The sequence below is a fragment of the Phyllobates terribilis genome, unplaced genomic scaffold (assembly GCF_046119375.1).
Source record: "Phyllobates terribilis strain yellow unplaced genomic scaffold, ASM4611937v1 Scaffold_4__5_contigs__length_816908805, whole genome shotgun sequence".
Lineage (NCBI taxonomy): Eukaryota > Metazoa > Chordata > Amphibia > Anura > Dendrobatidae > Phyllobates > Phyllobates terribilis.
In genome coordinates this window covers 505,392,843-505,464,931 of record NW_027362764.1, presented here as the reverse complement: position 1 = coordinate 505,464,931, position 72,089 = coordinate 505,392,843, and positions in this window count along the sequence as shown.

The window sequence follows — 72,089 nt, the reverse complement described above, 5'->3', positions numbered from 1 at the left end:
TGGTTTGTGCCAGCGAATCTCCAGCCAGGCATGGTAGTGTGTGACAATGGCCGAAATCTGGTGACAGCTCTGGGCCTAGGCAACCTCACTCACATCCCATCTCTGGCACATGTGCTCAACTTGGTCGTGCAGAGTTTTTTGAGGGACTATCCGGATCTTGATGCACTGCTTCACAAGGTCCGCATAGAGTGCGCTCACTTGCGGCGTTCCAGCAATGCAAGATCACGCATTGCAGCTCTGCAGCGCCGATTACGTCTTCCGGAACATCGCATCATATGTGACCTACCCACCAGGTGGAATTCAACGTTACATATGTTGGAGAGTTTGTGTGAGCAGCAGGCAGCAGTAATGGAGTACCAGCTGCAGCAGGCGCAAACAAGTCGCAGTGCGCGCCGTTCACACTTCACCACCAATGAGTGGGCCTCTATGAAGGACATTTGCCACGTTTTGCATGCCTTCGATTATTCCATGCGGATGGCGAGTGCAGATGATGCACTAGTCAGCATGACTATCCCCCTTATCTGCCTGCTTGAAAAAAGGGACAAGGTTTTGGAAGAGGTGGAGGATGAGGAGTCACAAATGCCATCTGCTTCTCTACAGTCTGCGCAACGTGGTTCCTCACAAAGGCCTAGGCAGGGGACACTTTGTGAGGAGGATGAGGAGGAGTCAATGGATGAGGAAGACATCTGTCCAGAGGAGGGAGGTACATAATGCTCTAGTAGTCAGTATCTAGAGCGAGGGTGGGGTGATGCAGAGCAGGCAGAGATCACGCCTCAAGCAGGGGACAGCGTTTCTTGGCCAGTTGGCAGTCTGCAGCACATGGTTGATTGACTCCATTCCAACCAAGAGCAGTGCTGCTAGTGCTTTACAAAGCAACTCAGTGCTTCGAGGCAGTGGAGGAAGCTCTGCACAAAGAGGGAGCAGAAGCAGCGCCTCAGCACAAGGCAAGACCAGTATGACCGAAATGTGACAAAGTTTTGTGTCCCCGCTGCCACAAATGTCTACACCATCACAGATGGCTCCAGTCAGCAGGAGGCAACGTTTCCGTCAGATGGTGACAGACTACATGTCTTGCCCTCTTAGTGTACTCCCAGACGTCTCTTCTCCCTTCAAGTTTTGGGTCTGTAAGCTGGATACAAGGCCAGAGCTTAGTCAGTATGCATTGGAGGTGCTAGCTTGCCCTGCTGCTAGTGTATTATCGGAACGCGTCTTTAGTGCCGCAGGTGGTGTACTAACAGACCGTCGCATGCGACAATCCTCCGATAACGTTGACCGGCTTACTTTTCTCAAAATGAACAAGGCCTGGATCTCTCATGAATTTGCCAGTCCTCTTCCAGAATAAATAATTGGTTGGCAACAGTATCCAGGACTCCTGTTCTGTTCATGTTTCTACCACCTGAACTGTAATCCCTGAGCTCCAACACCGCCAGTTGGCGCTCGGAAGTGCACAGTCAACACTTGCTGCCGTGTCATTGGGGATCAGTAACGTCAGCTGTTCCCCGGCTGTGTGGACGGCAATTTCTCCTGCTCTGTCCACATTCTCACTACTACAGATTTTAAAGTTGCTCCAATTACACCTCTGGCTCCTCTGTTTTCAGTATTATCCCTGAGCTCCAACACCGCCAGTTGGCGCTTGGAAGTGCCGTCTGCACAGTCAACACTTGCTGCCGTGTTATTGGGGTTCAGTAACGTCAGCTGTTCCCCTGCTGTGCGGATGGCAATTTCTCCTGCTCTGTCCACATCCACTGTACTACTGATTTAAAACCTCCTCCAAATACACCTCTGGCTCCTCTGTTTTCAGTATTATCCCTGAGCTCCAACACCGGCAGTTGGCGCTCGGAAGTGCCGTCTGCACAGTAAACACTTGCTGCCGTGTTATTGGGGTTCGGTAACGTCAGCTGTTCCCCTGCTGTGCGGACGGCAATTTCTCCTGCTTTGTCCACATCCACTGTACTACTGATTTAAAACCTCCTCCAAATACACCTCTGGCTCCTCTGTTTTTAGTATTTACCCTGGGCTCCAATACCGCTAGTTGCTGCTCAGAAGTGCCATCTGCACAGTCAACGCTTGCTCCAGTGTTATTGGGGTTCAGTAACGTCAGCTGTTCCCCTGCTGTGTGTCCGGCAAATTCTCCTGCTTTGTCCACATCCACAGTATTACTGATTTAAAACTTGCTCCAATTACACCTCTGGCTCCACTCTGTTTTTAGTATTTACCCTGGGTTCCAGCACCGCCAGCTGGTTCTCGGTAGTTCCATTTGCTCTTGTACCTTCTACTACCCATCCGGGTTCCAGTACCGTCAGCTGGTTCTCGGCAGAGCCTTTGGATTAGGTGCCTCCTTCTCGGTATCCAAGTTCCACCAACGTCTGCTGGTCCTTGGTAGTGCTTTCTGGCACAGGTACCTCCTGCTTAGTAACCGAGTTCCAGTACCGTCAGCTGATCTTCGGCAGTTCCATTGACTCTTGTACCTTCTACTAACCATCCGGGTTCCAGTACCGTCAGCTGGTTCTTGGCAGTGTCTTTGGCACGGGTACTCCCTCCTGCCCAGCCTGGTTCCAGCACGCCAGCTGTTTCCGGGTAGTGTCAACGTCACTTTGCCTCCAATGCGTTGTCCTGTCGTGTTGCGGTCGGGTTAGCCGACTCTATGGTGCCTGCAGTTTAGGTGACTCCTATGTGGGCTGCGGGATCTGGCAATGAAGGCTGGTTCCATAGTGCCAATAGGACAAGCACCCCCTGTAGGACTGTGGGTTTTGGTAACTGCGGCCGGCTCGCGGCCTTGAACTTTTTTTTACATGGGTACCTTCTGCTACCCATCCGGGTTCCAGTACCGTCAGCTGGTTCTCGGCAGTGCCTTTGGATTAGGTGCCTCCTTCTCGGTATCCAAGTTCCACCAACGTCTGCTGGTCCTTGGTAGTGCTTTCTGGCACAGGTACCTCCTGCTTAGAAACCGAGTTCCAGTACCGTCAGCTGGTCTTCGGCAGTTCCATTGGCTCTTGTACCTTCTACTACCCATCCGGGTTCCAGTACCGTCAGCTGGTTCTCGGCAGTGTCTTTGGCACGGGTACTCCCTCCTGCCCAGCCTGGTTCCAGCACGCCAGCTGTTTCCGGGTAGTGCCAACGTCACTTTGCCTCCAATGCGTTGTCCTGTCATGTTGCGGTCGGGTTAGCCGACTCTATGGTGCCTGCAGTTTAGGTGACTCCTATGTGGGCTGCGGGATCTGGCAATGAAGGCTGGTTCCATAGTCCCAATAGGACAAGCACCCCCTGTAGGACTGTGGGTTTTGGTAACTGCGGCCGGCTCGCGGCCTTGAACTTTTTTTTACATGGGTACCTTCTGCTACCCATCCGGGTTCCAGTACCGTCAGCTTGTTCTCGGCAGTGCCTTTGGATTAGGTGCCGCTTTCTCGGTATCCAAGTTCCACCAACGTCTGCTGGTCCTTGGTAGTGCTTTCTGGCACAGGTACCTCCTGCTTAGTAACCGAGTTCCAGTACCATCAGCTGGTCTTCGGCAGTTCCATTGGCTCAGGTACCTTCTGCTACCCTTCCAGGTTCCAGTACCGTCAGCTGGTCCTCGGTAGTTCCATTTGCTCTTGTACCTTCTACTACCCATCCAGGTTCCAGTACCGTCAGCTGGTTCTCGGCAGTGACTTTGGCACGGGTACTCCCTCCTGCCCAGCCTGGTTCCAGCACACCAGCTGTTTCCGGGTAGTGTCAACGTCACTTTGCCTCCAATGCGTTGTCCTGTCGTGTTGCGGTCGGGTTAGCCGACTCTATGGTGCCTGCAGTTTAGGTGACTCCTATGTGGGCTGCGGGATCTGGCAATGAAGGCTGGTTCCATAGTGCCAATAGAATAAGCACCCCCTGTAGGACTGTGGGTTTTGGTAACTGCGGCCGGCTCGCGGCCTTGAACTTTTTTTTTACATGGGTACCTTCTGCTACCCATCCGGGTTCCAGTACCGTCAGCTGGTTCTCGGCAGTGCCTTTGGATTAGGTGCCTCCTTCTCGGTATCCAAGTTCCACCAACATCTGTTGGTCCTTGGTAGTGCTTTCTTGCACAGGTACCTCCTGCTTAGTAACCGAGTTCCAGTACCGTCAGCTGGTCTTCGGCAGTTCTATTGGCTCTTGTACCTTCTGCTACCCATCCGGGTTCCAGTACCGTCAGCTGGTCCTCGGTAGTTCCATTTGCTCTTGTACCTTCTACTACCCATCCGGGTTCCAGTACCATCAGCTGGTTCTTGGCAGTGACTTTGGCATGGGTACTCCCTCCTGCCCAGCCTGGTTCCAGCACACCAGCTGATAACGGGTAGTGTCAACGTCACTTTGCCTCCAATGTGTTGTCCTGTCGTGTTGCGGTCGGGTTAGCCGACTCTATGGTGCCTGCAGTTTAGGTGACTCCTATGTGGGCTGCGGGATCTGGCAATGAAGGCTGGTTCCATAGTGCCAATAGGACAAGTACCCCCTGTAGGACTGTGGGTTTTGGTAACTGCGGCCGGCTCGCGGCCTTGAACTTTTTTTCACATGGGTTCCTTCTGCTACCCATCCGGGTTCCAGTACCGTCAGCTGGTTCTCGGCAGTGCCTTTGGATTAGGTGCCTCCTTCTCGGTATCCAAATTCCACCAACGTCTGCTGGTCCTTGGTAATGCTTTCTGGCACAGGTACCTCCTGCTTAGTAACCGAGTTCTAGTACCGTCAGCTGGTCTTCGGCAGTTCCATTGGCTCTTGTACCTTCTGCTACCCATCCGGGTTCCAGTACCGTCAGCTGGTCCTCGGTAGTTCCATTTGCTCTTATACCTTCTACTACCCATCCGGCTTCCAGTACTGTCAACTGGTTCTCGGCAGTGACTTTGGCACGGGTACTCCCTCCTGCCCAGCCTGGTTCCAGCACGCCAGCTGTTTCCGGGTAGTGTCAACGTCACTTTGCCTCCAATGCGTTGTCCTGTCGTGTTGCGGTCGGGTTAGCCGACTCTGTGGTGCCTGCAGTTTAGGTGACTCCTATGTGGGCTGCGGGATCTGGCAATGAAGGCTGGTTCCATAGTGCCAATAGGACAAGCACCCCCTGTAGGACTGTGGGTTTTGGTAACTGCGGCCGGCTCGCGGCCTTGAACTTTTTTTTACATGGGTACCTTCCGCTACCCATCCGGGTACCAGTACCGTCAGCTGGTTCTCGGCAGCGCCTTTGGATTAGGTGCCTCCTTCTCGGTATCCAAGTTCCACCAACGTCTGCTGGTCCTTGGTAGTGCTTTCTGGCACAGGTACCTCCTGCTTAGTAACCGAGTTCCAGTACCGTCAGCTGGTCTTCGGCAGTTCCATTGGCTCTTGTACCTTCTGCTACCCATCCGGGTTCCAGTACCGTCAGCTGGTCCTCGGTAGTTCCTCAGCTTTCTTGTACCTTCTGCTACATTTCCAAGTTCAAGCTTTTTGAAATGGTTCTTGGTAATCACTCTGGATCTCCCTGACGAGGACCCTGAAGACGAGGACCCTGAAGACCAACCCTAAGAAGACGAGGACCCCGAAGACGAGGACCCTGAAGACGAGGACCCTGAAGACCACCCCGAAGAAGACGAGGACCCTGAAGACCACCCCGAAGAAGACGAAGACCCCGAAGACCTCCCCGAAGAAGACGAAGACCCTGAAGACCACCCCGAAGAAGATGAGGACCCCGAAGACGAGGGCCCAGAACACCAACCCGAAGAAGACGAGGACCCCGAAGACGAGGACCCCCGAAGACGACGACCCTGAAGACCATCCCAAAGAAGACCAAGAAGATGACCCTGAAGAAGTTGACCAAGAGGACAAAGAAGAGAAGTCAAGCACCAAGATACAGAAGAACAAGAGACAGAAAACCAAGAAGCAGAAATCCAAGAAGCTGCAGAACAAAATGCGGAAGAATATTAAGCAGAAGACTAAAAATCAGAGCAAAAGATAATATCTAAATTATAAGCAGAAGATGACTAAGCAGTGTATGGGGGTGAGTCCGTTCCTCCTCGTGGTACCCCTGGAAAAGACCTGCTGCTGCAGGCCAAACTGAACGCGGACAAATCCTGTTGTAAATCTTTTGTGACGGGCAGAACGAAAGGTGTAATGTCCAACCTTTTATAGATAACATCTACAGGAATGCCTGTCACAAATAAGAATATGATGAAGAAGAATATGAAGAAGATGAAGAAGTAGAATATGAAGAATGTAAAAAAAAAGAATAATACGAAGAAGGTGAAGAAGAAAAAGATGAAGAAGTTGAAGAAGAAGTGGATGAAAAAGATGCTGAGGATGATGAAGGAGAAAGTGTGGGAGAAGTGAAAAAGAAGGTGAAGAGCATGGAAGTAGTGAAACATAAATATCTGACAAAATCTAAAAATACTTAACATAGTCAATATTTCTGTAACTCAGAACGTCTTAAAAAAAATATTAATTCCTGCTATTCCATTTGATTGGGCTAAACCTCTATGCCTTTATTGTCTCCCCCACCTCCCCCAATACATTCTACATTATTCTTAGTTGTTTTCCTTCATGTAGAATTAACCTACAAGGAAAGAAAGGGTTTATTTTCATTCCGATATTTCTGTCCCATTGACTTGCATTGGTTTCCGATATCGGAATCGGCGATATCCGATACTTTTTCGGTATCGGTCCGATCCAATCCGATCCGATATTTCCCGATATCGGAAGGTATCGCTCAACACTACTAGTCACTGTGATGTGGTGGGATGGCTTTTACTTGTTTAATCAAAAATATGTTAACTAACTAACCCTATATTATTTTCATGCACTGTTGCTTTTATTTATTTATTGCAGGGTATTTATTCATTTTGTTTTTCGCTTTTGTTTTATCTTCAAAGGTTAATTGAGTTACTTTTTCCCCTGCAAGAAATAAACCAATTATAACAAGGAGGCGTCATGCAAAGGAAAAAGGAACAGGAGAATGTCAGACCTTGGTTTCTGTGTGAAAGATGTAATGACACACAGCCCTCCTCTCCTCCATGATCCCACTGTTAGCAACTACTCTGTAGTGTAGAGTACAGCACAGCCAAGTGTAATTACAAACACATCTTGCAACTTTCTTCTCAGGCACTGTCAACTCTGTTGTACTCCCCCTCCTCCTACACAGATTGCTGTGAGATGAAACCTGCAAGAGATGTTTGTATTAACATGTAGCTCTGATCTATTCTACCCAGTAGATGCTAGAAATCAGATCACAGAGGAGAGATGACCTGTGTAGAATTACAACTCACAGGACAAAGCTTGCTCTCACCTTCTCTTTTTTTTTTTTTTAAGCTTTTTTTACTGTTTTCAGAACATTAACAGTAAGAACATGGAAGAGTCCAGGAGCCATTTGGTGAGCTGCATATCCTGCTACATGTTCACAGACTTGCCAGTGGAAAAGCCAAACTTCACATGCCAGAAATGCAAGCTTGTGTCCCTGTTGGAGGAAAAGTTGCGAAATCTAGAAGAGAGGTTAACTACCTTGAAAATCATTAAGGAAGGTGAAGAGTTCTTAGACAGAGCAGAATTATCTCTTCATGATTCAGAAAGAGAAGAAATTCGAACTGCACCTGACGAAACAGAGGAATGGAAGCATGTGACCCACAGAAGCAGGAGGATCGAGAGGCAGTCAGCACCCATACTGCTCAGGAACCAGTACCAGGCTCTCACGCAGGAGAACCATGAAGAAATACAGCAAAATAAGACTTTGCCAGCAATGAATAACCTTGTAAGCCCTCAGAATTCTCCTGGATGGAGAAAGAAGAATGTTGTGAAGAAAAAACGGAGAGTGGTGGTCATGGGGGATTCTCTGTTAAGAGGAACTGAGGCCGCTATCTGCAGACCAGACATAACCTCAAGAGAAATGTGCTGTCTTCCAGGAGCAAAAATTAAAGATGTGTCTGACAGGATATCAAGACTCTTCAGACCTACAGATCACTACCCATTCCTGCTAATACATGTGGGGACAAATGACACCGCAAGAAAGGACCTGGAAACCATCTGCAGTGACTTTGAAGACTTAGGCAAGAAAGTGAAAGAATTGGGAGCGCAGGTGGTCTTCTCATCCATCCTCCCAGTGGATGGCCATGGAACAATGAGGTGGAATAAGATTCTACAGGTGAACAACTGGCTACGTCGATGGTGCCGTCAACAAGGATTTGGATTTCTGGATCACGGAATGAATTACCTATATGATGGACTACTTGCTAGAGATGGGGTGCACCTTACGAAGACTGGAAAACATGTATTTGGAAGTCGCCTTGCTACACTCATCAGGAGAGCTTTAAACTAGAACAATGTGGGAAGGGAAGCAAAAGGCCAGAAAAAGCCATACAGCTGACAAATACTATTGAGATCTCTGCTACTGGAAGTGGAAAGGAAGAACAAACACAAAACAATTTAAATAATAAAAATATGGGAGGAAGAGAAACCAATCACAAACTAAAATGTTTTTATACAAATGCACAAAGCATGGGCAACAAACAAGGAGAATTGGAACTAATAATGCAGGAAAAGAAATATGATGTCATTGGAATCACTGAAACTTGGTGGGACGATACACATGATTGGAATAAAAGGCTAAAAGGATACAACTTATTTGCAAGAAACAGACTTGATAAACGAGGAGGAGGTGTCGCATTGTATGTTAGAAAAGCGTATATCTGCACAGAGATTGAAGCTTCAGAGACTGGGAGTTCTGTGGAAACTGTTTGGGTAAGAATACAAGGAGAGAACAACGGAAAGGACACCATTGTAGGCATTTACTACAGGCCACCTGGGCAAGCTGAAGATATGGATGAACTCTTTATGTATCAAATGACCAAGTTCTCCAAAAAATATGACGTACTGGTCATGGGAGATTTCAACTATCCAGACATTTGTTGGGAATCTCTCTCAAGTAAAACTAACAGGTCAAGCAAATTCTTATCCTCTCTTGCTGACAACTTTATCTTCCAAAAGGTAGGGGAGAAAACAAGGGGATCTGCTACTTTGGATCTAATCCTTATAAACAGGGAGGAAATGGTTGAGGAGGAGGTAAAGGTGGCTGGGACCCTAGGAGGCAGCGATCATGCTATTATAGAATTTTGGATAACTAGAGGAGGAAGACATGTGAAGACTCAAACTTCAAGGTTAGATTTTAGAAAGGCAGATTTTAAGAGACTCAGAAAGAGAATAGGAGGGATCCAATGGCTGGATGTCCTTAAGGACAAAAATGTCCAGGAAGGATGGGAAATTTTTAAAAATGAGATTCTCAAAGCACAATCGTTAACAATCCCGAAAAGTAGGAAGAATGGGAAGCATTTAAGGAAACCAGGATGGATGAACACAGAACTTAAACACATGCTAAAAAGAAAGAAAGAAATGTTTATTAAATGGAAAGAGGGAGGCATATCTAAAGAAGATTATAATGCAGTCTGCAAATCCTGCAGGGCACGTATCAGGTTAGCTAAAGCTGACAATGAATTAAGGCTTGCAAGAGATGTCAAAAGCAATAAAAAAGGATTTTGGGGGTATGTCAAAAGTAAAAGAAAAGTCAAAGATGCTATAGGATTTTTACAGGATGAAAATGGAGAAATGGTAAGAGAGGATGTTGAGAAGGCCGAACTTTTTAATTCCTATTTTGCATCTGTTTTCTCTCAGAAAGAAAATGTAACATCAACTGATCTTCACTGTCCTTTTAAAGGAATAGAGGAATCCAAGTTATCTGTAAACAGAAAGATTGTGAGGGAATATTTAGCTAACATAAATGAGTTCAAGTCTCCAGGTCCAGATGAATTACACCCCAGAGTACTGAAGGAGATCGTAGAAGAAATTTTAGAACCACTCTCCATAATCTTTGAAAATTCTTGGAGAACAGGAGAAGTCCCAGAAGACTGGAGAAGAGCAAATGTTGTTCCTATCTTCAAAAAGGGGAAGAAGGTGGACCCAGGGAACTATAGGCCGGTGAGTCTGACTTCTATACCAGGAAAGATCTTTGAACAAATTATTAAATAACATGTATGTAAGTACCTGGATAAGAATGAAGTGATTAACCAGAGTCAGCATGGGTTTGTAACTAACAAGTCATGTCAGACTAACTTAATTTTCTTCTATGACAGAATCACTGACTGGGTGGATCAGGGAAATGCTGTAGATATAGTATATCTTGACTTCAGCAAAGCATTTGACAAAGTATCTCACACCATCCTTATTGAAAAAATGACCAAGTATGCAATGGACCAGGCAACTGTTAGGTGGATTCATAACTGGCTTAGTGATCGGACTCAAAGGGTGGTTGTAAATGGCTTCACATCCAGCTGGATGAATGTCTCAAGTGGGGTACCACAGGGCTCCGTCCTGGGACCTGTATTGTTCAACATCTTTATCAATGATTTAGATGAAGGAATTGAGGGTAAACTGATTAAATTTGCTGATGACACAAAGCTAGGAGGGATAGCTAATACTAGAGAAGAGAGAGAGAGGATTCAAAAAGACCTAAATAAACTGGAGCAGTGGGCAGCAACCAACAGAATGGTTTTTAACAGGGAAAAATGCAAAGTACTACATCTGGGCAATAAAAATGAAAAAAGCATATACAGAATGGGAGGAATAGAGCTAAGCAACAGTACATGTGAAAAAGACTTAGGTATACTAATAGATCATAGACTGAACATGAGTCAACAGTGTGATGCAGCAGCAAAAAAGGCAAATACAATTCTGGGATGTATTAACAGAAGCATACAGTCTAGATCACGTGAAGTCATTATCGGTCTTTACTCCTCTTTGGTCAGACCTCATCTGGAATACTGTGTACAGTTTTGGGCACCACATTTTAAAAAAGACATAGATAAACTGGAGCAAGTTCAGAGAAGAGCGACCAGAATGGTGACTGGTCTGCAAACCATGTCCTATGAGGAACGGTTGCAGGATTTGGGAATGTTTAGCTTGCAAAAAAGAAGACTGAGAGGAGACTTAATAGCTGTATACAAATATGTCAAGGGCTGTCACATTGTAGAAGGATCATCTTTATTCTCATTTGCACAAGGAAAGACTAGAAGCAATGGGATGAAACTAAATGGGAGGAGACACAGATTAGATATTAGAAAAAACTTTTTGACAGTTAGGGTGATTAATGAGTGGAACAGGCTGCCACGAGAGGTGGTGAGTTCCCCTTCAATGGACGTCTTCAAACAGAGGCTGGACAGACATCTGTCTGAGATGATTTAGTGAAACCTGCTTTGAGCAGGGGGTTGGACCAGATGACCCAGGAGGTCCCTTCCAACTCTACCATTCTATGATTCTATGATTCTATGATTCTCTGAAGGCATGTTTTTTTTTTGTTTGTCAACTACTTTTTTCCCGTGCACTACGTTGACCTATCATAAGAAAGAGGTGGGATTAAGTATCGGCCCATAGAAATGAATCTCTGCTAACAAACCCCTTGGTTTTAGCATAAATTGGAAACTAAACAGGCTCTCCAGCTAATATCTCTGCAACAGAGCTGGAAAATTTAAAAATAAATAAATATCTTTTATTCAGCTCTTCAGCCACTATTCCATAATATGGCCAGTTTAACCATTTAAAAAACAGAATTTTTCATTTTCGTGCTTTCATGTTTTCTTCGCCTTCTTTCAAGAGTCAGAAATTTTTTATTTTTCCATTGACATAGATGTTTGAGGGCTTTTTATTTTGTGAAACGAGTTGCCTTTTTGAAAATTGAATGAATGTAGCACCAGGAGCACTGATTTAATAGTTAATTTCACTATTTTCAGCTCCAACAAATAAGGTTCCCTTTTTTATGACTTTCACCATACATACTTATTTACACATCCTTTAACAATTTGAGTCTTGTGAGAATGACTTTATAAATTTTTACAAATTCATTCCTTGCATTTATCCCTTTACTTAGCATCAAATCTATTCACCCTATTACATCCACCACTTTTTCCCTTCAGTATCACATTCATTCATCATGTCGTCCCATTTTCCGATGCAGACAAAACCAGGTCCTACACAAACATATACTTAAAAGTAGTCATTTAATTTTTGGCCTTTCCAACACTAGCTCTCCAGTAGGCGGTGCGCATGTGTTGGCTTTGGGCTCTCAGAACTTCCATTGCGATGGACATAGTGGGTCCACACCTCTGTCACAGCCTTTGGGCAGATAAGACTGACGCGGATACCACATGACCATCAACCGGAAGTCACTTTTTTAGTAGACCAGAGCTCAATAAGCTGACGCATGTGCTGTCTTAAGCCAAGTGTGCACTGTTGTCATATCTAATCCTCTCCCATTGGCCCGTTGTCACATCTAACATGAGACACTCCCCTGCCTTGACAAGCCCCCCGAAGAAGCTGGGTGAAATGAGATAGGGTGCAGATGTAAAGGGTATTTAGGGTGGCCTCCATGCATTTCTAGCAATTAAAGGGGTTTTCCACTAATAGGACAACCCCTTCTTGATTAAAATGTTTGGTCCTGATAAAATAAAAAAGCTTATACTCACCTTTTGTGCTGGCACATTCCAGCAGTTTCGACACTCGTGTTCCCAGGGTGCTTGTGCAGTGTTATGACACATGAGCCCGGTGCCCAATCAGCACGAGAGCCCCAGGAACGCGAGTGCCGACACTGCTGGAACAGCACCGCCATGGGAGGTGAGTAAAAGCTTTTTTATTTTATCAGGGCCAAACATTTAGATCAAGAAGCAGTTGTCCTAGAAGTGGACAACCGCTTTAATTATATATTTTTTTCATTGATAACCATGAGTCATATTAAATTACCTCATAACTTTAATGTACATTATGCACTTTATTGTCTGATACCATGAATGATATTCTGCAAATTTTGTAAATAAATACCCCTATTTGGAGAATCATTCCATCAATTCATTTCCCTATACTTGGTTGAATGATGGATTAATAATATGTCAGGTATTTATTTTAATGAATTGAATTATCACCTGAATAAATAAAGTAGGCTCTGCACCACAACAAAAAGTATTTATTAACAAATTTATTACCTTTTTAAACATGTAACAACGATCTATCTAGATGTATATACAGGTGCTTCTCACTAAATTAGAATATCATCAAAAAGTTAATTTATTTCAGTTCTTCAATACAAAAAGTGAAACTCATATATTATATAGAGTCATTACAGAGTGATCTATTTCAAGTGTTTATTTCTGTTAATGTTGATGATTATGGCTTGCAGCCTATGAAAACACAAGCGTTATTATCTCAGTAAATTAGAATACTTTATAACAACAGCTTGAAAAATGTTTTTAAAATCTGAAATGTTGGCCTACTGAAATGTATGTTCAGTAAATGCACTCAATACTTGGTCGGGGCTCCTTTTGCATCAATTACTGCATCAATGCAGCGTGGCATGGAAGCGATCAGCCTGTGGCACTGCTCAAGTGTTATGGAAGCCCAGGTTGCTTTGATAGTAGCCTTCAGCTAATCTGCATTGTTGAGTCTGGTGTCTCTCATCTTCCTCTTGACAATGCCCCAGAGATTCTCAATGGGGTTAAGGTCAGGCAAGTTTGCTGGCCTATCGAGCACAGTGATACTGTTGTCTTTAAACCAGGTACTGGTACTTTTGGCAGTGTGGACAGGGGCCAAGTCCTGCTGGAGAATTGAATTTTCATCTCCATAAAGCTTGTCGGCAGAGGGAAGCATGAAGTGCTGTAAAATTTCCTGGTAGACAGCTGCGCTCACTTTGGTCTTGATAAAACACAATGGACCTACACCAGCAGATGACATGGCTCCCCAAACCATCAGTGATTGTGGAAACTTCACACTAGACCTCAAGCGGCTTGGATTGTGGCCTCTCCACTCTTCCTCCAGACTCTGGGACCTTGATTTCCAAATAAAAATTGGAACTCTGGGATCTTGTGGAGTGTACTAATGCCTGCCTGGACATCTGTCAAGTCAACAGTCTTCCCCATGATTGTGGAGTCTACTGAAACAGACTAAGGGAACTTTTTAAATGCTTAGGAAGCCTTTACAGGTGTTTTTTGTAAATTATTTTAATTTAACGCTAATGACTTTTGCGTTTTCATTGGCTGTAAGCCATAATCATCAACATTAACAGAAATAAACACTTTAAATAGATCACTCTGTTTGTAATGACTCTATATAATATGAGTTTCGCTTTTTGGATTGAAGAACTGAAATAAATTAACTTTTTGATGATATTCTAATTTTGTGAGATGTACCTGTATATCTATGGCCAATATATTCAGAATTTATGTCCTTCATATGTTAGCACCTTTTCTGTTTTAGCTGTATTTTAAAGCTATTTATTAATAAAAGTTGAAATGTTTTACTTATTTGATTTCACTTATTACTGGGTAAATACATTAACCTAGTTTTGTGATAGACTGTGACTAATCTTGAAGTGTATACCCTTATATAGGGTCATTATTTATAGGAAAAGATTTTTTCTGTGATGATTTATCCTCTTTAAAAATTGTATATTAAAAAAAGAGAGATTGGAGATTGTAGTTTATGTTGTCAATTGACAAGTATGTTGGCATTACTTGGATTGGAATTTTATGCAATGCAGTTTATCTTCTACTGCATGAATGTACTTTACATTGAAGGTTAGAATGAGATTATCTGGATTTGTATAACACAAATCATGTTGTAGATGGCTACATTATCATGATAATTTATGTTTCTTGAAATTAAAATATATTTTTTTAATTTATTCAAATTAATCAAGCACATTATAATTAAACTTTGCTGCAGTGTTATCGATCTCTGGCACAGTGTGACCTACAAAAGCTTTCAGTACACTAATATATGATGTCAAACCCAAGCAACTCCTTTCTATAATGTAGATGCTACTGTGCCAAGATAATATTTGAGGGATGTTTTGTATTTGCAAGAACATCATCCGAGTGCAGTCTGATGGTTTTCACGGACACAATGACTTGCAAGGCCGAGTGCGATCAGAACATCAGATCAAACTCGGGCATGCAAATATTTTTTTCCTCAGACCAATGCAAAAATCTGACATGTGTAAGGCCTCATAAAATCACATTGGCTCGGGTGTGATCCGATGTTTTGTCGGATTGCACTCGGACCGAAAATAGGGTCATCTGCACCTGCCCTTAATGTCATAGGAGATTCTATTTGTCTATAGCATTTAACTGTTTAACCCCTTATGGCAATATGACTATATGATGTATTGTAGTCAGCAGCAGGGCTGTAATTGATTGCTAGGCTCCTGATCTTCAGCATCAAAGATAAGGACAAAGGTATTGGGACGCACTTCTTGATCATTGAATTCAGATTATTTATTCAGCCTCATTGCCACAGGTGTATACAATCCAGCCATCAGTCATGCAGTCTGCTTTTACTAACATTTGTGAAAGAATGATTCATTCAAAAGAGCACACTGGATTCAAGCGGGATACTGTAATAGGTTGACACAGTTGCAAAAAATTAGATTGCGATTTTTTTTTCCTCCTAAATGTTCAACGATCAACTTTGAGTCGTATAATTGAAAAGTAGAAGTGTTTAGGAACCACAGCAACAGTCACGAAGTGGCTGACCACATAAGGTTGCCTTGTGTAGAGTCACAAGTTGCATAAAAAAATCACACTTCTCTATCTGGCAGTTTGATAGACATGTCTGGGTAAATGCCTGTAGAATATTACCTGCCTGACTTCATTGTGCAAGCTGTAACATCTGGTGGAAGAGGGATAATGCTGTAGGGTTGCTTTTCAAGGTTTGGTCTATTGACCATAATTCCAGTGAAGGGAAATCTTAATCAAAAATATATGAGATAAGATAATAAAATGTATAAAAAAATATATTTTCTGTTTTAAAAATAATTTATCATTTAAAAAAAGATGTTTGAAGTTCTTTATGCCTAAGTATGAAAATAGAGGTAAAATAAGAAAATTGCTGTCCAAGTATATATTTTTGCAAATTTTTGTTAGTGAGCACTTTGCCGAGATAATCCATCCACCTCATTGGTGTGGCATATCAAGGTGCTGATTAGACAGCATGATTATTGCACAGGCCTGCCTTAGGCTGGACACAATGAAATTCCACTTTAAAATGTGCAGTTTTACAGTATTATGGGTGTCCAGGGTGATGTCACCATTATTTGCCTCACGCAGTGTACCACATCTCCTTCACATAGAGCTGATCAGGTTGTTGATTATGGCCTGTGGAATGTTGGTCCACTCCTCTTCAAAGGCTGCGCAAAGTTGCTGGATATTGGCAGGAACTTGAACACGCTATAGTATAAGCCGATCCAGAGCAATCCAGCATGCTTAATAAGTGACATGTCCAGTCAGTATGCTGGTCATGCAAGAACTGGAATGTTTTTAACTTCCAGGAATTGTGTACAGATTCTTGCAACTTGGGGTCATGCATTATCATGCTGCAACATGAGGTGATGGTTTTGGATGAATGACACAACAATGGGCTTCAAAATCTCATCATGGTATCTCTGTGCCTTCAAAATGGCATCAATAAAATGCACCTGTTTGTTGTCCATAACATATGCCTGCCCATACCATAACCCCACCGCCACCATGGGCCACTCAATTCACAACGTTGACATCAGCAAACTGTTCTCCCAAATGACGCCATAGAAGCAGTCTGCTATCTGCCCTGCACAGTGAAAAACAGGAATCATCCACGAAGAGAACACCTCTCCAACGTGCCAGACGCCATTGAATGTGAGTATTTGCCCACTAAAGTCGGTTATGACGACAAACTGCAGTCAGGTGGAGACCCAAATGAGGACATTGAGCATGCAGATGAGCTTCCCTGAAATGGTTTCTGAGTTTTTGGAGAAATTCTTTTGGTTATGCAAACCAATTGTTGTAGCAGCTGGTGGTGGCTGGTCTTGGAGGTGAAGATGCTGGATATTGAGTTCCCAGGCTGGTATGGTTACATGTGTTCTGTAGTTGTGACGCCGGTTGGATGTGTAGCACCCTGAGGATTCGGCTGCTACAGGGGTATTGCACCTCAACCCAGAGGTGTGATATTCCACTCCCGGGTAAGGATGGAGTGTGGACCTGAGCTCGGTAGGCTGCATGCACTACACACATCCCATTTCCGAGGAGCAGGCCGACGGTACTCCCACTTAGAAATGTGCAGGTACGACCGAGTCTGTTCCTGGCTGGAGTGGGAGGGGGGTGGTACATCCCAAGTAGTGTAGGGGCAGATAGGGGGAGCAGCCTGGGTAAAGATAGGAGCTCATTGGGTGCTGGTCACCTGAGCTCACACATAGAGGGAGTATATAAGGTGGGCACCATCAAAGAACAGGGTCAGTCTGTCAGAGTAAGAAGCAGAGGTCCAGATGAGCCTGCAGAGAGAGAGTGGAGCAGAGAAGGAAAGACCCAGAGAGGGAAAAAGAAAGGACTCTGAGAACCCAAATTCAATCCCCGGGTGAAGAGTCGGCAATAGGGTACCGGATCCCAAACTGGTGGGGGCAAAAGCACACCCTAGCCAGAGACCGGAGGCCGTGGGCAGCGTCTGCCACGGCCACCCACCACATCCACCCCGAAGGCAAACCACGTGGAGGGTCAGGGAACCCAAGGCCAAGGGTGTCCCAACAGAAGGCCCGAGGGAGCTGGACCTAGGTGGATCACTAGTGGGGACGGCCAGAGGAAAGGACAGAAGGAGAGCTCAGGGTCACGCTCCGGACTTGTTTGGGAGTTTGCTGAATCCAGGACCTGGTGGACGCAGCACGGCTCGGGTGGTCACTTGAAGCTGGAGTGACCGGAACATCAGCAGTGAGTAAATACCCTAAACTGCACAACCCGACTCTGTCTTCACTTAACATCTATGCTGCACCACCACAACCCCCATCCTCTGCACCTGACCCCCTGAGGCTATACCCCACCCGTTGGGGGTTATACTACCAAAAGCTGCACCAACACCATCAGCCTCAGCGGACCCTGCTGCAGCGGCGGCCATAGTGACCGCAATACAACGGGTGGCGTAGTCGACATTAAGAACTTAATAACATCTGTAGGACTGCCACATACAACTGAGCTTGACACCCTGGGCACGGACCGGGTCACAGCCACTCGGAAGACTACAACCCCCATCTGATCCGGCTCCGGATATTCCCCTAAAGAATATGGCCCAGGGGGCGCGTCAGATGCACTGTCAAATTCCCTGAAACACCTTTGGAGATGACTTATGGCATATAAATGAACATTTAATTCACTAGAAACAGCTGTGGTGGACATTCCTGCAGTCAGCATGTCAATTACACGTTCCCTCAAAAGTTGCAACATCTGTGGCATTGTGCTGCTCAATAAAACTGCACATTTTAGAGTGGCCTTTTATTATGGCCAGCCTAATCATGCTGTCTAATCAGCATCTTGATATGCCATACCTGTGAGGTGGATGGATTATTTCGGCAAAGGAGACATGCTCACTAACCCAGATTTAGACAAATTTGTGAGCAATATTTGAGAGAAAAAGGCCTTTTGTGTACTTAGAAAAAGTCTTAGATCTTTGCTTTCAGCTCATGAAAAATGGCGCTTATATTTTTGTTCAGAGTATAAAGTAGAAATAATAGGGCAGATTTTTTAAACTGGCTAAATGAAAAACTATACCTATTGCATATAGCAAATAATCACATTGCAGCTTTTATTTATCAATCACTACTATGTACTACTATGTACTAGCTGTCATTTAGAGCACATCACTTCAAAGTACACCACCAAATTTAGTTCTAGACTACTAACACACCATACTTTTTAAACAAGGTCCTATTATGGTATATAGAAGAAGGATTCCTAAAACTCAAACATATGAATCACCCTGTCTAGTGTTGATTTATGTTTTTATAGCATTGACTATGCCAACCTTAAAGATCAAAATCAAATGGTAAAGCTGGAGAGACCAAAAGCACAAATAGGGTCTTATCTGATAACCAAGTGATGCAAAATATTACAGTTATGCTCACTTGATGGGCTTTTGACAGTCACAGCTCCTATAAAAGCATTTAAAGGCGGCAACAGGACCACCAAGGAGATACGTTGTGATAAATGAGGAAAATAGTGGTTCAGAGTCTTCCCAGCCCAAGGTTTAAAGATACGATCACACACAAAGGTGAAGCATGAATGATGTGTATGTCAATGCGTTTCAAGGTTTTCAAACCTCTTCATCAGCACCAAACCATAATGATCATTGTGGATTGGTCCTGATGAAGAGGATTGAAAACCTTGAAACTCGTTGACATGAACAGCATTCATGCTTCATCTTCGTGTGTGATCGTATCTTTGAACATTGGACAGCGCGGACTCTGAACCACCGTATTTCTCATTTATTGCAACTTTAAAAAAGAATCTGAATAGAAGCTAAAGTATGCCTTATATTCAAGATAAAAATTACAGTCTGAGTGAAATTTTGTTTTTACTTTGGATTCTAAGCTAGAAAAAAAATTGGAGAGTTATCTCTCCCACAAACATACAATCTATAAGAGTAAGCTTGTAATAATAATGTTTAAATATATACTGCCTAATATTTGCAATTATAAAAATATAATTAATTAACAAACATTATACCAGTATGAGGATTGCTTTATTTGTTTTAATATGATAAACATACAATATCATTCCAGATTCCTATTTTTTTCTGCAAAAACATTAGTTAATTAGAATAGTATGGATATCTGCCACTATGCAATGGGTAACAGATTTGCAGTTTTGCTCTGGTGACTGCTACCAGCAATGTCTGTTGTTAACAAAGACATTTACACCTATCTGCTTGGCATGTGCTAACACTTGTTACTTGTTATTCCCACATGCTGCTGAGTACTTTGGGAAGTTTGCCAATCTCTTTGGCTTCTGGCTCCTTAAGTTTTCTTTAATAAAAATGAGTAAAATGCTAAATACCTGTTGTAAAATAGATTAGTACAATAATGATTTGTCATTGGTTTTACACTTAAAATTTGATATTTGTGAGCTTTGCTGTATACAGTGATAAGTATAAAGCCACATTTATCCATCTATATGCAGTAACACTCATGAACATTTTTTATTTTTTGTTGCTTTTTAGATCATGTTATATTAAGTATATCTGTATTTTAGATCTAGATGGAATAACAGAAGCTGTGGTGGCAGTACTGCAACAGGAAACTCAGTGATGAGGAACAGGTAGAGCAGCGCTTAATTGACTCAGCGATGTAGCAGTGCTGAGTTTGTCAGAGAGTCCTATGTAGAGCCGGCAATAGCATGGCAGATTTGAAAGAGCAATTGTAGAGATTAATTTGTCACAGAGTATACTGCAGAGCTGGCAGTGGTAACACAGAAATGGGAGAGTGGAGACTGACACAGAATCCCTTGGACAACTTGAAGCACCCCAGCAGAGTTGGCTGAACAATAGAAAAGCTGAGTTTGTCACAGAGTACAATGAAGACCTGATAGCAATATGGCAAAGTTGACTCAACAATGGCAAAGCTCAGTTTGTCATTAGGCAGAACTTGGGAAGGAGTCTATGGTGGTATTGAACCATAACTACCAGAAAACTCATGCTGTGTCTTGTTGCCTGAGTTGGCCTCTAAGGCCAGGGAGCATGATATCGCATGAAAACACTGGGTTAGCATAATAACCTAACATGCTGAAGAGAAGAAAGAGATGGCTGTGGTAGGAGGGAGACAGAGAGCCCAGTGCTGGATCTGGTAGCGGTATGTAGTACCATAAAAACCACTAGTATACCTTTCTGATGCATACATGTGAGGAAAGGTAAAAAAAAAATATAATAAGTATTATAAATGAAACAAAGATACTGTAATTACTTATGAAAATAAGGTTAGAATTGTTGTTGCTTTCTTTAATAAAATGTGTAATATATAAGAAATTTGTGTATTTACTCTTAATGCTAATTATAATAACAACCAATAGTAGTAATAATAGTATTTTATTGATATTATTAATAATAAATACTAGTTTTCCTTGAAGAATAAATTTAATTATTGTCTTCCACGTAGAATTGTTTTATTAAATGACAAGAGTCAGTAGCACATCCAATACCAAGTAACTTAAATTAGCTTTGTCTTAAACTTACCATTGCATGTGCATGAACTGTTAAATTATCTTATTCAAGTGTGTAATACGATTTCCACTGCAGTAACTTACTGCTTTTACAGACAATCAAATAGCTATCCATCCCCATGAATAAAGTCATTTCCTGCTCTACTTGCAGTTTAAAAAGAATGTGATTGTCCCTGCAACAATGCTCTGCTGTATAGCTTTTGTTTAGAATTAACAGGAGCATTCAATGAACGTCCAGCTATTTACTTACTAAGGCTGAGAACATAAATTCTTGGCTACACAATATTCTCATTATATGTTCTTTACATGTACAGCATGTCGCCAGTATTCATGAACAAGAACAAAAGACATGTTTGTAATATCTGGGTTTAACATTGCTCTTTAGATTCTAGATAGGATATAACCCTGTCTAGAATTAGAGATTTTGTATTATCATCTCCTTTTTCCAAGTGTCATAACTTTCATATTTTTCTATCAAAATAGACATAATTAATATAAAATCCTGAAAAAAATCAGAAATCCACCATTATCTTCAGATTTTATTTTAAAGTGTCCAATGTGTTGTAAAATGACTTGGCAAAACATTTCTGCTGCTCAGAACAATTATGCCAATACTGTTTTTTTGCAGTTTCCTTTTTTTTTACAAATTTTACTTTGTAAAAATTAATGTGGTATATGTCACTATTTTCTGAGATCCATAACTGATTTTTTGAGGCAAGTTTAGTATTTTTAGTACTTTTGAGATGGTGCAGTCACTAAAAAATGGCAACTCTGGTACTTTGGGTTAAGTATATAAAGTATCCTAATTTTTTTTTTTGTTTAATTCCTATAGCTTCAGATTAGCAAGAGGAGGGTGATTTAAAGTTTTGAAGGTTTTAATTTTTTTAAATATTTTAGAAAAAAAATGTAACTACTTTTTATATTTATTAATTTTTATTTTTTTGCAACTTGAACCTGTGAGTATTTGCATTCAGTTTCAGTATATAGTGAAATTAACTTTCCTACAAAGGTTGGGCTTTATAGAATAACCAAGATGTTGGTGACATGGTCCTTCAGTTGCCATGTTACCCTATCAGCACCCTGCGATTGCGTTGAAGGTGGAATAATGGGCTTCTTAACAGACCCCACCAAGAAACAACCACGTAAATGCTGCAGTTAGAAATTGCCAGTGGTATTTAATAGGTTAAACAGTGGGGGATCAGGGCTGTATGTTAGAGGCAAGTACTGACTGTGTGAAACAGCTGACACCCATCATATATGGAGAGGGCTAAGCTACTCAGCCCGCTACATTTACTCTCATCCAACATGTAATGCACACATGACAGAAAAGGATTGAAACAAATGTACCAAATAATATGCTTGCAGCCAATGTCAAGCACAAATGCTCAGGAGGCATATGCCTGAAGATTACCACAATCTGGAAAGATGCCATAGTACACAACCAATATTCCCTATAGTGAGTAATGGCTAAAGAAAAAACCTTATATCGCATGGTATAGTAATGGCCCTCTGTATACAAAGGTGCAGTAGACTGCACTTTCCCATATACCATATTTTGTGGACTATAGGACACACTGGACAATAAGACGGATTCAAGATTTTTGGGAAGGAAAATAGAAAAACATTTTTTTTACAGTAGTATTCAAAATAATAGCAGTCCAATATGACTAACCAGATTAATCAATGTTTTTGGTATAAATTATATTACCCCATGTCAAACAATTTACCAGTAGATTCTAAGAAAACCAACAGACTCAGCATTCATGATCTACATGTTTTTGAGTCTGTGTATTTTAATAATTCATTGTAAGGGGTGTGTTCAAAATAATAGCAGTGTGGAGTTCAATTAGTGAGGTCAATCATTGTGTGAAGAAACAGGGGTGAATCAGGTGACACTTATTTGAGGGTTAAGACAGCACATGATGTACATGCATTTCACCTTGAAAGCCTGCGAAATATGGGTTGTTCAATACATTGTCCAGAAGAACAGCGTGTTTTGATTAAAAAGTTGAAGAGGGTAAAACTTATAAAAAAGTGCAGACAATGATAGGCTGTTCAGCGAAAATGATCTCCAGTGCTTTAAAATGTAAAGCAAAACCAGAGTGAAGTGGAAAAAAACGGAAAACTACCATTCAAATGGATCGTAAATAGCAAGAATGGCAAAGGCTCATACAATGATCAGCTCCATGATGATCAAAAACAGTCTCAAGTTACCTGTGAGTACTGTGACAGCAACAAATGACAAAAAATTGTGTGAAGTAGTCAAAGCATCCTGGGCTGGAATAACAGTTGACAAGTGCCAGAAGTTGGTTGACTCTATGCAACATAGATGTGAAACAGTTCTAAAAAAATGTGGTTTTATAACTAAATATTAGGTTAGTGATTCACAGCAATGGTAAATCCTAAAAAAAAGAGTACATATTGTGAGTTTGTAAAGACAAATGCAGACACTGCTATTTTTTTAAACAGCCCAATGTTAATTTTTTGTTGTTTTCTGTAAAGTAGTTAAGAATTATATACATTTCTCTTCATGTTTTGCATTAGAAAACAGTGTGCAATGTTCCCGATGCATAGGAATAAAACTAGTATAAAGATTTTGTGCTTAACTCATGTTTTTGAACCCACTACTATTATTTTGAACACTACTGTAAATTAAAAGGTGGTGTGTCTTACATTTTTATTTTACAGTAGTTTACCGGGGAAGAAGGCTGCGGTGGAGTGGGGTCACAGGAAGCAGGGTCGCTGCTGCAGGAGGCCTGCGGTGGGAGTAATGTGGTGATGCCTCCGGCGGCCATTTTCCCAAAGCCTACCACAGGGAAATCAGTGGGAAGGGGACTCCGCTCACCATCAACATTTTATGAAAGCACAGGGCCCACAGCCTCGCAATTCTGGGATACACCTCCACCCAGCACAGGGCCCGCAGTATCGCCCCACTTCTGCCACTTGCCTCCTCCCATGCCGGCCTCCTGTAGCAGTGACCCTGCCTCCTGTGACCCTGCTCCACTGCATCTGCCCTCCCCTAGTAAGCTACATTCGGATTATAAGACGCACCCCCTTTTCCTCTTAAATTTGTGGGGAAAAAAGCAGCACGTCTTAAAATCCCAAAAATACGGTAGTTCAAAAACAACATGCAGATGTATGCTGGCCAGACAAAGACCAACAAGGAAAACTTTTTAGCCACCTCTGCTGAATGGGGTCTCATTGAAATGTTAAAGTATATGCCAGGAGCTTTTTCCGCTGATGTATACTTTTAGCTAATTGCACAGATGCATTGAAATGATTGCAGTGCTGCAACTAATGAAGTGTGATTTTATTAAAAAAAAAAACAATTAAATGAAATCCCACTATAATCTGTATTGGTCACTACTTTATGCTTCCTTTAGATGGGGCAGCATAAACACGGTTACAGATTCCCCTTTAATCAGTGATTTTGGAACAATATTTTCTTGTGTAATCCCTTAACGACATATAATATACAGGGTACGTCATATGTTGTCTCCCTGCCTTTGATGTGGACTTGCAAGAGGAGTCTGCATCTTTACCAGCTGATAATGGCTATGTTATTCAACCATCATCTGCCTGTAATAGCCACGAAGCTCCGCCTGCGGCTGTTAACCTGTCAAATGCTGCTGTCAATCTGTGACAACAGCATGTACAGCACTCCGGCAGGGGGGGCACGCTGTTCTATGTACCCATTGTCGTGCCATGATCTGATTGCGGCTTACCGATGGGTTGACATGACGGCCAGAGGTCTGCTGATCAAGAATCCTATTCCTGTCATGACGCCTGTCGCTGGCATTCATAAGAGACCATGATTTTTGGTATACATAGCAATACTATAGTATTGCTGTGTATATGACAAGCGATCAGTTGATTACAGGTTCAATTTCCCTAAGGGGACTAACAAATACAGTGAAAAGTAAAAAAAAAAAGGTTTAAAAATAAGAAAACAAAATAAATAAAAGTTCAAATCATCCCCTTCTCCCCCATTAAAAATTAAGAAATAAAAAAAAAAATAAAAATACACATATCTGATATGCCAAAATTTGTAAAAGTCAGTTTTTTCAAAATATAAAATAACCTAGTAAACAGCGTAACGAAAAAATAAATCAAAACACTGTAATTGTGTTTTTTTGGTTACCACAACAAACAAAATAAAATTAATAAGAAACAATCAAAACATCATATCTACTCTAAAATAGTATTAATAAAAACACTGGCTTTGTGCACAAAAAGTAAGCCCTCATACAGCCCGATACTCCTAAATGTAAAGAATTACGGCTCTCGGAAAATGATGTCACAAGCAAATTTTTTGCTTACAAATTTCTGAATTTTTTTTCACCACTAAATGAAACATAAATGATGCATGTTATGTATCTGTATAATCATACTGACCTGGAGAATCATATTGCCAGGCCATTTTACCTTAAAATGAATGATGTAAATAATTAACCCCAAAAACAATTGTGAATTTTTTTGTGGAGTTTTTTGCTATTTCGCCACACTTGGAATTTTTTCCCACTTTCCTGTATATCACATGATAAAATGGATGGTGTCATTCGAAAGTACAACTCGTTGTTAAAGCCCCCCATCAAAACAAACAAATAACAAAAATAATAATAATGTGCACTATTGTTGAGGATACTAGTGATTAGCTCCAATATAACCCCAGAGGGAAGTGTTCAATTCCCCTCCACCACAATGATTTCCTCAATGCACATAACATTGTGGGTTATACAGTAGTTAATTTAGTGTCAAAATATACATTTGGTGGAGGAAGGTTAAACTTGATGGACCTAGGTTTTTTTCAACCTATGTAACTATATAACTATTTAACAAGGTAAGTGAAGCAATACAGTCTATTAAAATCAATGCAATGGACAGATAAGCCAGATTGATCTACAGTGAGAGTTGATCTTTGTAGCTGTCCCAGTTAATTGAGGAAGGTCATGAATGAGAGATTTCCCATTATTAATTTAGAATGCTCTAATAGAAAATTTGAAATTAGACTTTATAAACCAGATGACCCTTTCAAATATAGTTTATAGCTTCAAATTGTGAATTAAGAAAGTTCTGGTAAACCATTAAAGAGAAATAGGATATGATTTCTTATGGAAATTGCCATAAAAATGTGCAAGACTATTTATACTAAAACACCCAGTAAATACTGTATAACAATAATAAGGTGCTCAACATAAATCAGTACACCCCCTTTGAAAAATAAGATTTTAATCAATATCTCACTGAACACAAGAACAATTTCCAAATCTTTGACAAGAATGAGTATCATAGAATTTTTTTAACCCATAACGTGAAACTAAGGTTAATAATGTAACTTTTGTTATAAAATTTTCCGTTTTACTCAAATTAGTTGACGCAAAAATCAATACAACCCACATGAAAAATTACTACATCTAGTATTTTGTATGAGCTCCATGATTTTTAAGGACAGCACCAAGTCTTCTAGGCATGGAATGAACAAGTTGGCGACATATTTCAACATCTGTCTTTTACATTCTTCAAGAATGACCTCTTTTAGATCCTGGATGCTGGATGGAGAGTGATGCTCAACTTGTCTCTTCAGAATTCACCATCGGTGTTCGATTGGGTTCAGATTAAGACATAGTTAGCCACTGAATCACTTTCACCCTGTTCTTTAGAAATGCTACAGATGTGTGTTTTAGATCATTGTCCTATTGGAAAAGTGTACATCTACAAAAGGCCTTGAGTGATGGTAGCATCTTCTCTTTCATAATAGAGGTGTACTTCTTTTGGAATCAGTGTCCTTATGTGGGGCTGCATGAGCGCTGCTGGTGTCGGAGAGCTACATGTCATTGTACATATCATGAATTCACTTTCCATTCAACATCCAGACTCTAAAAGATATCATTCTTGAATACTAGAAAAAGATGTTACAATATGTTACCAACTTGTTCATTCTCACAAATTTATTCAAAGCAAATCTAATTTGGGGGGAAATTTGACCAGCAAATTTGTTTCAAACAAACATCTCATCTGTACTGTTAACATTTCAATTTATTAATGAATTCTTACCTTCCAGAATTTTTTCCACACCTGCCTAAAACTTTTGCACAAAACTGTGAAAAAAAAAAAAAATATATATATATATACAGTGCCTACAAGTAGTATTCAACCCCCTGCAGATTTAGCTGGTTTGATAAGATGCAAATAAGTTAGAGCCTTCAAACTGCAAACGAGAGTAGGTTTTATGAACAGAAGCATAAATCTTACAAACCAAAAAGTTATGTTGCTCAGTTGAATTTTATTAAATTTTAAACATAAAAGTGTGGGTCAATTATTATACAACCCCTATGTTTAATATTTTGTGGAATAACCCTTGTTTGCAATTACAGCTAATAATCGTCTTTTATAAGACCTGATCAGGCCGGCACAGGTGTGTGGAGTTATCTTGGCCCACTCCTCCATGCAGATCTTCTCCAAGTTATCTAGGTTCTTTGGGTGTCTCATGTGGACTTTATTCTTGAGCTCCTTCCACAAGTTTTCAATTGGGTTAAGGTCAGGAGACTGACTAGGCCACTCCAACACCTTGACTTTTTCCCTCTTGAACCAGGCCTTGGTTTTCTTGGCTGTGTGCTTTGGGTCGTTGTCTTGTTGGAAGATGAAATTACGACCCATCCTAAGATCCTTGATGGAGGAGCGGAGGTTCTTGGCCAAAATCTCCAGGTAGGCCGTGCTATCCATCTTCCCATGGATGCGGACCAGATGGCTGCCACCACCATGCTTGACTGTAGGGATGGTATTCTTGGGGTCGTATGCAGTGCCATCCAGTCTCCAAACGTCACGTGTGTGGTTGGCACCAAAGATCTCGATCTTGGTCTCATCAGACCATAGAACCTTGAACCAGTCTGTCTCAGAGTCCTCCAAGTGATCATGAGCAAACTGTAGACGAGCCTTGACATGACGCTTTGAAAGTAAAGGTACCATACAGGCTTGTCTGGAACGGAGACCATTGCGGTGGAGTACGTTACTTATGGTATTGACTGAAACCAATGTCCCCACTGCCATGAGATCTTCCCGGAGCTCCTTCCTTGTTGTCCTTGGGTTAGCCTTGACTCTTCGGACAAGCCTGGCCTCGGCACGGGAGGACACTTTCAAAGGCTGTCCAGGCCGTGGAAGGCTAACAGTAGTTCCATAAGCCTTCCACTTACGGATGATGCTCCCAACAGTGGAGACAGGTAGGCCCAACTCCTTGGAAAGGGTTTTGTACCCCTTGCCAGCCTTGTGACCCTCCACGATCTTGTCTCTGATGGCCTTGGAATGCTCCTTTGTCTTTCCCATGTTGACCATGTCTGAGTGCTGTTCACAAGTTTGGGGAGGGTCTTAAATAGTCAGAAAAGGCTGGCAAAAGAGATCTTTAATCCACACATGTGAAGCTCATTATTCTTGGTACCTGAACTACTTCTTAATACTTTAGGGGGACCAAACAGAATTCTTGTGGTTTGAGGGGTTGAATAATAAATGACACTCTGAATTAACTTTTAACGTTTTTAAAAAAAAAGAAAAAAAAAACAAAATTTGCTGCAGTGCATTTCCCACTTCCAGGCTGATCTACAGTACAAATGTCACAATGCCAAGTTAATTCCGCATGTGTCAACCAGCTAAATCTGCAGGGGGTTGAATACTACTTGTAAGCACTGTATATATATATGTATATATCAACCCGAAACCAAGAGCAGTCTCAACACATTTTGATAGAATTTCCATTAGCTGCAAATAGAGATGCATTTTTGTCTTAGATCCCCTTTAAGAAAAAAATACTGTTCTGTCTTGATTTTGTGCAAAACTGATATTGGATCAAAACTGGCATGATGCCATGCTCTGAAAAATAAACTGGAAACAAAGACGACACAAAACATTACATGCTGAGTAAAACATGTTTTATTTAAACAAAATATGTCATTCTATAATCTTCTTTGAACCAAAAGCGGACACTTTTCATTAGATTTTAAATATTTTATGTATATATTTTATTATTAATATTGAAGTCTGTGTGGGCTTCAAATATAAATGTATCTAAATGTAATATGAGAAAAAGATGCAATTCCCTTATTTATTGTGAAAATAGATGCAATGCAGTGCTATTAAATAATAAATGGTTGGAAAGAGCTATGTGCTACACAACGCTTTCTTAAACAATGACGCTTTATAAAGATTAACAAAACTGGACAACATTTAGGATAATTTCAGGCTGCAGATACATGTAGAGGTAAAGAAATAAGCTATTTACAAATTAATTGGCTAGAGAAAAGAGACGTACAGTATGCATCAATTCAAGAAATTCAATAATAATTCAACATAAATTATTGTTAGGATGGCTCAGATCTGTTAACCCCTTTGCGACCTTGGACATATCAATACGTCCAATGTCGTGCCCCTTACTTTGATGCGGGCTCTGACACTGAGCCAGCATTTTCCCCGCATATAAAAGCTTATCTGTTACACCAATAAATATGCATATTTATGTAAAAACAAAAAAAGGATACATATTTGGTATTGCCGCATCCAGAATGACATTATTTTTAAAACTGTCACACTAAGTGAGATCAAAAAGATGTAAATAACCATTGGATCCCTGAAAACAGCATCTCGCCCTGCAAAAAAACAAGCCCCCACTTATCTCTGTAAACAGAAAAGCAAAAAAAAATAAGAGCGCTCAGAATATGGAAAGGCAAAAACATTTTTTTTTCTATAAAGTGGTGTTTAGTGCACAAAATCAGTGAAACATAAAAACCCACAAAAATCTGGTATCACTGTAATCCAGGTGCGGACACAAGCAGAAGAGTGCCCCGGTGAAAGAATGGCATATGGGCCTTTTACTGTCCAATAATGTTTCTAGGGCCGAAGCTGCTCACAGTTTTGGAGGTTGAAGTGGCCCCCTTACCTTTTGGACTCCTGTGCAGCTGCACAAATGTTACCAATAGTATGTCTGCTCCTGCTGTAATCACACTGACACAAAGAATAAAGCTGTCTAATCACTTTTACAGCATAAGTGGTGTTAAAAAATATACAGGTGCATCTCATTAAATTAGAATATCATCAAAAAGTTAATTTATTTCAGTTCTTCAATACAAAAAGTGAAACTCATATATTATATAGAGTCATTACAGAGTGATCTATTTCAAGTGTTTATTTCTGTTAATGTTGATGATTATGGCTTACAGCCAATGAAAACACAGAAGTCGTCATCTCAGTAAATTAGAATACTTTACAGCTTGAAAAACGTTTTTAAAATCCGAAATGTTGGCCTACTGAAATGTATGTTCAGCAAATGCACTCAGTACTTGGTCGGGGCCTTTGGCATCAATTACTGCATCAATGCGGCGTGGCATGGAGACGATCAGCCTGTGGCACTGCTGAGGTGTTATGGAAGCCCAGGTTGCTTTGATAGCAGCCTTCAGCTCATCTGCATTGTTGGGTCTGGTGTCTCTCATCTTCCTCTTGACAAGGTCAGGCGAGTTTGCTGGACAATCAAGCACAGTGATATTGTTGTTTTTAAACCAGGTATTGGTACTTTTGGCAGTGTGGACAGCTGTCAACTCCTGCTGGAGAATGAAATTTCCATCTCCAAAAAGCTTGCTGGCAGAGGGAAGCATGAAGTGCTCTGAAATTTCCTGGTAGATGGCTGAGCTGACTTTGGTCTTGATAAAACACAGTGGACCTACACCAGCAGATGACATGGCTCCCCAAACCATCACTGATTGTGGAAACTTCACACTAGACCTCAAGCAGCTTGGATTGTGACCTCTCCACTCTTCCTCCAGACTCTGGGACCTTGATTTCCAAATGAAAATTGGAACTCTGGGAACTTGTGGAGTGTGTCAATGACTGTCTTCTGGACTTCTGTCAAGTCAGCAGCCTTCCCCCTGATTGTGGAGTCTACTGAAACAGACTAAGGGACCTTTTTAAATGCTTAGGAAGCCTTTGCAGGTGTTTTTTGTTAATTATTTTAATTTACTGAGATAATGACTTTTGTGTTTTCATGGGCTGTAAGCCATAATAATCAACATTAACAGAAATAAAAACTTGAAATAGATCACTCTGTTTGTAATAACTCTATATAATGTGAGTTTCACTTTTTATATTGAAAAACTGAAATAAATTAACTTTTTGATGATATTCTAATTTAGTGAGATACACCTTAACATCTGAATTGCTGCTTTTTGTGCATTCCACCTGCCAAATATCGGAATAAAAAATTATAAAAATATTATGCATCCCAAGATGGTACCAATAAAATCTTTTAGATGATGCAAAAAAATGTTTCTTGCAAAAAAAGCGCTTTTAGTATGTAAAAGTAACAAAATATAAAAAGCAAATATACATCTAGTATCGCTGTATCAGCACTGACCCGAAGAATAAAGCCATTTTATCAGCTATTCAACACTTTGTAGAGTGCAAAAAATCTATAAGTAAAAGCAATTCTTGAATTATTGATTTGTTCTTTCTGACTCCCAATGATCACAATAAGGCTCAGTTAATAATTCGTTAAAGGGTCACTACTGACTTTTAGGATTGCTACTTTCTGTAGGTGGCACTAGAGTTCTCAGTCCTCTTCCTCTCTTGAGAGACAATTTGCAGAGATTTAGATGGAAACCCCAATGTAAGTACTCAGCGTCAAGCTCAAGATAAATGTGAACAAATTTTTAAAAGTGATCCAAAATTTTATGTACCCCAATTGGTACCAGTAAAAACTTCAACTCAAGCCACAAAAAAAACAAGTCTCCACTGAAATCCATCATTTGTTAATGGAAATATAGGGGGTGTCCACATTACAAAGGTTCTGGCAAAGCGACATGGCTTCCCCCTAAATAAAATCCAGTAAAATCTGCATATCCAAGTGCTTGCCTGCTTTCAGAACCACACATTTTGCTAAAACTGCAATTAGCATCAACATATTAAGGATTACTGTAGCGAGGAGAGTCCACTTATCAAATTATGGGGTGTGTGTCTAAAGAAACAGAAGCTGGGCTCAATGTATTGGGCACTCATTTGGCATGTTTTCAGTTTTCAATTTTCACTTTGCAACACCCATTGCATGCCTTTTTTTCTGGAAAACACCCTTGGAGTCAAAATAGTCACTTGATTTGTGGATTAATTTACAGAGGATTATAATTTCCAAAATTGGATGCTGTTTCGACACTTAGGGGCAGTGTAATTGGAGTCTGCAAATTATTTTAGGAAAATCTGAAAAGTCTCAAAAGGATGAATAGCGCTTTTTCACTCCCGAGCCCTGCTGTGTGGATAACAGTACTGCACATACACATATGGGTTATTGCAATGTTCAGTAGAAATTGAGTAACAAACTATAGGGCCACTTTTACCTATTTCCCCTTGTGAAAATGTAAAATTCTATGGCTAAAACAACAATTTAGTAGTAAAAAAAATAATTAGTTTTTCTTCACTGCCCAAAGATATCAAATTTTGTTAGGCACCTGTGGTGTTAATATTCTCACTGACTCGTAGAGTAATTTATTGAGGAATGTAGTTTGCAAAATGGGGTCACTTATGAGGAATTCTGCTGTATTGGCACCTTAGAGTCTTTTCTTATATAATATAACACCCGAACACCATTTCAACAAAATCTAGAACTTCTTCACTTTTGAGCTTTGGTTTCAGACTAAACCAATATTTTAGTGAAAAAATTAAAATATTCACTACATCTACAGTTGAATTTCTTCAACTTGTATTTTCCAAACTGGGGATCACTTGTGAGGGCTTCTGCTGTTTTGGCATCTCGGCGGCTCTAATAAAGTAACAAGGTGACCACAATCTATTCTAGCAAAAACTGCACTAAAAAAATGAAGCAAGTAATTTCTGACCACATATGGTGTATCAGAATACTGAGACTTTTAAGCCGAAATGCTCCTCTGGTAAATATTTCAAATTATCTCTTCAGAGAGGAATGGGACTTTGCATATTTCCCAGAGAAGCATTACGATTTAAAAGTCTCCTCACTTTGACATGTGTGGCACCCCAGGGTTCTGGTTTCCACAGTAATAGCAATATTACGTCTGTGAGCAGGTGGGAGGTCTCCTGGTCAGGAACCCTAAGCATGCCACACCTCCTGCCCAGTCCTGGGAGGGGAAGAACTTCCCCTATATAAACTGGGGCTGAGGTGGGGTTAGAAAAAAAGAAGAGAAGAAGAGGAGTCCCAGACAGAGACACAGTCTGGTCTGGAGTGGAGCAGATGCAGGGAGAGCAAGATCAGGAGCTCTGTGGGAGCAGTGATAAAAGGGGTCCAGGACTGGAAGCTGTAGAGCTCGTCCTGACTGAAGAGATCTCACCGGACACGGAGTCCGAGGCTGTGGGGACTGTTCCATACCCAGCAGCAGAAACCGTCCGGCAGGGGATTTCAGGTCCTCTGGCCAAGAAACCCGAAGGCACGGTCACACGCAAGGGACCAGCACCGCCGTCGTGGAGCGGAGTCTACCAGAAGGCCCCGAGTCACCGGCCATACGGGTGAGCACCACACGGTACACTCAGGGACGTGGGCTACTTTTACCCGCTTCTAGCAAGGTAGCCAGGAAGAGTACAATTAGTTGGGGAGGCCTACAACTCCGCCTGGCCGGGGGAGATCCTATCTGCTCACGGACTGACCAGGCCCCGATCGCTAGCCAGTACTCCCGGGAGGGTCTACCTTTGCCACCAGTAAAGACCCTGAACTACACCGCACCGTCTCTGAGTGGTTCCTGGTGCCTGCGTGCAATTCTGCTATCCCCATTATCCACGTCTGCTGCCCTGAGGCCATACCCCTCCCGTTGGGGGTTATACTACCCACGCTGCACAACTGTACCACCGGCCTCAGCGGTCTGCCCTGCAGCGGCGGCTTCATAACCGCATTCAACGGGTGGCGTAGTCGAACACTATAACATCTTCTGCTAAATTCCGCCACTTAGTTTGACACCCTGGGCACGGACCGGGTCACCGCCACGAGGACTACTAACCCCGACAGATCCGGCTCCGGGTATTCCCCGCGTGCGCAACGCTACACAACACAGGCCCAGGGGGCTCGTCAACTTTGGAGTAGTCGGCAGGATCTCGTGCCCGCAACCACCGGGTACTGCGTGCCTGAAAAAGACTGTTAAACTTACCTGTGGTGGAGTTTTCCCGCCATCCAACGCCATCTTTTGCCTTCTTCCCGCCATCCGTGGAGTTTTCCCGCCATTGGACGCCATCTCGAGGACGCCGCGCGAGAAGAAGAGGGGCGTGGACTCCGAAAGCGCGCGAGAACTGAAACCCCGCCTCACGTTCGGACGTTGCGTAAGGTCCTGGAAGGAGCCCAGCAGACGCCGACGTCACAGGAGCGCGACGGAAGGTCCTCAACCCTGACGATCCACTGCGGAGCCGCGGCCTACGGAAGAGGATCATCGCAAGGTAGGCCACGGTCCACTAGCGGGGGAGGAGGATGTCGGATACGGAGGAGAGCTTCACTGCCACAGCCACCGCCAGCACCACCGCTGCTGCGGTCATGCCTTTCACCATGCCCTACATCCCGGGGGCAGCCTGGCTACCCCAGTACTCAGGGGAGTCCCATACCCTAAATGACTTCAGAGAAAGGCTGGATAGCCTCTTCCAGGTGTACCCCCTCACAGAAGAGCAAAAAGTGAGCATCCTGGTGGCTCAATTAACAGGGGCAGCCCAAAGGGAGGTAAAGTCCTGGCCACTTGGGAGGAGGAGGACTGTCGCAGAGATACTAGCCCGGCTGAAGGACACCTTTGATACCCGTACCTCAGCCGAGATCAAGCTTAGATTCTACGGGTGCAAGCAGCGAGCACATGAGAATATAAGGGACTATGCACTAAACCTACAAGAGGCCCTGAGAGCCATTAAGCAGGCCGACCCTGACGGCGTGGGAAACGAAGACAAGTTGTTGACTGAACAATTTATAGAGGGTCTACATTGCAATGCCCACCGAACCCAGTTGCGAGCAATGGCCTTACAGGACCCTCATCTGGACTTTGCACAGTTCAAGGACAGAGCCATCCGGGTGCTCCGAGAACCGGCACCAGGTGGCGCTGTGACCCACAAACGCCCTGCTACCATTTACCACCAGGAGACGGCGCCCTTGTCGGCAGGGCCTGTGGGAGCTGATGCGCAGGCTTTAAACAATGACCCGGCTACAGACCTGCACCGTCAGGTCCAAGAGCTAACTAAAAGCGTTGCCGCGCTAACCCGAACTGTGCAGTCTTTACAGGTTTCTACTCCAGGGAAGATCCAGCTGGCATCCGGACCGGAGGATATCCCGTGGCGCCGACCAAGGAGGACCCCACCGGCCAGAGGAAGACCCAGCGACCGATACAACGAGGACGGACAACCCATCTGCCACCGCTGCAATCAACCCGGACATATGGCAAGGTACTGTCCTTTAAACTGGCACAACCTGGGGTAGAGGTCCAACCCCTAGGATTAAGATCACCAGGCCCATCGAACTGGCATGACAAATACGTGGGAGGACGTCCAGTCTTGCCTGTGGTACTGGATGGCATTCCTATGAGTGCCCTACTTGACACCGGGTCACAGGTCACCACCATCCCGTACGTGCTCTTCAAGCAGTACTGGAATGACTCGGCAAGATGCCCGCCTTGACCCAGACGCTCCGGAGGAGACCAAGCAACTGTGGGCTGAGAAGAGTCGACTGTTTCTTTACAAGGGGAAGTTGTGCCGCAGAATGGTTAACTCCCGGACGCATGAACTGATCTGGAAAGTAGTGGTGCCAAGAAGAGACGCGGCTATGGTACTGGAGGCATACCACGACGGAGCTGGGCACTTCGGATGGAAGAAGCTGGAGTTCCTGCTGCGCGGGCGGTTCCACTGGGTAGGCATGAGAGGGACCATCGAGAGGTGGTGCAGAGACTGTGGCCCATGCAACCTAAGAAGGAAGGACCGTGCCAGCCAGAAGACTCCCCTGCAGTCCATCGTCACCAGGCAGCCGTTGGAACTGGTAGCCTTGGACCATGTAAAACTGACCCCTAGCAGAAGTGGCTACGTCTATGCGTTAACCATCGTGGATCACTACTCCCGGTTCTTGGTTGTAGTCCCCGTCAAGGACTTAACGGCTCAAACAGCAGCTAGAGCCTTCCAGCAGCACTTCTGTCGTCCACACGGATACCCAGAGCAGGTGCTGACGGACCAAGGACCTGCCTTTGAAGCGGAAGTCTTCCAGGAGTTCTGCACTCTGTATGGCTGCCGGAAGATAAGAACAACACCCTATCATCCGCAAACCAATGGACTTTGCGAGAAGATGAACCAGGTGGTGATAGACCTTCTGAAAACATTGCCCCTGGAAGAACGCAGTCTGTGGCCTGAGAAACTGCCTGATCTGGTGGACCTATACAACCACATCCCTGTAGGTTCTACCAACTGTACCCCGGCTTACCTAATGAGAGCAAGACCTGGTAAGCTGCCTGTTGATCTGGATATGGGAGTCCTGACACCCGAGGACACTTCACCAGAAGCAGACTGGGACACAGAGAGGCAGCAGCAGTACCGGAAAGTACAGGAGAGCGTTGAGCGAAGTCTCCATCAAGCAAGAGAAAGACAGGAGAAGACTTACAACCAGTGTGCTCCCGCTGTTCCCCTGGTACCTGGAGAGCAGGTCTTGAAGAGGAAAAGACGGCTCCACAAGTTGGACGACCAGTGGGAGAAGGACCCGTACACCGTACTGCCATCAAGCCATGAAAACCCAAAAATCTGCACAATCAGTAAGGATGGAGGAGAAACCACAGCCATTGTCTCCCGAGATCACCTGAAGAAGTGTCCCGAGCAGCTACGAAACCCTGAAGAAGATCAAGAAAACCCTCGACCCGCAGAGGAAAGGGAAGAGATGGTCAGTACTGTACTCGGAAACTTCCCTCGGTCTTGGACACAGGTAAATGGCGCTGTTGTGGTACCCGTCCTCACCTTCCTCCAGCCAGCATCCCAAGTGCCTATGGAAAAACAGGTAGAGCTGGAAGAGCAGCCGGTCCAGGAGGCAGAAGACCCCACACAAGCAGACCAGGAGAATCGACCCTCTGCTTATAGTGAGCCTGCCGTGACCCTAGTGAGCCAAAGAGTCCGTAGACAGCTGCCCAGCGTACCTTTGACAGCTCCTACACCCTGTAGCTCAGGACCGGTCAGTAAGCTCCATAGGTCTACTAGGGCCAATAGAGGCCAGTTGCCCGTACGTTGGAGGATCTAAAGTGTTCAGACTGTCTTATTGGTATTTACCTGTTTACTGTTGCTTGTAAATAATTATGTTTTTCCAGTTATTTTATAGGTGTCTTTTGTGGATTAACCGGAACTCTGTTGTATATATGTTTGGAGCGTAACCCAGGAACGGACTATAGACTGTTAAAGACTCGGGGCAGGACAGACCCCTACCTGGTTACGGCTCCCCGTTCTTTGGTGAAATGGACACCCTTTTTTCTTCAAAAATTGCACCCGGTTGCGGACACTCCGTGACCACCCTAACGTGTTTTTCCTTATTGTATTGTTCCTGTTTATACCCTGTTATGTTTTCAAAAATATGTTTAGTCCCGGAGTACTAAATTTTACTAGGGGGGAATGTGGCACCCCAGGGTTCTGGTTACCACAGTAATAGCAATATTACGTCTGTGAGCAGGTGGGAGGTCTCCTGGTCAGGAACCCTAAGCATGCCACACCTCCTGCCCAGTCCTGGGAGGGGAAGAACTTCCCCTATATAAACTGGGGCTGAGGTGAGGTTAGAAAAAAAGAAGAGAAGAAGAGGAGTCCCAGACAGAGACACAGTCTGGTCTGGAGTGGAGCAGATGCAGGGAGAGCAAGATCAGGAGCTCTGTGGGAGCAGTGATAAAAGGGGTCCAGGACTGGAAGCTGTAGAGCTCGTCCTGACTGAAGAGATCTCACCGGACACGGAGTCCGAGGCTGTGGGGACTGTTCCATAACCAGCAGCAGAAACCGTCCGGCAGGGGATTTCAGGTCCTCTGGCCAAGAAACCCGAAGGCACGGTCACACGCAAGGGACCAGCACCGCCGTCGTGGAGCGGAGGCTACCAGAAGGCCCCGAGTCACCGGCCATACGGGTGAGCACCACACGGTACACTCAGGGACGTGGGCTACTTTTACCCGCTTCTAGCAAGGTAGCCAGGAAGAGTACAATTAGTTGGGGAGGCCTACAACTCCGCCTGGCCGGGGGAGATCCTATCTGCTCACGGACTGACCAGGCCCCGATCGCTAGCCAGTACTCCCGGGAGGGTCTACCTTTGCCACCAGTAAAGACCCTGAACTACACCGCACCGTCTCTGAGTGGTTCCTGGTGCCTGCGTGCAATTCTGCTATCCCCATCATCCACGTCTGCTGCCCTGAGGCCATACCCCTCCCGTTGGGGGTTATACTACCCACGCTGCACAACTGTACCACCGGCCTCAGCGGTCTGCCCTGCAGCGGCGGCTTCATAACCGCATTCAACGGGTGGCGTAGTCGAACACTATAACATCTTCTGCTAAATTCCGCCACTTAGTTTGACACCCTGGGCACGGACCGGGTCACCGCCACGAGGACTACTAACCCCGACAGATCCGGCTCCGGGTATTCCCCGCGTGCGCAACGCTACACAACACAGGCCCAGGGGGCGCGTCACATGCTTAACATGTTACTTTCCGCAAGGAGAAATGTTACCCCTTGGAAACCGGTCTGACGCCTCTCATCCAGTCAAACCATATCTCACACTTTGCACTGATGAGAGGCAGTACCCCAAAAAACACAGTGTCTGCAAATTGAGATTATGGTTCTGGCTTTTATCCTAAGTCATATGACAAGGCTCGTTAAAAGGTCGATATTGACATTTAGGATTGCTACTTCCTATCGGTAGTGTAGCGCCCCGAGGGTTCGGTCACTACAGAGATATTGCATCTCAACCAGATGTGCGATATCTCACTTCCAGGTAAGGATGGAGTGTGGATCAGGACCCTGACACCTGCATGCATTACACCACATTACCGGGGGGCAGGGCGAACGATATGCTCCAAGTGGAGCACGACAGTCCCTGTCCCTGGCTAGAGTGGGGGGGAGGGAACACCGAGGAAGGGGGACCCTGTAGTGCATAGGAGGGAGAGGGTAGTTCCTGGGTGCACTGAGAAGGAGGTATAAAAGGTGGGCACCATCTTAGTTCTGTGTTCAGTAAGAGGAGAAGACAGGGAGCAGAGGCTCAGACCGAGCTCTGCTCCACAGGCAGGCCTGAGAGAGCGGCCGGAGCCTGGAGGAAGGAGAAGGAAGGAAGAGGAGCGGAGGAGGCTCCAGGAACAAGGAACGAAGGGACCCCAGGGGTGTGGACCGGCGAGTCGCCACCGCACGCCCGAATCTACCTGCGTAGGGGGGTCAGGCCAAAGGGGGAGGCCGATCCCCGAAACTAGTGGAGGCGGGGAACTACCCTCAGCTAGAAACCAGAGGCTGTGACATTTTATGTGGCGCAGCCCCTCGCTACACCCGCTAGGAAGGCACCACATAGGGTCAGGGAAACGGCACCAACGTTTACCCGAGAAGACCCGAGGCAGCCGGACAGAAACGAGGTCACTGGTGGGGTATGGCCGGCCAGAGAAAGGAAACACAAAGGGGGTCCTGTGAAACGCTCCAAAGTTATCAGGGAGTAGGCCGAGCCCATCACCTGGTGAGCACAGTGCGACGTGGGACGTTATGACCAGCTGGAGTAGCGTGGATAAAGAACTGTGAGTAAATACACTGGACTGCATTACAGGACTCTGTGTCGTTACTGCTGCTCCTGCGCACCATCACCCCCAACATCCGCACTCGCTGCTCTGAGGCTATGCTCCTCCCTTGGGGAGTTATACTACCCTCTGCTGCACCCACAACACCAGCCTCAGCGGTCTGCCCTGCAGCGGCGGTTCACTCTGACCGCAATCCATGGGTGGTGTAGTCGGACATTCAGCATATAGACTGCCATTTGGTTTGACCGCCCTGGGCACGGACCGGGTCGCCGCCACGGAGACTACAACCCCCAGCATCCACAAAAGGTCCGGTTCCGGGTATCCCCACACACACACGGCCCAGGGGGCGCGTCAGTAGCACTATAGTTCTAGTCCCCTTCCTCTCTAAAGAGACAATTTCTATAATTTTGTCAAATTTTAGATATTTTCATAAATAAATGTAAATTATATGGACCTAAATTTACCATAATTATAAAGTACAATGTGTCACAAAAACAGTGTCAGAATCACTGACATATCTGGAAGCATTACAGAATTATTACCACAAAATGACATGTCAAATTTGATAAATTTGGCTTGGCCAGGGAGGTGAAAACAGTCATGCTTGGATTTGTATGTGAGTATAACTTCTTTAATAATTTCAAACAATAATATTTAATGTCTGGACAACTATTTTAACACTCTTATATAAAAATACTTTGATCTTATTGGCCATATACACGGAACTTTCAGTACTTTGATGGATATAGAGTACTAGAAGACCCAATAGAAATAGGCTCTATCTCAATAACTGTTGCTAAAGTTTCGGGCCTATTTTGGAAATTACTTGCCACTAGGCTCAAGATCATATGGATTCACTCATAAATAATATTTTAGGCTTTATTGATTAAATGTTCTAAATGAAAGAGGACATGTTTTATATGTAGGGAGGAACAAAGCACCCTCATCTTGGATGTGCTTGAAAAAATGATGTATGCATGGGGCAAATCAATTAGAAAGACCTGGTCCAGCATCTATGTCAGTAATCTGTGGCCATCAGACAAGCTCTTCGAACTGTATCCTACATGCCTGCATCTGCAGCTCTTCTTTTGGATAGTTGGCCTATCAAGATGTCAACTGTGTATCATACCACAATGATGTCATTGCGCAAGACCGGCTAATCAAAAGAAAAGCCAGTGATATTGTCAGGTAAGAGGTGGTTCACAAGCTCCCATCCAGCAGTCACAGATTACTGATGTAACGATTATTGAAGATTACTGGCCACTGGGGTGGGTTTGATAAACGATCTCTAATGTATGTTTATGGAACAAAGATGATTGTCTAGCCACCCAGCTTTAAAGATCCTAAAATCAGACTGGCTACAAATTAAAAAAATGTAAATAATCCAATAAGTCAATCACTTCCTATTTCATGTCTACCAATATAATCATCAACTAAGTGCAGCTGTTCTTACTGCTTCCTACCAAACTTTAGGGTGTGTTTATAGTAGTTGTACTGAGGATGGGGAGGTGGGTTGGAAGCTTACCACGTTGTCATTCATAAATTCAATGGTTCAGCTGGCGCTCATCCCGTTGGTACCGCTCCCACTGCTGATCACAGGAAAATAGTGAAAGAAGGAGGATTGTACAGCACATCCAACCAGGATATAAGTAAAGAAAAAATGTCTTTATTGGAAAATTAGTTAAAACTAGTGTTGAGCGAGCACTAAAATGCTCGGGTGCTCGAAGCTCGGGCCGAGCTCGCCGTGATACTCGGGTGCTCGACCCGAGCAACGAGCCCAATGTTAGTCTATGGAAGACTCGAGCATTTTTGCGGTGGCACCCCCGGCAGTCTTTTAAAAGCCTAACAAGTGCCCAATACGATAGTGACAGTGCTCAAATGACATGGGGACAGCATGGGGATCGCCCCAGGAAGCATTTCTGACCCCCAGGTCACTGCTGTCAACAACGTGGTCAGAGGTATTAAGCCACTTTTACAGGCTCACAATAAAACGTTCAAAAACAAAAGTGAAACTTTTTTCCTGTGAAATATGTTAAGGAACATCCTTTCCAGGGTAAAGACTTGTGTATAAGTTAAAATAAATGACCAAAAACAAAAATACTCCTCCACACCTTCGGCTATGTTCACAAGTAGCATTTTTTATGCGTTTTTGCACTTTTGTATTGCTTTCAACTATGACAAATGCATTCACCGTGAAATGTCATTTTAACATTTTACAACCTTATCTGGCCATGTGCTGTGTGACACATGCATAAAGTGCTGAAAAGACAAGGGAACAGCATGGGGAAGACCCCTGGAAGCATCTCTGACTCCCAGGTCACTGTCTAAAAGTGTGCCCATCATAAGTGATCCTTACCGCATCAGAAGATGCAGACTTGCAACTATCCCCATGCAAGTTCTAGTCCCAGGGCAGTGTTCAATTGTACCTCCCCCATTCCTTGCAATACAAGCTCAAGTATGCAGCCTGCCACCCACCCACCCCCAGGCTGCAATACCATACTGCTTGCTTGCTTGAACTTGAAATTGGGCCTTTTAGGCATGTGGAGGGGAATCTGGCCACCATGTCATGGCTGTGTTGGCGGCCTGGAATCCATACTCAGTCCCCAGCCGCCTGGCGGCCGGGTGTCCATACTCGGTCCCCAGCTGCCCCACGGCCAGGTGTCCACACACGGTCCCCAGCCGCCTGGGGGCAGCCGGGTGTCCATAAACGGTCCCCAGCCGCCCCTATTTCTCCTTGGAACATCCCCCCACACACTTTTCTTAGCCCGGCCTGCTTTAGGCAGCATTGGACGAGCCCACCAGAGAACCAGACTCCTCCGGTGGGCCCTGACTTTTCCATCGGTGCAGTTGAGAGTGCCAAGGTGAGGAGCATGATGATGATGACAGAAGTTAGCATCTGCTATGTTTTCTTTTAATGCAAGTGTAAGTGTGCAGCCTGCCACCCACCCACCCCCAGACTGCAATTCCATACTGCTAGCTTGCACTTGAAATGGGGCCTTTTAGTTTGGAGGAGGCCGAAGCTGGCCACTACCTCATGGCTGCTTCGGCAGTGAGGTATCCATACTCAGTCCCCAGCCGCCCATATTTGTCCTGGTGTGCCTTATACATAAGATTAAGCGCGTATACCAAAACATTACCTGTGCCCTCCCCAGTGCATTTAGTGGGAAGGAGAGCCTATTCCGCTGTAGTGTGTGCATGCCAAACCCCTGTTCATGGTACATGCGAAGATGCCTCCCACCTTGCACCTGTCGTTGCAGACTTGCAACTATCCCCATTCAAGTCCTTGTCCCAGGGCAGTGTTCAATTGTACCTCTCCCTTTCCTTGCAATGCAAGCGCAAGTATGCAGCCTGCCACCCACCCACCCCCAGGCTGCAATACCATACTGCTTGCTTGCTTGCACTTTAAATTGGGCCTTTTAGGCATGTGGAGGCGGAATCTGGCCACCACACCATGGCTGTGTCGGCGGCCTGGTATCCATACTCAGTCCCCAGCCGCCTGGTGGCCGGGTGTCCCCGCTTGCTCCCCAGCCTCCAGGGGGTGGCCGGGTGTCCATACTCGGTCCCCAGCCACCCCTATTTGTCCCGGTAACCTTTCCCACACTTTTCTTAGCCTGGCCTGCTTTAGGGCAGCATTGGCGAGCCCACCAGACTATCAGACTCCTCCGGTGGGCCCTGGCTTCTCCATCAGGGGAGTTGAGAGTGCCAAGGTGAGGAGCATGATGAGGATGATAGAAGTTAGCATCTGCTTTGTTTTGTTGTATTGCAAGCGCATGTATGTAGTAGCGGTTAGGCCTGAGGTGGTCAGCGTTTTGGCCCATATCCTACCTCCTCCGAGGATTGCTGGATGTTTTCCTGCTACTATCCAAGTTCTATGACTCCCGTTAAAACAAAGCTTCAGGTGATAAATGATGGATGAGGTAGTGGCAAAGGAGAAAGAGTAGGAGGAACAGGGACCATTCACATCAATATCAGGCCAGTCAACCAGATATGTCTTGTAGGATATGTTTCTGTAACAAAAGGAGCGGTTCGGCTACACAGTTATAGGGCATACAGTGAGTGCAATGCCTACCAAAAATTTCGAGCCACTCCAATGCCCCTTGGAAATGACATGGAGGTCAGAGGGCGTTAACTAAACCTTTTTTTCCATTTATAGCAACTGGGTCTCCTGTGCACTGTTGGCCTAAGCAGTGAATGGAAGGCTTTCCAAAAATTATGAGGAACTGCAATGCCCCTTACAAGAGCCATGTGTGGCACAACAGGGGTCTGGTCACCACAGTAATAGAGATATTTCGTCGGAGAGCAAGTTGGAGGTTCCTGGTCAGGATCCCTTAAACATGCAACATCCTCCTGCCCCAATCCTGGGAGGGGAGAATTCTGCCCTTATAAACTGGATCTGGGGCGGGGTTGAGTGAGTCAGAGAACAGTCAGAGTCAGAGTGAGAGCAAGGGAAAGTAACAGCAAGGAGATCTGTAGGAGCTAGGAGCTAAAGACCAGGGGCTGGAAGCTGAGCAGAGCTCGCCCTGGCAGAAGACAATAGGAACCGGACACAGGAGTCCGAAGCTGTGAGGACTTATATATCCAGCAGCAGAAACCAGCCGGCAGGGGATTTCAGGTCCTCTGGCCATAGAAGCCTGGAGGCTCAGTCACAAGCAAGGGACCAGCACCGCCGTCGTGGAGCGGAGGCTAACAGAAGGCCCCAAGTCACCAGCCATACGGGTGAGCACTACACGGTACACTCTTATGCTAGCCAGTACTCCCGGGAGGGTCTACCTTATAATCATCAGTAAAGACCCTGAACTGCACTGCAAAGACTCTGAGTCATTCCTGCTGCGCTCGTGCACCATCACCCCCATCATCCACACTCACTGCCCTGAGGCTATACTCCTCCCGAGGGGAGTTATCCCATTCTATGCTGCGCACACAACACCAGCCTCAGCGGTCTGCCTCGCAGCGGTGGTACTCCCTGACCGCAATCCACGGGTGGCGCAGTCGGACAATTAACCTCAAAACCTAAGAAAGACTGCCACTGGTTTGACCAGCCTGAGCCACGGGAACGGGTCACCGCCATGGAGACTATAGACTCGAGAGACCCGGCACCGGGTATCCCACACATGTGTACACACGGCCCAAGGGGCGCGTCACATACAGTACAGCATATTACAAACATAAGTCCTATTATTGGGGAGTGGGTGTCCCATGGTATTTGCTTATGCTTTCCAAGCAAAAGCTGCCAAAAATTAGGACGGAGCAACTTGCAATGCCCCTTACAAGAGCCATGCAGTACAGCATATTACAAACATAAGTCCCATTATTGGGGAGTGGGTGTCCCATAGTATTTGCTTATGCTTTCCCAGCAAAAGCTGCCAAAAATTAGGATGGAGCAACTTGCAATGCCCCTTACAAGAGCCATGCAGTACAGCATATTACAAACATAAGTCCCATTATTTGGGAGTGGGTGTCCCATAGCATTTGCTTATGCTTTCCCAGCAAAAGCTGCCAAAAATTAGGATGGAGCAACTTGCAATGCCCCTTACAAGAGCCATGCAGTACAGCATATTACAAACATAAGTCCCATTATTGGGGAGTGGGTGTCCCATAGTATTTGCTTATGCTTTCCCAGCAAAAAGCTGCCAAAAATTAGGACGGAGCAACTTGCAATGCCCCTTGCAAGAGCCATGCAGTACAGCATATTACAAACATAAGTCCCATTATTGGGGAGTGGGTGTCCCATAGTATTTGCATATGCTTTCCCAGCAAAAGCTGCCAAAAATTAGGACGGAGCAACTTGCAATGCCCCATACAAGAGCCATGCAGTACAGCATATTACAAACATAAGTCCCATTATTGGGGAGTGGGTGTCTCATGGTATTTGCTTATGCTTTCCCAGCAAAAGCTGCCAAAAATTAGGACGGAGCAACTTGCAATGCCCCTTACAAGAGCCATGCAGTACAGCATATTACAAACATAAGTCCCATTATTGGGGAGTGGGTGTCCCATAGTATTTGCTTATGCTTTCCCAGCAAAAGCTGCCAAAAATTAGGACGGAGCAACTTGCAATGCCCCTTACAAGAGCCATGCAGTACAGCATATTACAAACATAAGTCCCATTATTGGGGAGTGGGTGTCCCATAGTATTTGCTTATGCTTTTCCAGCAAAAGCTGCCAAAAATTAGGATGGAGCAACTTGCAATGCCCCATACAAGAGCCATGCAGTACAGCATATTACAAACATAAGTCCCATTATTGGGGAGTGGGTGTCTCATGGTATTTGCTTATGCTTTCCCAGCAAAAGCTGCCAAAAATTAGGACGGAGCAACTTGCAATGCCCCTTACAAGAGCCATGCAGTACAGCATATTACAAACATAAGTCCCATTATTGGGGAGTGGGTGTCCCATAGTATTTGCTTATGCTTTCCCAGCAAAAGCTGCCAAAAATTAGGACGGAGCAACTTGCAATGCCCCTTACAAGAGCCATGCAGTACAGCATATTACAAACATAAGTCCCATTATTGGGGAGTGGGTGTCCCATAGTATTTGCTTATGCTTTCCCATAAAAAGCTGCCAAAAATTAGGATGGAGCAACTTGCAATGCCCCTTACAAGAGCCATGCAGTACAGCATATTACAAACATAAGTCCCATTATTGGGGAGTGGGTGTCCCATAGTATTTGCTTATGCTTTCCCAGCAAAAGCTGCCAAAAATTAGGATGGAGCAACTTGCAATGCCCCTTACAAGAGCCATGCAGTACAGCATATTACAAACATAAGTCCCATTATTGGGGAGTGGGTGTCCCATAGTATTTGCTTATGCTTTCCCAGCAAAAGCTGCCAAAAATTAGGACGGAGCAACTTGCAATGCCCCTTACAAGAGCCATGCAGTACAGCATATTACAAACATAAGTCCCATTATTGGGGAGTGGGTGTCCCATAGTATTTGCTTATGCTTTCCCATAAAAAGCTGCCAAAAATTAGGATGGAGCAACTTGCAATGCCCCTTACAAGAGCCATGCAGTACAGCATATTACAAACATAAGTCCCATTATTGGGGAGTGGGTGTCCCATAGTATTTGCTTATGCTTTCCCAGCAAAAGCTGCCAAAAATTAGGATGGAGCAACTTGCAATGCCCCTTACAAGAGCCATGCAGTACAGCATATTACAAACATAAGTCCCATTATTGGGGAGTGGGTGTCCCATAGTATTTGCTTATGCTTTCCCAGCAAAAGCTGCCAAAAATTAGGATGGAGCAACTTGCAATGCCCCTTACAAGAGCCTTGCAGTACAGCATATTACAAACATAAGTCCCATTATTGGGGAGTGGCTGTCCCATAGTATTTGCTTATGCTTTCCCAGCAAAAGCTGCCAAAAATTAGGACGGAGCAACTTGCAATGCCCCTTACAAGAGCCATGCAGTACAGCATATTACAAACATAAGTCCCATTATTGGGGAGTGGGTGTCCCATAGTATTTGCTTATGCTTTCCCAGCAAAAGCTGCCAAAAATTAGGTCAGAGCAACTTGTAATGCCCCTTACAAGAGCCATGCAGTACAGCATATTACAAACATAAGTCCCATTATTGGGGAGTGGGTGTCCCATAGTATTTGCTTATGCCTTGCAAGCAAAAGCTGCCAAAAATAAGGACGGAGGAACTTGCAATGCTGGCACCCAGGTGGTATAGTGGTGGTGGAGGCTGAGGATAAGGAGAAGAAGATTAAACAGCCGAAACGAAAAAGCGTATACCCATGTGTGGGTGTGAAGCGATGCATGTGAATACACCTCCCGAAATAACACAGTGGATTTGACTTTATGTTACTCTGCTGTCATTTGGTGGTGATGAGAAGTCTGGCCCAATCCCGCCCTTGTTCATTTTGATAAGGGTCAGCTTGTCAGCATTGTCAGTTGACAGGCGAGTGCGCTTATCAGTTATAAATCCCCCAGCGGCACTAAAAACACTCTCCGATAACACGCTAGCGGCAGGGCAGGCCAGGTCCTCCAAGGCATGCAGAGCGAGTTCATTCCAAGTGTCCAGCTTGGATACCCAATAATTAAAAGGCACAGAGGAATCACGGAGGACGCTGGTATGATCGGCAAGGTACTCCCTCACCATCTTTTGAAACTTTCCACTCCTTGTGAGAGTACCCCGCGCCTCAGGACCTGTAAGCTGGGTGGGTGTCAGAAAACTGTCCCAGAACGTTGACAGTGTTCCCCTGCCTCTGCTGGATTGGAGTTGCATCTCTCTCGCCTGTACGCCTTGGTTGGGCAACAAACTGTGACCTCTGCCGCTAGCGTGTTCAGATGGGAATTTTTTTAAGAGTTCTGCAGCAAGGGCCTTCTGGTATTGCCCCATTTTTGTAGACCTCTCCACCTCAGGAATAAGAGAGTGAAAGTTCTCCTTGTAGCGGAGGTCTACAAGTGTCACCAACCAGTAATGACTGTCACCCAACATTTTGACAACGTGAGGGTCATGGTTAAGGCAGCGTAACATAAAGTCAGCCATGCGTGCCAGACTGGTAACGGGCAAGATTTCCGTATCCTCACCAAGTTGAAGACTGACCAAGCTCTCCTCCTCCTCCTCCTCTTCCTCCTCCCCCCTGTCCTCAGGCCACCCACGCTGAACCGACGGTATGACACTTGTACAGGTAATACCGTCTACAACGCATGATAGCAGCTCCTGTTCTTCCTCCTCCTCCTCCTCCTCTCCCTCATTGTCCCCCAATGCACTTTGGGATGAGATGAGGCTGGGCTGTGTGTAATCGCCCGCTACAGCATCTTGATCCATCTCATCATACTCTGGCTGTAATGCCTCCTCTTTAATTCTCTGCAGAGAGCATTGCAAAAGACAGACAAGTGGGATGCTGACACTAATGATGGCGTCATCGCCACTCACCATCTTGGTGGCCTCCTCAAAGTTTGTCAGGATGGTACATATGTCAGACATCCAGGTCCACTCCTGAGGTCTTATGTGTGGAGTCTGACCTGAATATCGACGGCCTTGTTGCAGCTGGTACTCCACAACTGCTCTCTTCTGCTCACAAATCCTTTGCAACATGTGGAGGGTAGAGTTCCAACGTGTGGGGACATCACACACCAGTCGGTGTGCCGGAAGCTGCAAACGCTGCTGCAACACAGCAAGGGTGGCGGAAGCTGTAGCCGACTTGCGAAAATCAGCTGACAGGCGGCATACTTTCACGAGCAGATCTGGCAACTCGGGGTACGATTTAAGAAACCGCTGAACCACGAGGTTAAGCACATGAGCCAGGCATGGTACGTGTGTGATCTCACCTCGCCTCAGAGCCGCCACCAGGTTACGGCCATTGTCACACACGACCATGCCGGGATGTAGGTTCAGCGGTCTCAGCCACAGATCTGCCTGCTCTTTCACAGCTGTCCACAACTCACAAGCAGTGTGAGGTTTATCACCTAAGCTTATGAGTTTCAGCACAGCCTGTTGCCGCTTGGCGGAGGCAGTACTGCAATGCTTCCAGCTTGTAACTGATGTGGTGATATCTGAGATGGAGGCTGAACATGAGGAGGAGGAGGAGGATGCGCAGGAGCTGTACACTGTGGGGGCAACTCTGACTGACATAGGGCCCGCAATCCTCGGTGTGGGAAGGATGTGTTCCGTCCCAAGGTCCGACTGGGTCCCGGCTTCCACTATGTTTACCCAGTGTGCCGTCAGAGAGATGTACCGTCCCTGGCCACAAGCACTTGTCCACGTGTCCGTTGTCAGGTGGACTCTCCCAGTAACTGTGTTGTTGAGGGCATGGCAGATGCTTTGGGACACGTGCTTGTGTAGTGCGGGGATGGCACACCGGGCAAAATAGTGTCGGCTGGGGACCGAGTACCGAGGGACGGCCACCGCCATAAGATTGCGGAAGGATTCCGTCTCCACCAGCCTAAAAGGCAGCATTTCCAATGCAAGCAGTCGTGAAATGTGTGAATTTAGGACTGTGGCCTGTGGGGCGTTAGCTGCGAATTTCTGCTTTCGTTCAAAGGTCTGGGATATGGACAATTGAACGCTGCGGTGGGACGTGGATGTGGACGTTGATGCTGTTTCTTGAGAAACTGCCATAACAAGTGAAGACTGAGAGGAGGGGGCAACTTTACATGCAGTATGGACAGGGGATTGCCTTGCACACACAACAGGGGGTTCTATTGCACGCACAACAGTGGAAGAAGCAGTGGTGACACCCGCTGACACTGGTCGTGGACCCTGGGTTTTGCCCCACAAAGTCGGGTGCTTTGCTGCCATGTGCCTGATCATGCTGGTGGTGGTCAGGCTGGTAGTTTTGTCACCCCTGCTGATGCTGGCATGGCAGGTGGAACATATGGCCTTTTTGGGGTTATCATCAGAGTCTTTAAAAAAATTCCAGACTCTGGAAGACCTACCGCTTGCACTGGCAACGTCCCCCGTGTTGGTGTTACGGGGAGCGGTTGCCTGCCTTCTGTCTGCGGCCACCACACTGCTTCTTCCTGCCTGTTGGGGTACTCTGCCTCCCTCCCCCTGTGTGCTGCTGGCCTCACTCTGCATGTCCTCCTTCCACGTTGGGTCAGTTACTAGATCATCCACCACCTCCTCCTCTTCCACTTGCGCACCACGATCCTCCTCCTCACTTCCTGGCAATTGTGTCTCGTCATCGTCCACCTCTTGTGACAGATTGCCAACGTCGACTTCCTGTGGCCGTGGCTGTTCAAATATTTGGGCATCGCAACATGGGATCTCCTCTTCCACCACTTCAAGCGTATCATGCGAGGGGCCCAAATATGGAAATGGACCAGTGAACAGCTCTTCAGAGTGTCCAAGTGTGGGATCACTTACTGTCTGACGACACTCGGCATGGTGGGAGGAAGGAGCATCAGGGTGAGGAGGAGTATGCGGTCGAGTCTCACGGCTACTAAGAGTTGACCGTGTGTAAGACAGACCGGAGGTGGTGGTGCCCAGGTAACTGGAAGTATTATCTGCTATCCAATTAATAACCTGTTCACACTGATCAGTTCTCAATACTGGTGTTGTTCTGTGCTTCCCTAGTAATTCGGTCAAGAAGTGGGAGCGAGAAGATGTGGCTGTTGGTTGTGGCACATTTTCACCTTGGCCACGGCCCCGTCCTCTGCACGAACCATCACCAGAACGTCCACTTCCACGTCCCTTGCCACGCGCCTTGCCCATTGTAAATGAAGTAAAATAGCTTACACTTGCACTATCAATGGAAAAAGGGTAATAAAGAGTAGATTAGAACCGTGGAAGAGGAAAACCACAGTTATTGTTTACTGGGGTATACCACACTTTTTTAAATAGAGATTTTTGCGGCTGAACAGTGAGCGACACACTCAAACTGCTTTTTTTTAGATACCAAAGGCCCAAAACTGGATAGTACAGCGATTTGACCCGTGGAACTGCGAAACCACACTGGGATGTCGGGCCTACACAAGACTATTTTCAACAGATATATTTTTGTGTCACAACAGTCAGGAGACACTACTATTTTTTTTTACGGAAAAAACTACCAAAAGCTGAATAATAGAGATTTTTTACCGTGGGATGGCAAAACCACAGTTATTGTTTACTGGGATATACCACAATTTTTTAAATAGAGATATTTGCGGCTGAACAGTGAGCGACACACTCAAACTGCTTTTTTTTTAGATACCAAAGGCCCAAAACTGGATAGTACAGCGATTTGACCCTTGGAACTGCGAAACCACACTGGGATGTCGGGCCTACACAAGACTATTTTCAACAGATATATTTTTGTGTCACAACAGTCAGGAGACACTACTGTTTTTCTTTACGGAAAAAACTACCAAAAACTGAATAATAGAGATTTTTTACCGTGGGATGGCAAAACCACAGTTATTGTTTACTGGGGTATACCACACTTTTTTAAATAGAGATATTTGCTGCTGAACAGTGAGCGACACACTCAAACTGCTTTTTTTTTAGATACCAAAGGCCCAAAACTGGATATTACAGCGATTTGACCCGTGGAACTGCGAAACCACACTGGGATGTCGGGCCTACACAAGACTATTTTCAACAGATATATTTTTGTGTCACAACAGTCAGTAGACACTACTGTTTTTCTTTACGGAAAAAACTACCAAAACCTGAATAATAGAGATTTTTTACCGTGGGATGGCAAAACCACAGTTATTGTTTACTGGGGTATACCACACTTTTTTAAATAGAGATATTTGCGGCTGAACAGTGAGCGACACACTCAAACTGTTTTTTTTTTTAGATACAAATGGCCCAAAACTGGATAATACAGAGGTTTGAACCGTGGAAGTGCAAAACAACACTTCTGTTTCTCTAGCCTACACCACACTATTTTCAACAGTTATATTTGTGTCTGAAAAATCAGAGACACGCTTTTTTTGGGGGGGGACGGGGGGGGACACACCAAAAGGTTAATAAGACGGGTATTTGTACAGTGTGAAGGAGGAAAAAAAAAGGAGGATTTAGATGAAAAAAAAAGGATTTTTCCTGGCCCCCGACACCTGGTGCTAAGTCCAGCAATTTCAGCAACAGGAGCACACAGGACTGTAATGCAGCGTTTGCTGGTATAACCACTGTGTCTCTTATACAGCCTGTCTGCCTGGTATCTGGGATGGATATTAGTCCTGAAAAGGACTGTTTGTTTGTTCTGGCAGCCTTTACAGACCCTACACTAACTATTTTGCAGTTTATATCTCTCCCTAAATCAGCAGCGCTGTCCCTACACTGTCTAATCCGGAGCGACTGTGTCCAAAATGGCGGCGCCCCATTTTAAATACTCGAGGTGACGCTGTGCGGCCTGCCAATCACTGTAATGCCCACAACCAACATGGCTGCAGCATTACAGTGACTGGCTGGCAATCCCTGCATGTTCATTGGCTCTGTAAAGAGCGCCAAACATGCAGGGCGGAGACCCGAGCTCCCGCCCGATTAACCCGGAAATGCTCGGTGCTCGCCGAACATCCCAAGTAGCGTGATGCTCGGGCGAGTACCGAGCAGTGTCGAGCATGTTCGCTCAACACTAGTTAAAACTACTGATTGGGGAGCAATGCTCAGGTGCTCGATGCTCGGGTCGAGCAAATTGGAATGCTTGGGTGCTCGACCCGAGCAACGAGCCCAATGTACGTCTATGGGAAACTCGAGCATTTTTCAGGCGACTCCCCCTGGAGGTCTGCAGAGGACCTAAAAATTGCCCAAATCGATGATAACAGTGCTCAAATGACATGGGAAAAGCATGGGGAAGACCCCTGGAAGCATTTCTGACTCCCAGGTCACTGCTGTGAACAACATTGTCAGAGGTATTACGCCACATTTATGGACTCACAATTAAACATACAAAAACGAAACCAAAATGGATTTTCCTGGGAAATATGTTAAGGAACATCCTTTCCAGGGTAATGACTTGTATATAAGGCAAAATAAATAACCAAAAACAAAAAATACTCCTCCACACCTTGGGCTATGTTCACACATACCGTTTTTGATGCTTTTTTGCACTTTTGAATTGCTTTCAACCGTGACAAATGCATGCACCAGGAAATGTCATTTTAACATTTGACAACCTTATCTGGCCATGTGGTTTGTGAGACATGATCAGACACATCATGTTTCATTTATGAAGGAGGGACTCTGAAAGTCACAAAGCCTATTTTTATAGGGCCAAGAGGCGGCCTTTACTATTCTTAAAGGGCCAGCAGTCGGCCCTCGCTATTCTTAGAGAGCCATCAGCTGGCTATGCTTTGTTGTTCCCATTACTAAAGAGTGGGTCTCCTATACTGTTATTGCGTATGCAGTGAGTGGCAGGTCTGCCCAAAATTTGGACACACCCCAATACCCCTTTGAAGAGACTTAGAGGAGGCCTCCTGAAAACAATGTTTACAATATTAGGAAGTGGGTCTCCCATACTGTATGCCTATGCAGTGAATGGAAGGGCTGCCAAAAATTTGAACCTACTCCAATGCCCCATGGAAGAGACGTAGAGGAGGGCCTCATGAAAAAGCGTTCCCATTATTAGGAAGTGGGTCTCCCATAGTGTTGGCCTTTGCAGTGAATTGTGAGGAACTCCAATGCACCTTGGAAAAGACGTGGAGGAGGGCCTCATAAAAAAATGTTCCCATTAGAATGGATTGGGTCTCCTATACTTGTAATGCCCATGCACTAAGTGTATGGGCTGACAAACATTTACCCCTGGGGGGTATACATGAACATACTTTATAAAAAAAAATTTTTTACGGGCATCATAAATACCCTTGGTGTTGTATCATGGACCACGGTCTCCCTGGTGATATGGTGGTGGAGGATGAGTAGAAGGAGGAGGACAAGAGCAAATAGCCAAAATCAGGAAGCATATGCCCATGTGTGGGTGTGAAAAGGTGCATGGGAATACACCTCTCAAAAATAGACAATGGTTTTGAGTTTATGTTACGCTGTTATCATTTGGTGTTGTTGAGAAGTCTGGCCCAATCCAGCCCTTGTTCATTTTTATAAGAGTCAGCCTGTCAGCATTTTCAGTTGACAGGCGGATGTGCTTATCAGTTATAATTCCACCAGCGGCACTAAAAACCTGCTCTGATAAAACGCTAGCTGTAGGGCAGTCCAGAACCTCCAAGAAATAGAGAGCCAGTTCATTCCACGTATCCAGCTTTGATACCCAATGATTATAAGGCACAGAGAAATCACGGAGGACGTTGGTACTGTCGGCAAGGTACTCCCTCAGCATCTTCCCAAACTTTGCACTCCTTGTGAGAGTACCCCGCACGTCAGGGCCTGTGCGATGGTATGGGCTGAGAAAACTCTCCCAGAACTTTGACAGTGTTCCCCTGCCTCTGCTAGATTGGAGTTGTCACTCTCGCCTGTACTCCTTGGTTGTCAAACAAACTGTAACCTCTACCGCCAGTGTTTTCAGATGGGAATTTTTTTAATAGTCCCGCAACAAGGGCCTTCTGGTACTGCTCCATTTTTGTAGACCTATCCGCCTCAGGAATGAGAGAAATAAAGTTCTCCTTGTAGCATGGGTCTAGAAGTGTCACCAACCAGTAATGACTGTCATCCAAAATTTTGAGAACACGAGGGTCACGGGAAAGGCAGCTTAACAAACTCAGCCATGCATGCCAGACTGCTAACAGGCAAGACTTCCGTGCCCTCACCAAGAGGACGACTGACCATGCTCTCCTCCTCCTCCACCTCCTCCTCCTCCCTGTCCTCAGGCCATTCACACTGAACAGAGGGTATGACAGTTGTGCAGCTAGTACCGTCTATAGTGCATGAAACCATCTCCTGTTCTTCCTCCTCCTCTTCCTCATTGTTACCCAATCCACGTTGTGATGAGAGGCTGTGTGGAATCACCCTGTATGGTTCCTTGCTCCATCTCATCGTGCTCTGCCTGCAATGCATCCTTTTTGATTGTGAGTGGAGAGCATTTCAGAAGACAAAGAAGCGGGAGAGTGATGCTAATTATGGCATCATCGCCGCTCACCATTTTGGTGGAGTCCTCAAAGTTTTGGAGGATGGTGCATATGTTTGACATCCATGTCCACTCCTGAGGTCTTATGTGTGGAGTCTGAACTGAATACTGACGGCCTTGTTGATGCTGGTACTCAACAACTGCCCTCTTCTGCTAACAAATCCTTCCCAACATCTGCAGTGTAGAGTTCCAGTGTGTGGGGACATCACATACCAGTCTGTGAGCCGGAAGCTGCAAGTGCTGCTGAAACACGGCAAGGGCGGTGGAAGCTGTAGGCTACTTTCTAAAATGGGCACACAGGCAGCGTACTTTAACAAGCAGATCCGGCTGCTCCGAGTAGGTTTAGAGAAACCGCTGAACCACGAGGTTAAGCACATTGGCCAGGCATGGTACATGTGGGAGCTCGCCTCACCTCAGAGCTGCAACCAGGTTCCAGCCATTGTCACACACGACCATGCCTGGCTGTAGGTTCTGCATTGTCAGCCATATATCTGCCTGCTCATTCAGAGCTGTCCACAACTCTTCAGCACTGTGGGGTTTGTCACCTAAGCATATTAGCTTCAGCACAGCCTGTTGCTGCTTGGCTAAGGCAGTTCTGCAGTGCTTCCAGCTTGTGACCGATGTGGTCATTTCGGAGATGGAGGCTGAAGAAGGCTGAGGAGGATGTGCTCCATCCCAAGGTCCGACAGGGTCCCGGCTTCCACTATGTTAACCCAGTGTGCCGTCAGCGAGATGTACCGTCCCTGCCCACAAGCACTTGTTGTTGAGGGCACGGCTAATGTTGTGGGACACGCGCTTGTTTAATGCGGGGATGGAACACAGGGAGAAATAGTGGCGGCTGGGGACCGAGTACCGAGGGATGGCCGCCGCCATCAGGTTGCAGAAAGCTTCCATCTCCACGTGCCTAAAAGGCAACATTTTGAGCGCAATAAGTTGCAAAATGTGGCAATTTAGTAGTGTTGCCTGTGGGGCGTTGGCTGTGTATTTGCGCTTGCGTTACAAGAACTGGGGTATGGAAAACTGAACGCTGCGCTGGAACAAGGACGTGCTTGCTTATGGTGCTAGTTGAGATTGTTCAACGATAGGTGCAGGAGAGGAGACATCTTCACCTGCTCTATGGACAGGGGATTGGCTTGCACGCACAACAGCGGAAGAAGCAGTGATGTCACGCGCAGACACTTCCGGGACCCTGGGGTTCGGCCCACAAAGTTGGGTGCTTTGCTGCCATGTGCCTGATCATTCTGGTGGTAGTCAGGCTGGTAGTTTTGCTACCCCTGATGATGCTGGCCTGGCAGGTGGTGCAAATGGCCTTTTTGAGGTTATCGGCAGAGTCTTTAAAAAACAACCAGACTCGGGAAGACCTAACAGTAGTACTGGCAACTTCCGTCGTGTTGGTGTTACGGGGAACGGTTGCCCCCCTTCTGTCTGCAGCCACCACCCTGCTTCTTTCTGCCTGTTGGGGTGCTCTGCCTCCCTCCCCCTGTGTGCTGCTGTCCTCGCTCTGCATCTCCTCCTGCCAGGTTGGGTCAGTTACTATATCATCCACCACCTGGTCTTCTACTTCTGCACCCTGGTCCTCCTCCTGACTTTCTGGCAATTGTGTCTCATGATCGTCCACCTCTTGTGACACTTTCCCACCATCACCTTCGTATGACTGTGGCTGCTCAAATATTTGGGCATCGCTACATGCAATCTTCTCTTGCCCCACTTCAAGTGGACCAGGCGAGAGGCCCGTATCTATAAATGGAAAAGTGAACAGCTCTTCAGAGTGTCCAAGTGTGGAATCAGTTGTCTCTGGGCACTCAGTATGGTGGGAGGAAGGAAGATTAGGGTAAGGAATATGCGGTCCAGACTCACGGCTACTAAGACTTGACCGTGTGGAAGACAGAGTGGTGGCTAAGTGACTGGAAGCATTATCTGCTATCCAAACAATAACCTTATCACACTGCTCTGTGGTCAATAGTGGTGTTCTGCAGTCCCCTATTAATTGGGACAGGAAGGTCGAGCGAGAAGATGTGGGTGTTTGTTGAGGCATAATTTCAGCTTGCCCACGGCCTCTGCCTCTGCATGCACCATCACCATCACGTCCAGTTCACCGTCCCTTGCCATGTGCCTTGCCCATTTTAAATGGAGGAAAATATCTTCCACACTCACTACAAATGGCTGAATTTGGAGTGAACTTATATGTGATCCTTGTGACGGACAAATCACAGTTTTAAATAGCTGGCCTGTAGGTAACTATTTTGAACAGCAAACTGGTGTCAATAACTTCGCAGACACACTGAAGCAAAATTTTAATGGAGACCAGAAATGGCAGAATTTTCAGCGCAATTTTGTGTAATCCGTGTGATGGAGAAACCACAGTTTTAAATAGCTGGCCTGTAGGTAACTATTTTTAACAGTTCCGACCTTGTGTCAATAAGTTCACTGACACATTAGAACAAAATTTCAATGGAGGCCAGAAATGGCAATATTTCCAGCGCAATTATATGAGATCTGTGTGACGGACAAACCACAGTTTTAAATAGCTGGCTTGTAGGTAACTATTTTTATCAGCAAACTGGTGTAAATAACTTCACTGACACATTGAAACAAAATTTTAATGGAGGCCAGAAGTGGCAGAGTTTTGAGAAAACTTATATGTGATCCATGTGACAGCCAAGCCACAGTTTTAAATAGCTGGATTTTTAGTGCTGTAATATGGAAAGGACTTGGCTGTATTCTGCAGTGCCAACAAGAAAATGGCGCAGAAAAACGGTGTTCTCTTGATTGCTTTTAAAGCAAATAATCAGGATTAAGATAAAAAAAATATTCCTGGCCCCTGATACCTGGGCCTATTTCTGCAAATATCTGTAAAAGCACCAGCATATGTCATCTACAGCGGGACCATCGCGGTGGCAGCTTTGCCAGTCCGTGGGAAGCCTGGGCACCTAAAAGGTATTTTAGCATCTACCACTCATTCTATCTGAAGCGGAGGTCACGTTTGGGCTATTCATTTGGTATTCACCTATTATCCTCCCAGCTAGTAGATAGCTAGTTATACACTGCTCAAAAAAATAAAGGGAACACTTAAACAACAGAATATAACTCCAAGTAAGTCAAACTTCTGTGAAATCAAACTGTCCACTTAGGAAGCAACACTGCTGATTGACAATCAATTTCACATGCTGTTGTGCAAATGGGATAGATAATAGATGGAAATTATTGGCAATTATCAGGATACACTCAATAAAGGAGTGGTTCTGCAGGTCGGGACCACATCTCAGTACCAATGCTTTCTGGCTGATGTTTTGGTCACTTTTGAATGTTGGTTGTGATTTCACACTCGTGGTAGCATGAGACGGACTGTGCAACCCACAGAAGTTGCTCAGGTAGAGCAGCTCAACCAGGATGGCACATCAATGCGAGCTTTGGCAAGAAGGTTTGCTGTGTCTGTCAGCGTAGTGTCCAGAGGCTGGAGGTGCTCCCAGGAGACAGGCTAGTACACCAGGAGACGTGGAGGGGGCCGTAGGAGGGTAACAACCCAGCAGCAGGACCACTACCTCCGCCTTTGTACAAGGATGAACAGGAGGAGCACTGCCAGAGCCCTGTAAAATGACTTCCAGCAGGCCACAAATGTGCATTTGTCTGCCCAAACGGTTAGAAACCGACTCCATAAGGGTGGTATGAGGGCCCGACGTCCACAGATGGGGGTTGTGCTCACAGCTCAACACCGTGCAGGACGCTTGGCATTTGCCACGAAACACCAGGATTGGCATTGTCGCCACTGGCGCCCTGTGCTCTTCACAGATGAAAGCAAGTTCACCCTGAGCACATGTGACAGACGTGACAGAGTCTGGAGACGCCGTGGAGAGCGATCTGCTGCCTGCAACATCCTTCAGCATGACTGGTTTGGCAGTGGGTCAGTAATGGTGTAGGGTGGCATTTCTTTAGAGGGCCGCACAGCCCTCCTTGTGCTCACCAGAGGTAGACTGACTGCCATTAGGTACCGAGATGAGATCCTCAGACCCCTTTGTGAGACCATATGCTGGTGCGGATGGCCCTGGGTTCCTCCTAATGCAGGACAGTGCCAGACCTCATGTGGCTGGAGTGTGTCAGCAGTTCCTACAAGATGAAGGCATTGCAGCTATGGACTGGCCCGCCCGTTCCCTAGACCTGAATCCGATTGAGCACATCTGGGACATCATGTCTCACTCCATCTGTCCAGGAGTTGGCGGATGTTTTAGTCCAGGTCTGGGAGGAGATCCCACAGGAGACCATCCACAACCTCATCAGGAGCATGCCCAGGCATTGTAGGGAGGTCATACAGGCATGTGGAGGCCACACACAATACTGAGCCTCATTTTGACTTGTTTTAAGGACATTACATCAAAGTTGGATACGTCTGTAGTGTGTTTTTCCACTTTAATTTTGGGGGTGACTCCAAATCCAGGCCTCCATTGGTTAATAAATTTGATTTCCATTGATGATTTTTGTGTGATTTTGTTGTCAGCACATTCAACTTTGTACAGAACAAAGTATTCATTGAGAATATTTCATTCATTCAGATCTAGGATGTGTTATTTGAGTGTTCCCTTTATTTTTTTGAGCAGTGTATATGTTTATGCATATTTTTCCCACGATTATCTAATTGACTATTATCATTAGGGATTTTCCTATATGTGTACCATTTATTTCCCTATTGGTATATCACATCGATTTGAGGTACTATAGCTATTATAGCAGCTTTATTGGACACTATTCACATCAATGTGTCAACCTTTGCATGTGCATATTCAGAGATTTTAATGATTCACTTTATATCTTCTCCTTGTTGTATTAAGTAAGTGTAAGCGCGGTAGTACATTTGCAGTTTTTTTCACTTGTTTTAAGACAGGCTATTCACATAGAGCCTGTGTCACTATCACCAGATGCACAAAGTCTAACTAGTGCAGCGCAGGCGTGTTTTTTATATATTTTTATATTCAGTGTAAATGTACCCTTAGATATTGAATGATTTAACTAAAGTTGCTATCACTGTGTATTATCTTAAGTTACATAACACTTCTGATATACTTGATTTGTAATTTAAGAGGTTTTTCCCATCTTATAGTGTGATGAAGTATCATTGGGACATGCTATCACTTTATGATAAATGGAAGTTGGATCTATGGAATCCCGACTGATCCTGAGACTTAAATAGCAACAGCATTAATTTAGTGTTATGTGCTATTCACGGTTTGTGTACACAGTGTGAAAGGGTGCTTTCACATTGAGTTTAGGGACACACTTGGTGGCCCCATTGGGGCATACGTCCAAACAAACGGGATTCTGACGAGGCCATAGAGTGTAATGGTACTGGCAGAGCGAACATACGCTCTGACATGCATCATTTTTGGGAATGTACGCCCATTAGAGGCGGAATCTCAGATGCAACTATGTTCCCCCATTTTGCGGGGGTTCGGACAGGGCCACGGAGCGTATCCATAAATGCAATGTGAAAACACTCAAATGATTATCTGGTTCTGCAGGTAACAATGGCCATTGCAATAAACTTGAATGGAGCAATGTTGCAGTTCTCCCTGCAGATGACAAGTGCAAGGAAACGCACTACTGAGTCATCGCTGCCCCCATTTCATTGTCAGGATTGATGAAAGTCTCAGAGGTGATTGTTTCACCGCAAACATTGCATCATTTTATGAGATGGGTGTACCCATTTAATATTTCACCTCTAGTGATCAGTGAAAAATAAAAGTCCATTTAAACCTGGGATACTTTCCCATTTCATTTTCCCTTAAAGCCTTCTATGTGAAAGCTATAGACAATCTTTAATAGCTAAATTAATAAAATAAGGACTTACTTGACCCTGTTGTGGACATAGTTCATTATACGAGTATATATCATATTCCTGCTCTCTTTAGTGGTCAATTTAAACTTGCTTTTGGTCGGTCTATTGTACTCCTGGTTTTCAATAACCAATCACAAGTGGTCCATTTATAAAATGAATTTAGCTTAGATAGAAATGCAATGCTAAATGTAGCTCTTAATCCTTGGTGCAAGTAAAAGCTCGATCTGCATCATTGGTCTGTTGTGTATTGTCAATGAAATCTTACAATGTTATAAGTATAGAAAAATCTCTTTAAAGAAGCACTTCCATCAAAGTTTTTATCATCGTAATATGTTGCAATTAACATATTATATGACACTGTGTACTTACAATTGCTGCTTTCTACCCAGTTAATTCTTCTCTTTTCCATTAGGTCTATGACATCACGTGATTAAAAAACTGACTAATGTAATTATTCTAAGCTCTATTTAGAAAAAGGAAGTCTCTCTTCCCTGCTTGAGTCATCCCCCTCCTCAACTCCTGACCCAGATGCTCTGTTCCTCCCTTCCAGGAAATTTGCAGTGAGTAGAATTGTAGTTCTAATGATGACTCATTGTGGGAACAGAGACTTCCTGTTTCTACACAGAGCTTAGAAGGATTTGGCTAGTCTGTTTTTAGTCACGGGATGTCATAAACTAATGGAAAAGAGAATAATTAACTAGATAGAAGGGCAAAATGAGCAGTTGTAAGTACACAGTGCTATATAATATAATGACTAATATATTAAGAGCATAAAAATGTTGATGGGCGTACTTCTTTAAGATGACCATCAAAAATTGTATTAAAAATGGTCTTCAAAAATTTGATGAAAGTAAAAATCCACAATAGAAAATTTGATCTTTATAAAATGATGCCTTTCTTAAAAAACAGTCCCTTTTGAAATGTACCTTGAAGACTATATTAAGACATTTTGTAACTAATGAAAAGGTAAAAATAGAAATTTCATTTCAAATTATTTTAGAATGTTGTTTTACTGTCCTAAAATAATCTAACTATATCAACAAGCTTAATTGTTACACTAAAAAAAGTATACACTACATACAGTCATATGAAAAAGTTTGGGCACCCCTATTAATCTTAAGCTTAATGTTCTATAAAAATTGGTGTTTTTGCAACAGCTATTTCAGTTTGATATATGTAATAACTGTTGGATACAGTAATGTTTCTGCCTTGAAATGAGGTTCATTGTACTAACAGAAAATGTGCAATCTGGATTCAAACAAAATTTGACAGGTGCATAAGTATGGGCACCTCACCAGAAAAGTGACATTAATAGTTAGTAGATCCTCCTTTTGCAAAAATAACAGCCTCTAGTCGCTTCCTGTAGCTTTTAATGAGTTCCTGGATCCTGGATGAAGGTATTTTTGACCATTCCTCTTTACAAAACAATTCCAGTTCAGTTAAGTTTGATGGTCGTCGAGCATGGACAGCCCTCTTCAAATGATCCCACAGATGTTCAATGATATTCAGGTCTGGGGACTGGGATGGCCATTCCAGAACATTGTAGTTGTTCCTCTGCATGAATGCCTGAGTAGATTTGGAGCGGTGTTTTGGATCATTGTCTTGCTGAAAGATCCATCCACTTTGTAACTTCATATTTATCACTGATTCTTGAACACTATTGTCAAGAATCTGCTGATACTGAGTGGAATCCATGCGTCCCTCAACTTTAACAAGATTCCCAGTGCCAGCATTGACCACACAGCCCCAAAGCATGATGGAACCTCCACCAAATTTTACTGTGGGTAGCAAGTGTTTTTCTTGGAATGCTGTGTTTTTTTGCCACCATGCATAACGCCTTTTTGTATGACCAAATAACTCAATCTTGATTTCATCAGTCCACAGGACCTTCTTCCAAAAAGAAATTGGCTTCTCCAAATGTGCTTTTGCATACCTCAGCCAACTCTGTTTGTGGCGTGCTTGCAGAAACGGCTTCTTTCGCATCACTCTCCCATACAGTTTCTCCTTGTGCAAAGTGCCTTGTATAGTTGACCGATGCACAGTGACACCATCTGCAGCAAGTTGATGCTGCAGCTCTCTGGAGGTGGTCTGAGGATTGTCCTTGACTGATCTCACCATTCTTCTTCTCTGCCTTTCTGATGTTTTTCTTGGCCTGCCACTTCTGGCCTTAACAAGAACTGTCCCTGTGTTCTTCCATTTCCTTACTATGTTCCTCACAGTGGAAACTGACAGGTTAAATCTCTGAGACAGATTTTTGTATGCTTCCCCTGAACAACTATGTTGAATAATCTTTGTTTTCAGATCATTTGACAGTTGTTTTGAGGAGCACATGATGCCACTCTTCAGAGGAGATTCAAACAGGAGAACAACTTGCAAGTGGCCACTTTAAGTAGCTTTTCTCATGATTGCATACACCTGACTATAAAGTTCAAAGCTCCATGAGGTTACAAAACCAAAAAAAGTGCTTTAGTAAGTCAGTAAAAAGTAGGTAGGAGTATTTAAAACAAGAAAATGATAAGGGTGCCCATACTTATGCACCTTTCAAATTTTGTTTGAATGCAGATTGCACATTTTCTGTTAGTACAATAAACCTCATTTCAAGGCAGAAACATTACTGTGTCCAACAGTTATTACATATATCAAACTGAAATAGCTGTTGCAAAAACACCAATTTTTATAAAACATTAAGCTTAAGATTAATAGGGGTGCCCAAACTTTTTCATATGACTGTATATTGGCAGTAACATCAGATCCATCACAAAAGATACTAATCATCCTGACCTCAACACTCTTAGAGGTTGACCCGAATATAAGAAATTCACTTGACCGCTCTACTACAAAATTGAATACAATGACCTCTCTGGAGCTCAGTAAACCTACTCACCCTAACCACAATGATTTCATTGATAGACAGAGCATCTGACTATCATATGTTGATGACTACATTGTAATTTGCCATACCACGAAGCATTGATCTTCAGTTTCAGTGTACTGCATGTTTCTATATTTAAAGATGAAATATGAAGGCATGGTCTGCAGTAGCTGAATGGCATTATTCTGTGCTCTTGTTTGAGGGCAATTTTAGAAGAAATGAACAAATTACTTTTGTTGGGCATTTAAATTGATTTAATTCTACTTTTAGCGCAATATCAACTATCTTAAATCATAGCTCAATGCGTTTCTAAATTTCATTAACTTCAAAGTGGAGATAAATGATGACAGTATCTAAGATGGCAATGCTATTGTTTAATTAAATATTATGCCTGGCAGTAATGACCAAGAAAATTGGGAATTTTTAAAGATATTTTTAAGCTATCTATACACAATATAATCATCTGATTCAATTTGTCTGATTCTAGATTGTGAATTAAAAGATCTGTGAAATTTAGCCACATGGAGTACTAAACATAACATGTAATTTTGTTGCAACTGGTAAAGTTTAATAATTAACAATCTATAAGCAGTACGATTTGCAATATGCTTTGCTATACAATAAAAACTGCTGTTGATGAGAAATTTCCTATATGGTTACATTATGTGATCAAAAATATTCACTATATGAGAATACATTTTAACAATTTAATCATTTGGCATGAGTCAAAATCCTAAGCATGTTCACAGCATTTAAAGCAATCTGAAAGAAAAATAAAATCTTGGGGTATTGTCCTGTTCCTCAAGAGATGATAGCATTACAGGGATTAGGTTCTCTTGCATTTAAATTTAAAGGGAACCTCTCAGTAAGATTAACACTTCTAAGTCATCTACATGGGCAAGTACCGTATTTTTCGGACTATAAAACGCACTTTTTTCCTCCAAAATTTTGGAGGAAAATGGGAGGTGTGTCTTATAGTCCCAACATATGTTCTGTGGCTGTGGGTGGTGGTGGGGAGCTGGGGGGGAGCGGTAGCTGTGAAGGAGCGGGGCACAGGAGGCAGGATCCGCCTGCTGCAGCCTACACTGTGCCCGCTGCTAAAGAAAATGAATATTCCCTGCAAGCAGCAGGGAATATTAATTTTCCTTAATAGCACGTACACTGTAGAAGCAGCGCGGCTCTTGCTGCGGCCGGCGGTCACTTGTGCCCCCTATTAAAGCTCATGAATATTCGCTACAACCCACTCCCATGGGTTATAGTGAATATTCATGGTCTTTAATAGCGGGCACACTGACCGCTGAGCGCAGCAGGATCAGTGCTGCTTCTACAGTGTACACGCTATTGAAGAGAGTGAATGGTCACTGCTCCCCACGCACACAGTCCCAGCATGGGAAGCAGTGTCTATTCTGGCACAGTACTTCACTGTGTGAGGGCGCATGGCAGGGACGCCATGCGCGGCTCACACAGTGAGAGTGTCGGCAGCAGAGCGGGACGCAGTGCTAGAGGAGAGAGAAAGCGAGTACGATTGTTTATTTTTTGTGTGATGAGGATCAGGGGTGCCAAGAATACCAGGATGGAGGGGTTCCAAGCATACCAGGATCAAGGGGTGCCATACATACTAGGATGGGGGATCAAGGGGTGCCATGCATACCAGGAAGAGGGGTGCCATGCATACCAGGATTAAGGGGTGCCATGCATACCAGGATGGGGGAATCAAGGGGTGCCATGCATACCATGATGGGGGAAATCAAGGGGTGCCATACATACCAGGATGGGGCATCAAGGAGTGCCATGCGTACCAGGATGGGGGATTCAAGGTTGTGCCATACATACCAGGATGGGGGATCAAGGGGTGCCATGCATACCAGGATGGGGGATCAAGGGGTGTCATGCATACCAGGAACAAGGGGTGCCAGGCATACCAAGATCAAGGGGAGCCATGCATACCCGGATCAATGGGTGCCATGCATAGCAGGATGACACAGTGACTCACTTCACCCGCATTCATGTTTTAAAATTTAATTGAATAAAGGAGAGTTTTTACCAGACATGGAGTGCCACACCTTTCATCTCTGCACCTGTATTTCCTGAGGACTCCACGGGCGGTGGTGTTGCACCTGTTGCCTAAGAAGATGCTCAGGTGTCTCGAGTTGCAGAGCTCTACTAAGAGGTATGACAGTTTTGTGTGGTGCTGGTTTCTCTGTATTGTGAACATTGATCTGCATGAAAATCTGCCTCCAGAGTTTATTTTTAATGAGAAATTATCCTTGGAAATCTGTTTCTTAACCCCATAGATCAGTGTCTAAAACCATTGATTGTATATTATACATGATATTACATATGTCACTCTTAAAGCTAAATTGTCGGCCGATACATGCTGCCCAATCTATGGGCAAGATGCATCAGACATTGGTTGTATTATCTCAGCCAGATATGTTTGACTCTTAAACACTGCAGCGTTTCAGTGAAAAACATACTTTAGATGCCGCTGGTGACCCAGCCTTAGACTAGTCTGAAAGGCAGGCCGACAATGGCTTCTTCCCACCCGCTGCCTTGGAGTGACAGGTCTCAGCCTACATGCATGTAGGGAGTCAAACAAACCTGGCTGAGATAATACAACCAGTGCCTGATACATGTTGCCCACGGATTTCTCCTTTGAGCATTTCAGCTAAAAAAAAATTTCACTGTAGCGCAACATTATAATCTCTTTTTTAAATTGTTTATCACAAATCTTGCACTGCTATAATTTTATTGCCAGTAAGGACCTGTGATCATACTATCGAGACTGCAATGTAACACCTTCATTTCCTTTGCTTAAGGCTGTGGCTAACCATCTACCTTAACAGGGTACAACGAAATTAGACAATTATTTTTGTTTGCTCAACCTTTTAATAGAATTTTTGCATTTGCATATTGAGAATAGCTTTACCTAATTTAGAAAAAAAAACTGAAGTAAAAAAACCTCCCAGGAATTCATTGACTTGCCTTTTCCTAGGACCTAGAGAACATTAATGCTATTAAAAAACTGTGATATGGTAATAGAATTTCATTCATTTTTATTATTATATTTACAGGATAATCCGATGCAGTAAAAGATGACACTAAATGTTATTTCCATGGACTTATATTTAGCGTAAACATATATTGTACTCTTCTATGTTGTGTTAAAAATGGAATAAAATATACAGATAATTGCCTTTACTTCAACTCCCCCTTTTTTAAAATGTAATACAACTCTTAGCTTTAAACAAGAAGTTAGGTGGTAATTATTTCCATATTACCCATTAATCATCACAATTAATGTTGAACAAAGTGTGCATCAAAGTGGACCCACCCCCATTGATATAATAAAAGAAACAAGATATTACACATTACAATAGTCAATGTTACTTACATGGAGTTGGTATATTTGCATAGACCAGTCCTTACATAGAGAGAAAACAACATATGTAGCCTACATGCAGGCATGTATGCTTTCATGCTGGCATGGAAAGGATTTATTAGGAATACTAGGTGTTACTCTACTTCTGACAAGCCAGAATCCAGCAAACAAATAATGGAGAAGAAAGAAATGTCACCCACCAAGCATTTTAACTTTCCTTATTGCTTCTCACATAAAATGAAAAACATCATATGGTAAGAAGCCAGAAGAGTCTTCACCAGATGTAAAACTGTTGTCACCTCAATGCACCTCTTGTCCCATGTAGTGATGAATGAGCATGTTCGTTGCTCGAGATTTACGAGCATGCTTGGGCGAGCACATATTATCTTCAGCGTGCTCGGGGGTTACATTTTCGTCGCTCCATGAACATGATTTGTGACTGTTTGACAGCTTTAATACATGTGATGAATGCCTGTTTTTCCAGCATTACTCACATGTATTAAAGCTGTCAAACAGTCACAAATCATGTTCACGGAGCGGCGAAAACTTAACCCCCGAGCACGCTGAAGATAAAAGGTGCTCGCCAGAGCATGCTCATAAATCTCGAGCAACGAGCATGCTCGATCATCACTAGTCCCATGTGATGTTTTTGTATGTCACCTAAGAAGCAAAAAAAAAGGTTAACATGCCTGATGAGTGCCACTCTATTACTTTCCATTGAGTATTTGCATAAATTCGGTGTATTGTGGCCATTGGGCTATGGGCCATTTTAAGTGCAGCCCTTTACAGAGTACTGCCCGAAGCCTGGTGCACTAAGATGTAAATGAAACTAGTAGCCTGACCCAAACCTTCTCAGAGGCCAAAATTGTCATGGTTGTGTTGGTGTGATTTTACCCTTAAGCCACCATAATATATACTATTTACTGTAACCGTCATGCTGGTATACCACAGACTGCAACTACTAAGCTTGTGAACCATGAAGCATTACTTAGTTATCTCATCTTCCCTCTTCAGGAGCTCACTACTCCTCAGCCTTCCTAACTTCCTGTTTGCTGGTTGTTCTGGTCTCAACTATGCACCTTTTCAATGCTGCTATCTCTGCTGAGCATCTGGATCACGATCCCAAGGGAGGGTTTACAAAATGTGCAATAGGGGCCAATAAGGAGCAGGGTCTGGATTAGAGATGAGCGGTGTTCGACTAGAACTGTTCGCCAATCTCAAATTCGAGCTGTTTTAGGCGGTGTTCGAGTTGTTCGACGAACCCGAATGATTTGCAAAAAATTCGGCTGTTCGAGGTTATGTTCGATAACTGTTCGTGCACCAAAAGCGTGTCCTGCATGTCTGGCGCTATTTAGAGCACCAATCATGCAGGGATTGTCTGCCACTCACTGTAATGCCACAGCCATGGTGGTTGTGGCATTACAGTGGTATCCCAAATCGATGGGAACAGTGCTCACAGTGAAACATGAAAAGCCGGCAATTCAGCAGCGGCATACACCGGTACCCGACAATTTAGAACAGAAAGAATAGAGTATCACACATAGATTAGATAGATAGAAACATGTCAGTCACATATATAAGAAGTACAGTGACAGTGTTGGTTACTGTACTTGTCATTTAGTGTAAAGGATTTATTAAAAAAAATAATAGTGCTTTCATGCACCGTCTCTTTAAAAAAGCCGGCCGGCATTTCAGCAGCGGTACCCGACAATTTAGAATAGAAGGAATAGAGGATCACACATAGATTAGATAGATAGAAACATGTCAGTCACATATATATTAAGTACAGTGACAGTGTTGATTACTGTACTTGTCATTTAGTGTTAAAATAAAGGATTTATTTAAAAAAAAATTGGCGTGGGGTTCCCCATAATTTTAGGCTCTAGCGGAGGTTAAGCAGACGGCTGGGGCAGATGTTTGAAGCCTGGGAAGGGGGTAATACCCACGGAGCTTCCCAGGCTTCTAATATCAGCCCCCAGCTGAATACCTAGCCTTTACTAGCTATTAAAATGGGGGACCCCCCAAAAAAAATGACGTGGGGTCCCCCCTATTTTAATAGCTAGCAAAGGCTAGGCAGACAGCTGGGGGCTGATATTAATAGCCCAGGAAGGGTGCCATGAATATTGGCCCCCTCCCAGGCTAGAAACACCAGCCGTCAGCCGCCCCAGAAATGGCGCATCCATAGGATGCGCCAATTCTGGCACTTAGCCTCGCTCTTCCCACTGCCCTGTAGCGGTGACAGTGGGGTAATAGGGCTGGGGTTGATGTCAGCTTATAATGCCAGCTGACATCAAGCCCAGGTTAGTAATGGAGAGGCGTCTATAAGACACCCCGATTACTAACCCCATAGTCAAAGTTAAAAAAAAACAGAAACACCCAGAATAAAGTCCTTTAATTGAAATAAAAACACAATTCTTTATTGTTCTAAATTAAACCATACTTACCATCACGCCCATTCCAGCTGAAGCCAATGTCTTCTGCAATAAAAATAAAATAATAAAGCAACATCATCCTTACCTTTCCATGGTTCCCACGACAGCTTCAGCTCTGCTACATTCACATGACAGGCTGGATCGCAGCAGAACGCTGCCATCCAGCTTGCCATCCCGCACACACTGAGAAGCGCAGGCATGCTTGCGCTCCTCAGTGTCTCGCTGTGACGGAATAAAGATGAGCCGAGTTCATGTCCAATGAACTCGGCTCACCTTAGGCACGTCACTGACAGCGTGGGAAAATTCTCCTGCACTCAGCGCTTCAGCGTGAGAATTCTCCCACGCTGTCAGTGACGTGCATGAGGTGAGCTGAGATCATTGGACATGAACTCACCTCATGCACGTCACTGACAGCGTGGGAAAATTCTCACGCTGAAGCGCTGAGTGCAGGAGAATTTTCCCACGCAGTCAGTGACGTGCATGAAGTGAGCTGAGTTCATTGGACATGAGCTCACCTCATGCACGTCACTGACAGCGTGGGAGAATTCTCACGCTGAAGCGCTGAGTGCCGGAGAATTTTCCAACGCTGTCAGTGACGTGCATGAGGTGAGCTGAGTTCATTGGACATGAACTCGGCTCATCTGGATGCCGTCACAGGCAGACACTGAGAAGCGCAAGCAAGCCTGCGCTTCTCAGTGTCTGCGGGATGACAGGCTGGATGGCAGCTTTCTGCTGCGGTCCAGCCTGTCATCTCGATGTAGCAGAGCTAAAGCTGTCGTGGGAACCATGGAAAGGTAAGGATGATGTTGCTTTATTATTTTTCTTTTACTGCAGGAGATCGTTGGCTTCAGCTGGAATGGGCGTGATGGTAAGTATGGTTTAATTTAGAACAATAAAGAATTGTGTGTTTATTTCAATTAAAGGACTTTATTCTGGGTGTTTGTGGTTTTTTTTAACTTTGACTATGGGGTTAGTAATGGGGGTGTCTTATAGACGCCTCTCCATTACTAACCTGGACTTGATGTCAGCTGGCATTATAAGCTGACATCAACCCTAGCCCTATTACCCCACTGCCACCGCTACAGGGCAGTGGGAAGAGCGAGGCTAAGTGCCAGAATTGGTGCATCCTATGGATGCGCCATTTCTGGGGCGGCTGACAGCTGGTGTTTCTAGCCTGGGAGGGGGCCAATATTCATGGCACCCTTCCTGGGCTATTAATATCAGCCCCCAGCTGTCTGCCTAGCCTTTGCTAGCTATTAAAATAGGGGGGACCCCACGTCATTATTTGGGGGGGTCCCCCATTTTAATAGCTAGTAAAGGCTAGGTATTCAGCTGGGGGCTGATATTAGTAGCCTGGGAAGCTCCATGGGTATTACCCCCTTCCCAGGCTTCAAACATCTGCCCCAGCCGTCTGCTTAACCTCTGCTAGAGACTAAAATTACGGGGAACCCCACGCCAATTTTTTTTTTAATAAATCCTTTATTTTAACACTAAATGACAAGTACAGTAACCAGCACTATCACTGTACTTCTTATATATGTGACTGAAATGTTTCTATCTATCTAATCTATGTGTGATGCTCTATCTTTCTGTTCTAAATTGTCGTGTACCACTGCTGAATTGCCGGCCGGCTTTTTTAAAGAGACGGTGCATGAAAACACTAATATTTCTTTTAATAAATCCTTTACACTAAATGACAAGTACAGTAAGCAACACTGTCACTGTACTTCTTATATATGTGACTGACATGTTTCTATCTATCTAATCTATGTGTGATGCTCTATTCCTTCTTGTCTAAATTGTCGGGTACTGGTGTATGCCGCTGCTGAATTGCCGGCCGGCTTTTTTAAAGAGAGCGTCTTCTGAGCAGTTTGTCAGCTTTTGGACACCTTTGAAGGTGTTTTCTATGTGTTTCTATGTGTTTTTGTTTGCCTGCCCTTGGTTTTAACGGTGTTCGACGGTGTTCTAAGGTGTTCGACGAACAGTTTGAAGAACAGTTCCTCGAACATCCCGGTGTTCGACGAACCGAACCGAACCCGAACACTACGGGGTGGCTCAACACTAGTCTGGATCATGGGGGGATGAGGAATGTTCAGTGGTAGTGCAAGGGGGTGGGGTAATTATGTAATCATGAGCAGTGCCTATATACCACTTTATGGCTCATATACATTCAGGGGTGGATTAAGAGTAGCAAGGGCCCCGGGCAGTTTAGAAGGCGCGGCCCCCCCCCACACCTGATTTATCACGTGACATGTCACATGATCCCCTGTGATAGATCATGTGATAGTTCACGGGAAATTAATTTGGCACAATATTAATTGTGCTGCCTCATCTGAGAGCAGCACAATATAGGGGCAGATACCCTGATTCCAGCGATGTGTCACTTTTTCAGCTGCTTGTT